A 72,089-nucleotide genomic window follows, 5' to 3' on the forward strand; every position below is an offset into this window, starting at 1 on the left:
TAAAATCACGGAAAGATTCATCAAACATGGAGAAGACCTTTTTTCCCTGGGAAGCTCGGAAATAAACCCAAGCAGCTTTTTTCTTTACTACCCCAAGCTTCGTCAAAACAAAGAGATAGGAGAAAAGAGATTGCGAGGCAGGAATACCGAATCCATGACACAACAATTGAAAGATTTTTATGAAACCCCAGGAATTGGGGTGAAGTTGGGAAGGAGCAACATTACAGGACCATAACAGGTTGGTCTCAAAATCAGTAAAAGGAAGGGTGATACTCATCGGGCCAAAAAAGAAATCGTAAACATAGAAAAAAGGGTGATCTCCAGCAACCCAAGTAGAGAAACAAACTCTCTCTTTAGAAGTGGGAGGTACAAGTTCGTAATTCTTTTTCTCACCAGCACTACTACAAACCCTATGAAATTACCTAAGCTGCTGACAAAATTTAGAATCAACCAAAGAAACACACAAAAGAACCATTGAATCCACCCAATCAGCCATGCCCTCAGAGACCTGGAAAGATGTCTCAACAATGTTCTTGCGAGAAGACATGAAGTCAACTAGTCCTACAGCAAGAAGAAAAGAAAACAGATTACTAACCCAAAAAACATCGCGGATAAAGACAAAACATCTCAGAACAGCTTGGACAAGCACGATTCGGAGCAATACAAACAAAAGGAAACCCCGGGACTTACACTAGAGACCCAGGGGCATCCTTTTGGGGGCAAGTTAAGGAGCAAGGACTCAAGGAAACACTACAAGTTTACATCTCTACACGACCTGACAGGAAGATAACACTCCGAGAAGAAAAGTCGCGAGTTACAAATCAAAAATCATCAAAATAATTACCTCCCAAAATTCACAGTCTCAGACAGAACTAACAAGCAACAAAAGCATCAAGAGGAACTCAAGAAAATGCACTCCGAACAAAAGGCGAAAATTAAATTATGGGTATCGTTATCTCCTACAAAGGTACAGCAACAAGGAAAGCCACCAAAACAGAGCAGGAGTCAAGGGGCAATCTTTTGAAATTGTGAGCAAGATACAGTTTTTTCAAAAAGTAGCCAGAAGCAACAGTAGAACATGCAAAGCCCTAGGAAGCCTCAAACAGAAATACCAGGAATATGCATAAAAACGAAAAAGAAAAAACACATTACAGCGACAAGTAAACACAAGATCATAGAAAGGTCCAAGATCTTTTCATACAGTCAAAAATCAAAGAGTCACCAAAAAACCAAAAACAAAGCAACGAAAAAGTGAAGAAACTGTAAATGAAACCAACCTGGAAAAAAGCAGAAAGCTTCAGAAGAGTCGAAGATGGGAGATGAAATCCTGAATCACCCTCGCACAAGCAAAAGCACCAGGCAATGTCACAAGAAGAAACGCGAAATTACAAACTCCAGGCGAAAACAGAAAATGAGAAAGAAAAGGGAAGTTACGGTAACAAGAAAAGAGAAACCGTCTTTTCTGTGTGTAAAGATTCAAATTAGAAAGACAAGAGAAACGAGGCATTAAAAACTAATTAATAAGGGTATTAAAAACCCTCGCCCGTTCCCAAGAATAGAGCGCTAGTACAAAAGTGCGCGCTTTTAGAAGAAAACGTTCCGCATTCAAAAACAAAGACTCTACAAGGAAGAAGTCGACCGGTGCCCGAGTTCGGCTTTATCAGAGCAGGATCGAAGTCCTAAATATAAGACTCGACCTCCCAAAAAAGACTGAACTCGATCAGGGGCACTGTTCATACCCTGGGTCGAGTTGTCCGACCCGGGATGATTAGCGACAAAGCGACCGACCTCCTCAGGTCAGACTATCCGACCTCTTTTCAAAGAGAGCTCGGCCAAACCGACAGGAAAGCCCAGTAAGGGGCCCAAATAGAGGAACACGACCCAAATCCAAAGGCAGTCCAAGCCTATAGAAATAAGGGCGGTTCCCTTGAAGATAAGCTGACCTCACTCAAAGATAAGATAAGATAAGATAACTAACTTATCTTATCTAAAAAGGTCACACCACACCATTATAAATACACTGGAGCACCCAGGTATAACTCATACTCTGATTCTACAAAAAACCTGTTTAATACCCATGCTAACTTAAGCATCGGAGTCTCTTGCAGGTACCCCCACCTTGCGGTGATGAAGGATCAGCAGTGCAGCCAAGTTCAACAAGTCGGACACAACAGCTCCGGCCTCCACTTACAGCCGGACACGTTATCTCCGACCAGCACAGAAGATCTCGTCTGAGATCGACCTACAATTTCAGGTAACCCTCGGAACACTATCCAAAACTGAAGCCGAGTTTGCACTATCCAAAGCTCACGAAGGAATCTGTAAAAACACATTCTGGAGCTCGGAGTTTAACTTCAAAAGTCCTCCGTGCTGGTTTCTTTTGGCCTACCTTAAAACAAGATAGCCTCACTAAGGTTCAGACATGTGAAAATTGCCAAACGCACCACTCATACACATTCTAGCCGAACATCTACATCACTTCGACATAAGTTGGCCCCTTAACCGCTGGGTGCTCGATATTCTCGGTCCATTCCCAATGACACCGGGTCAGGTAAAATTTCTCGTTGTTGCAATTGATTATTTTTCAAAGTGGGTTGAAGCCCAACCTTTAGCTAAGATAACATCCCAACAAATGATCTCTTTCGTCTAGAAAAACATTATTTGCCGCTTTGACATTCCTCAGCATATTATTATTGATGACAATGGTTGCCAGTTTGTCGATCAAAGATTCACATCTTTTTTGCAGAATCTTAAAATCAACCATCACTTCGCTTCCGTTGAACATCCTCAAACAAACGGATTGGCAGAAGCAGCAAACAAGGTAATATTGCATGCTCTAAAGAAAAAGTTAGATGACGCCAAAGGACTTTGGGCCGAGCTTATACCAGAGATCCTTTGGGATATAATACCACACCCCAATCGTCAACAAAGGAAACCCCATTCAGACTTTTATACGGCTCCGAGGCCATGATACCACTGGAAATCTCACAAAATTCCATAAGGACTCAACTCGCTGACCACGACGAAGTTCGGTGAGCCGAGTTAGATATCATCGAGGAAATCAGAGATATCGCAACACTCCGACAACGCGCGGCACAACAAGTCATAGCTCGACGACACAATAAGTCGGTTAAAACCCGATCATTTCAGAAAGGAGACTTAGTACTTCGAAAAATAGAAACTGCTCGGAAAACATTAACACATGGAAAACTCGCCGCAAATTGGGACGGTCCATACCGAATTACTGAAGTCCTCGGCAATGGTGCGTACAAACTAGAATCGATAAACGGTACAACTCTACCTAACACCTGGAATGTTTCCTCCTTAAAGAAATTTTATAGTTAAAAGTCAGGGACATGCTTGTACTTTTTTCCTACTGCCAAGATTTTTCCCAAAAGGGTTTTGCTTGGAGAGGTTTTAACGAGGCTAGCCTACCTGAACCTTTGTAACCGAAGGTTTACCAATTAATATATGTTCAGAACTTCGTTTCAATATTTATTCTACACCGAATTCAGTATTTATCAATTTTATTTCAATTCACACAAGAAGCGCTTCCGCTTATACGAATTCCAACTTGCCCAAGTTCGGCAATCAATTCATTCAACAAATAAGGAATATCTTAAGCAAGAATTCCTATCAATCAATCAAACGCCTTCTTAATACCTCAGAACCGAAGAGGTCAAACGATATTCTCTAAACAAACATCAGTGAACAAGCTAATCAGAAAACTAATCATTACATCATTATAATCAAAATGTATTGCCCTTTCAGGCTGCAGTTATCCAAAAACATCTTCAAAAGTAAAAAAAGCTCTAACAAACAGAGCATTACAAATCCAACAAAAAACAAGTTCACTTTCAGAAAATGCTAAATATTTTCAGCCTATCTTCCGCAACACCATCATCTTCGACCATCTTCCTATCCCGAACGATCTTCCTAGGATCCATCTCAGACAAATCCACTTCAGGCTCCAGAAACTTCACTTGAATGGACGCTCTCTCAAAACCCTCCACAAATGAGTCTAAAATCTCATTTTGCCTTTTCTTTTCCATTTCTTTCAGTTGAGAAGTTACATCAATCAATCGAGTTTCTACACTTGCCAAATCAGCCTCCTTCTTTTTCAAATCCTCGACATCCTTAGAATAATTATCCTTCATTTCTTATAACTGTTTTTCAATCTCAATTAACTTCAACCGTAGCTCAGCAACCGCATTCTTACTCTGAGCCAACTCATTTTTTAACAAATCATAATCCTCCTTCTGCACCCCCAACTTCTTATGCTTCAACTCCCGGCTGCGACCCAAACTTGCCATTCTCAAACCAACTACCTATAGGATATCCAAAATAAAAAATAAAAAATAGCAACATTTACACAAATTCAATAAAGACAGTCTGCTTTCTGAGCTTACCTGCATATATTGCAGTATATCAATTTCTCCAACTTCATTCGCCAAGGACACGTCGGCCGATGATTGACAAACATCGTCCACCACAGCCATGTAAGGAAAATCCCTCCCTCAGACCGACAAGCCATCACTATGCTTGGACGCTTCATGTAGCTTCTTCTGATTCGACATAAATGCATGGATTTCTTCTAAAGAAACCTCATTGTCCTTCTGGCTGGACTCCTCAGACAAATCCAGAACATCAGTTTTTCTCTTCTTCAGTATAACCTTCCTCCGTCACGCGACGGGCTGATTAACTTCTGCAGCCACAGTGATTTTTTCCTTATTTGACGAAGAAACATCTTTTTCCAATTTTTTATTTTTAAAACGAGATCTCAGAGAAGCAGCCGAAACACCAGGATACTTACCTCCTGAAAATACAATAAAACACTGTAGATTAATAGCGTTTTCAAAACAGAAAAACAAAAAACATAACACACCAACTCACCCATATACTCTATCGCAGCCTTTCTATTTTCCTCCCACTTTAGCAGATCAAACATTGAGATTAGGTCTTTCCGATCAATACCCTCCACCAGAAACTCAATTATACAAACATTCCTCGAACTAATAACTTCGGCCCCGAGTATGTTCTGAGGTTCCGAGAACCACCACAACGGAAACCTCTCGACTAACTACTCATCCATATAAAACGGAAACTCTTTTTCCACACTCCTAACTTTCAGATACATCTCTTTAAAATCCTTGAAGGAAGACTTATACAGTTTGAAGATACCAAACCCAGGAGTAATATTCAGATTAACCCACCCCCCTTTCCGAACTCCTTTAGCTTGAAAGAGAGAGAAGAACAAGTCTACAGATGGTTCTTCCTCAAGAAAATCCATCAAAATTTCAAAACATCGTAAGAACGCCCAACCATTAGGATGAAGCTGTGACGCAGCGCAGTTTAGCTGTTTTAAAACCTGACACTCAAACGCCGTAAAAGGCAACTTCACCCTAAGCTCTTCTAGAACACAACTATGCATATAGAAGTAATCGAACCCCTATTCCCTATGATACACCCTATTGTCACTGCTACATGGCAATAACTCCACTTGAACCTCAGACCCAATCCTAACAATCTTAGACATATCTACCTCTTTAACACCTGCCTCATCAACAAACAGAGACACTCGAGACTTCACATCATTACTGACCCAGTCGTATGACTAGTCAATCTCACCTTTCTTCTCCTTTTCAAACCCCATAAACACACACAGAAAGAAAAGCAAAGAGAAGAAGCAGAAAATGATAACTAAGGGAGAGACGAAAAAACATGCATACCTCTTTTACTCATTTTGTTTTCGAAATAGCTAAACCAAGCATCAAATGTAGCCAAATTAAAGTCTCAATTGGAGCCCAACCATCCAATTAGTCACATAACAAAGACTATTTCAATTCCAGCAACTGCTGCCTCAATCACATCAAACGGCGCAGCTTGCATTGGAAATGAAAAAAGCTTTTAATTTTTTCAGTTACCTTTCTCTCTCCTCAGTAAGATGCAGACACGACTCTCCCACGTTTTAAACAAACACACTTTTTAATGAAGTAAGGTGAATTGGGGGCTCCATGACTAACTCATTCAACCGAGTTATAACTCATGAAAAAGCTCAACCTGCTTCATTAAAAACTCTCCTCAGGTTAAACTTGGGGGCTATGATATAGCAGTTACAAATACGAGTTATAACTCGGTATCATACGTTATAGCTCGATTTTTATGAGCTATAACTCGACCGAATAATACTTCAATCCTAACATCTAACCAAACAGTACAATGATCGGATACGTTATCAATACTCTTCAAACCGAGCTAAATGCTCGAACCATAACTGACAGAGATCTCACCATACAAAAGCAAGGTAAAGTATCTCCTTCTGGGCAGAATTAAGAAATAATACTAACTTAAGCATTGGAGTGCCTTTGCAGGTACACTCCCCCTTCTCCCCACTCACGAGTTACGAAGTGAAAGCTCGGCCAAGAGAAGTTCATAGTTCAGTATTCAGGAGGAAAGCTTAGCAACTTGTTGTTAACTGCTGACCTGCTCTCCAGTATTTCCAGGCAAGAACACCATTCATTTTTTAACTCTTTTACCATCGCATACCCCCTTCCCAAATCTTCATTGTGCCGTCTGTCTTCTCTCACTAGTCTATCTCAGTGTGGCCGAGTTTCTTCTCCATCAAGTCGTCGATTTATAATGAAAATAACCATTCATATACTTAGTAAAATAAACATCCAACAAATCTCATTGTATTTACTTAAATCCAATCCAAATTAAATAAACATCTACTTTAGAATGAAAATAACCTTATAAAAATAAATATCCAACAGAATTTTATCAAACATATTAAATTACTTACTCTAGTGCATCCATATTTCTATTTTATTATAATATTTTAATTATTTTCATTGGATGAACCGTTGTTCATCAATCATGGCTCATATCAGCACCAAAATTTTGGTCACAACTCATCATTTGGAAGTCGCACATACAAACGAACAAAATCATAGCAATATTTCACTACTCTAATGTAGAAGTGGACAGGCGGCATCTTCGATCGGAATGCGTGGTGTGACGCAGAAAAGAAGAAGACCAACGGCAGTTTCGATTGCATGGTTAGTGGTTGCTACGGCACGCAGGGGAGGAAGTTGTGATGGCGTGACGAGGGTGGGCGCATCTTTGTCTGGAACGCGCGGTGCAACGCAGGGGAGAAGAGGACGAACGACGACTACGCTTGCATGATCAGTGGTTGTTGCGGCGCGCGGGGGGAAGCTATGATGACGTGACGGGGGTGGGGGCAGCGTTAAGGAAGAATCTGTGCAGCGCGAACGGAGGATGCTGGAGGCTGTGATGACACGATGGAGGTGGGGCCGGCGCAAGGAGAAATTCGTGCGACGCGACGGAGGATACTGGGCGACGGCTAGCGAGAGAAGGAAAATGCAGCTAAGGAGAAAAGAAGTTTTTTTAATTTAAAATTAGGATTACTTGTGATAGTATCCTTTTAAGAGAATCCAAATCAGCCCTGACAATTACTTCGAAAGACAACGAGACTCCTGTGCAAAAAAAAAAGTCAATATTTTTTTTGGCACAGGGACTAATCAGACCCAAAAAAAAAAAGATCAGGAACCGGATTAGGTGTTTTTTTTTTTTGGGACCTCGTCTTTTTGAGATAATTGTTAGGAGTCGGATGAGATATTCACTCTTTTTTTAATGAATTTTTTAATTTTAAAATTATATTTTTTTAACTTATTATTCGTATTTTTTCACACTGACCGTATGAAAACTTTCTGATCCACAAAAGCTATACAAATTTCTATTGGAGAAATTGTGCAGTAAAATTGCGAAGTGAATTGTATCATCTAATTACTAAGTTATGATGCATTAATCATTAGTGTTATATGTTCAAGGTTATTTGTATCCTTACTTTCAAAAACCATGTGAATGATGCTACAAAGCAACAGGACAACAGCATATCATTAATGATAGTACTAACCTTAGTCTTGCGAGCTAACTTTTAAATCTCTCAACTCCATATTGAGTCACAATTAGGCAGGAGATGTGTTGGCTTTATCCTTTAAACTGAATCAAATTGATTTTTCAAATTAAGTAATATGTTTTACATTAGTCTTTAAAATGATAAAAAAAATTTGCTATTAAACCCATATTGATTTAGGTTAGTTAATTTGAAGAATGAACTTGATTCAACTAAAATTAGAACAATCAAAGATAGGTAACCAATTAAGAGTGTAGTCAACGTCAACTATAGCGAATTAGTAATTTTTTTTAGGATAAAGTGTTTGTTTGGGCGCCATTAAATTGATAAAGAAAAAAGATATTTTTTAAATAAAAAATCTTTATTTTTAGCATGTTTAAAAAATTTTTAATAGTAAAAATAAAAATATTAAAAAAAAAGCATCTTTTGTAAAAAGTTTTAATTTATATCTTTTTTTAAAAGAATTTTTTAAAAAAAATAATATTTTTCACTTAATAAATGAACAAAAAAGTACTTAAAATCTTATTTTACATAAACATAATTGATAGATAAAAAGATTTTTTTACATGAGATATCTAAACATAAAATCACTTTTACTTTTATAAAAGATTTTCTAAAAAAATATCATTTAAAAAAAGATATTTTTCGAAAATAGCATCCAAACAAGCCCAAAATATATTTTTTGTCCCTAAAGTTTGACATACATTTTAAAAATACCTTTAAGTTTTATTTTATTTCAATTTTATCTTAAAAGTTTTCAATTGGCATAAAATATACCCCTAACAGTTAAATTTTTAAAAAATTTAAGACCAATTTAACAACAATGAATGACAATTATATTTGACTTACTTGTGTTAAAAATTGTTCTTATGAAATTGTAGTTGAATTGTCCTAAATTTTTTGAAAAATGAGCAGTTTGGGGAATATTTGATGCAAATAAAAAATTTATTAGACAAAATTAAAACAAAATAATACTTAGGGATATTTTTGAAATTTTTTGCCAAACTTCAAGGATAAAAAGTATGTTTTACCCTTTTTTATTTTGAATTTTTTTAAAGAAACATAAATTCAAATTATCATGAGAAATATCCAAAACCTAATAAAAAACGTCCAAAATCTAAAAAAAAAATCTAACTCCAAATAATAACAAACATTCAAAATCATTTTAAAAACCTCAAAATTCATTTTAAAAATTTCTAACAAAAAGAAACATTCAAACTTAACAAAAAACGACATATTCAAAATCTTTTTAAAATTTCTAAACCTAATAAAACGAGACATTTAACAAAATATTGGAAAAAGAAGATCTGAAAAACTAAGAAAAGAATCATCTAAAACTATTACAAAATCCTAAAAGAAGAAATATCCAAAACATAAGAAAAAGAAACATCCAAAACTTAGAAGAAAGAAACGTCCAAAACTTAATAAAAAACATCCAAGATCTAAAAAAAGCATATAACATCAAATAATAACAAACATCCAAAAACATTGTAAAACCATTTTAAAAGCTCATTTGAAAATTCCAAAAATCATTTAAAAATTTTCAAAATCATTTAAAAAAATTTTAATAAAAAAAACATTTGAAACTTAACAAAAGAAACATAAAAAATCTAACAAAAACAAGATATCCAAAATCTTTTTAAAATTTCAAAACTTAACAAAACGAGACATCCAACAAAATACTGAGTTATTAAAAGATATTATCCAAAACCTAAAAAGAAGAAACATCATCTAAACATAAGAAAAGGAAACATTTAAAACTAGTAAAAAGAATCATCAAAAATCAAGCAGAAAAAGAAGAGGAGCAGCACAGCTATTTTGTGCTCTTCATAGAGGAGGTGTGATCTGCGGCCTTATTCTTCGTTGAAACACGAGCGACGCTGCGGCTTCGCGAAGGAGGCATTGCGGTGGCCAATGACCAAAGGAGGAGGGGCGTCGGTGGTCGGCAGCACCGAGCAACGGCAGTGTCACTCACTGTTCTGTGCTACGCGCGTGCGGCGACGGAGGGGACGTTGTGTCCGTGCGTGCGGCGGTGGGAGGGCATTGCGTTGGCAACGGGAGGGCGTGACATGCGTGCAGACGGCGGAGGGAGGCCATTGCGTGCCTGCAGCGGTGGTCGGCGATAATGACAGTGATGCGCACGTGACTGTAGAAAGAGGGATAAGGATTTGTGTTATTGTTTCTTTCATTGTGTACGGTCAATCATGGTTCTAAAAACTAGACCGAATTGGTCGGTTGGACCGGTCTAACTATAAACCAGCAGTATTAATGGTCCGGTTAATCATGTAAAATCGCTAGTTAAAAGATCGGTAAGAGACTGCTGAACCGGTCGAGAGTCGGGTGATTAAACTAGGCCGGGAACCGGCCGGTTTGAAGGAAACGACGCCGTTTTGGCGGACTTAGCATCTGGAACTCTAAATCACTAACCATTCCTCTCACTTCACTTGTCATTCCTCTTACTCAAGCAGAACTCTGAATCACTCCCCCTTCTCCACCTCTAGCCTCTCTTCGGGCCACTGCCACCTTGCGTCCGTCGAGCCTACCGGCGCTCGTCCGTCGAATCTGGTCCAGTCGTCGTCCCCACTGATTCAGTCGTCGTGTCGCGTCATTTTTGTTCATCCGCGTCGTCTCTATTTCGCGGCCGTCGTTTGTTTTAGTTCTGTCGCCTGTGTCTTCCTCCTCAGTGCTCCCGTGCTCCCTCTTCCTCATCTCAGTTTAAGTTCTGGCCTTCATTTGTGCTCCCTCGCCCTCCTTTCTGTTCAAATTTCAGCCCTAGTGGAATGTATTGTTGGTCTTTGCTATTGTTTTTTGTTGTTTTTATTTAATCTTTGGTGTTGTTGCTGTGTAAAAACTTTTAACTTTTCATCTCTCTCAAGTCATAATCTCTGAGTCTCTCTGACTCTATCCCTTTGAAATTTAAATTTCGCACGACCGAATCGTCAATTTGGAGTATCGTGAGGCTTGCCATTGCTAGTGGTGGTGGTTGGACAACGTGACAGCATCTCTGCGTCTCTGGTCTCTGGCTCGCTGCTGCTCTTCTCCTCCCCTTATGATGCATTATTGATGATTTTGCTGAGTTTTGAGTTATTAATTTGCTGAATTTTTATTTAAACTGCTAAGCAACAACTTGCTTTCTGATTTTGTTATAATTTATTCTGATTTGTTAATTTAGAAGATTCTAATTTCTGAATTCTGATATATGGATGTTGTTCCATATGGTCATGTCTTAGGAATCAGTATTGATTAAATTAATCCTTAATTCAGTATAGGAGATTCACAGTTCAAATTGTACGTGCTATCAGTTGGAAAAAACGAAAAATCTATTTTAATGTCCAAAACCATGGTAATGACATGAATTTATTTTTGCGTCCTGCTATAGATTATTGATGATAAGATCTGGGTTTCTTTGCCAGTTTTCTTGGCATCTTCAATTTTGTACTGGTGATAGCTTATCATTTTGTTATGGCTGATCCAAAGTACGAAGGGAACTATGTACTGTGTGGTTGTGATTTTCATGTTGTAAAATTAGCTATTTTTCTAAGAGTAGTTAAGTTGATATTGAAAGGAACTTCATTTTGAGTATGTTATGTGAGTTTACTGCTATATCTTATCAAAGACTAAATTTACACTAGATGAATTTGCTCGATGAATATTTTGTTCAGAAACCACTTTGAATGATTATTAATTAGCTCTATTCACTGTTGTTGTGTTCGTCTATGCTCTGCTAGCACTCTAAATTTCACTACATTGTTGTGTTTTGTGCTCATTGTTTTTAATTCAATGAAGGAATAGATGAATTGAATCAACTTAATTAATTAAATAAGTAGATGATCGAATATTTGTTATTGATTTGATTAATTTAATGATTTTTTTTGTTTTATTTTTTGTGACTATCTTAATGAGTTTAATAATAATATAATGACTAAAGAATGATAAATTATTAATAATTGATGAGGACAAAAGTTATATTAGATTTTGATTGTTGTAGTATTTTAAATTTGGAAGATATTTTAAAGTTTATATTAGATTATAATTATATTTTAGGATATTTATTTATTATTTTATTATAAAACGGTTTTTTCAATTACAGTATAATCGATTGAATCAGTAAACAAGTGAACCAATAACTAAAACAGTTGAATGATCAGTTTGATTTTTAGAATCATGATGTCAATAAAATGAGTGTAAAATTAGAGTTAACTCTTTTGGATTTTTTTAATTAGCTGCACTACTAATTAATCCCTTATATTTTTTCAAATTCGAAAGATTAAGTTACACCTAAAATTTAAACGTTCCATTTGAACATTTGCTAGTTTAATTTCGATTGGACCTACTACAGTTGAAGTGGCAAAAGGTTTAAATCCAAAACAATGGAAATGCAAATAAACAAACAATCATGCTACACATCTATATAATTTTGTATCTAAGTTTATCTAAGTTGGTCCAACACTAAAAAAATCTAATACCATTAAATGAAACGTGAAATACACGCGCCTAACACATTCGAAACCGCTCTTACCCAACGCTTCTTATCTTCTTCTTCTTCTCAGGCTCGTTTACGTACGGAGCGTCTTCTTCTTCTTCGCCTTCTTCTTCGCGTTCCTCCTCCTCCTCTTTCTTTTTCGCATTCTTTCTTCTTCACGTGTTTTCTCTTTATCGTCATTCTTTTGTTGTTGCTGCTGCTGTATTATTTTGTCTTTTCCTCCTTCTCTCTCCGGTGAAGAAGAAGGTGAGGAGGATGAGTTTTGAATTGTGCAGAACAAAAATGAATGAACATGTTATTATGGTGAAACAATTGTATAGTACTAAATGAATGGAATAATATCCATTATATAAATTCAAATTCGAACACTTTTCTGCATAATGAATTGAACACGTACTCACGGTGAAACAATTGTATAGTATTGAGTGAACAAAACATAATCCATTATATAAAATTAAATTCGAACAGCTTTCTGCATAATGAACCGAATGTGTATTCATGGTGAAACAATTAAATAGTACTGAGTGAACGAAACATAATCCATTATATAAAATCAAATTCAAACAGCTCTGCCTATAATTTACAGATTATCAATTCAATTTAATTCAATTCAGTACACCTCCGTCCATTCAATTCAATTTAAATTAGCAATTGCATTCCATTCAATTTGATTCAACATTGAATAATCCAAATTTCGTCAGTTTGATTCGTTTCAGAAGAAGAATCCAAATCGCTTTCATTTAACTAATTTGAAGTTGAGTCATTCATTATTTCAATTCAGAAGTGCAGATCGAAGAAGAAAACAAAGAAGAATAGGAAGAAGATAAATGCAACGTAACCAGATCGAAAGAAGAAAACGAGAAGATGAACGCGACCAAAGGAGAACGACAAAGGCAATGCAGATCAATAAAGAAGAACGCGAGTAGGGAAGAAGAAGGTTTACGTTGTAGCAGAAGGTTTACGTTGAGCAAAGCTTTAGATTGTAGCACGTTATATGTAGTGCGTGTATGACAAACGAGTGAGAGGGGAGGGGAGCGCGTCTGACCAATATTGCTTGGATACATCTTTTACATGGATGTTGAGCATTATTGATAAAACAAAATATTGCAAAGCTAGCGCTAGTAACTTACACTAGTCAAACTGCATTTATAGCTTATAGGTGTAGGAAATAAGGCTTTGGCGTCAGCTTGTTTCGGAAAAACATAAGTTTTTGGCTTGGTTGTGTCTTAAGGAGGCTCTTCCTATTGCAAGTTTTCGCTTTAAAAGAGGGATGTCGTCATCGGATAGGTGTCCAAGATGTCTTTCTAGCCAGGAATCAGTTTTACATTGTATTCAGAATTATCCAAAAGCTCAGCTTGTTTGGCATAGGTTTGGATATTTCTTGTCATCCTTTGGATTTGAAGAACTGGTTCTTGTATCATAACAGAGAGCATCCGTTCAAGTTCTTTTCGGGACTTTGGTGGATATGGAGAGCAAGGAATAATGACATCTTTAATCCTCATGAAACTTGGCCTCCAGAAAAAGTGATTTGTCTGACATTAACTTCAGAAAAGGAGCTTAGGAATATTTTTGAATTACAACGTATGTCCCTTCCATCTACTCTAAATGGTTTTTGGAATCCCCCATCCATTGGTACTTTTAAGATTAATTGTGATGCTAGTTATTTTGGTTCGGGTGATAGTGTTGGTTTTTTGCTTGTGTTATTAGAGATTGTAATGGGAGTTGGCAAATGGGGGTGTTTGGGAATGATTGAGAGTAATAGTTGTTATGATAGGTAACCAGAGATTAATGGGCTGGATGGCGCTGGTTGGCCCAATCGTCTGAGGGAGGAAGCTTTTGTCAGGGTCTGCACCTTGGGGGCCTCCGTCCGACTTGTGAGTATGAGTGAATGGGGGGTGGTACCTGCAAAGACACTCCGATGCCTAAGTCAGCAAAGGGGTTAGCAGGTCTAGAGAGTATTGGGACTTAGAGATACCTGAGGGGTGTCAGTGTATTTATAGTGGTAAGCCAATAACCACCGTTGGAGTAGTGCCACTTTTCTAGGGTGTTAACCGTCCCTTTATCTTAGGGAAGTTAAGATATGGCTCGTGAAGTGGTTAGAGAGATTCTAGGGGCAGTTACTCGTTCAAATGAGTGCTTATCTGCCAGTTAATCCTCGTTCCCGACTTCTTTAGAGCCAGTCGTGACTAGTTCCGACTTCGTAGCGGCTAATCTGGTGAAAGGTGAGGCCAACCTTTTGGGTTGGGCCTTTTTATTTGGATCCTGGGCCTTATTCGTTGGGCCAGGGTATGAACAGTGCCCCTACTCGAGCCCAATTTCTCTTTAAGATTTGGGTTCGAGTATACTACTCGGAGTTGTAGCCGACTTGTTGGGGGACCGACGTGATGTTCCGAAACCGACGTGACTTTTTGTGACCTTTTGGTTCTGACAGTTACGTCTAATCAAGCGTCGTGTCTGTTAGGGATGTGCGTAGGGATTGATGGTCTTGGTAACGGTGCATTTTCATTAATGACTGCCCCGTTTTTACCATCTTGCCCCTAACGTACTTATAAATACTTTCCCTCTCTTTCATTGTTTCGTTTCTGCGATTTTTCAAATTTTCCCTTCATTCGTTCGTGCTGCATTGTTGCATCTTCGAAGGCTTTTCGTTTCCTTCAACCCTCATTTTCGGATAAAGGTTAGTTCTTTTTGTAACGTGCTTTTCTATTTGCAGGCCTTCATTTTGTAGATAGGTTGGTTTGTAGACTTCAGTTCCGTACTTCCTCCTTTAGGGACCGTGTTTTTAATTTTCCTTTTCTTTTTCCCTTGTAGGTTTTTTGCTACCTTTTTAAGAAAAAGAAATGGCTTCCGTAGATATCCTTTCTCAATGGGTTGATGTCACGGTCCTAGGGGAGGAACCCTTGGTCGATACTGAGTTTATCACCAACCTTCGCACTCATCACAGAATTTGTACTTCTGAGGATGACGAGCCGAAGTATGAATTGGTAGTCCCGGGTCCTGAAGACCGGGTTTACTTTGGGAGAGTCAATGAGGCGGCCCCTCATTTTTTCTTTATGTATGAGTGCATGATCACCCGTTTGGGTGTTTTTCTCCCTTTTTCAAACTTTGAGATATCTGTTTTGCACCACTGCCGAGTTGCCCTTACCCAGCTTCACCCCAATTCTTGGGGTTTTTTGAAAATTTACCAATTTATTAGCTAGGCTTTGGAGTTTCCGACTTCTTTGAAGATTTTTTTCTATCTCTTCTACATGACCAAACCCTTCAGTGGGCTAAACAATAAGCAACAATGGGTGTCTTTCCGAGCCATACAGGGTCGGAGAGTTTTTACCCTTTTTGATGAATCCTTCCATGACTTTAAAAGTTATTTTTTCAAAGTTCAAGCCGTAGAGGGTCACCATCCCTTCTTTCTGGATGATAATTCTTCTCCCCGATTTCCTTTATACTGGCTGGAGGCCTCCCCCTGCGAGAAATATGGTTTGGATGACCTGGATGAGGTAGAGGCAGTCATTGTGGGGTTCCTCCGAGAAGTGTGGGGGAGGGCCCCATACTTGGACACAAAAAAGTTTCTCCAGGGGTCTCCGACCTTTGTCCAGGCACAGCTAGGTAGCTTTTATTTGTTTGTTAGATTTCCGACTTGTCTGACTGAATTATCCGACTTGTCTGATCTATCTGTTATTGTCCTTTCAGAGATGGCAAAGGCAAACGCTCAGGAGTCTTACCAAAGGGTCCAGGAGGCTAAAGCAAGATCTCGTGCCAGGACTGGTGGCGTCAGGGTGGTTATCTCTCCTCCTCCTCCTCCTCGGAACGTTGGGACTCCCTCTCAGCCCATTGTAATTTCTTCTTCAACTTTCTCTCAGCCACCCCCCTCTGCTCGACCTTCTCCTGAACCAGAGAATAAGAAGCGCAAGACCTTAGAGTCTGGCTCTTCTGGTGAGGTGAAGGCGGATGCTCTTGCATTCGTCCGAAAGAACATCTATCCCAATGTTCGTATAAGCATGGATGATGTTTCTGTTTGGCGCCACCTTACCACTCTGGTTGAGGAGAGCCTTAAGGCGGCGGGGGTTTGTGGCAAACTCTTAGATATTTTCGAGAAGGCTCCTCTCAGCTCTTTAGAGATGACCTCGAGGGTCGAAGAGCTGGAAGGAAGGCTTCTCATATATCAGGAGCACGAGGGGAAGTTGAAGGAGGAAGTCGCCAGGCTGAGGGAGGAGAGAGATAACCTCCGGGAGAGGGAGAGGAAGTTGCAAGCCCAATGCAACATGGAGGTCGGTTTGAGGAAGACAGCACAGGATAGTTATCAAAGTTTGTTTGATGATCTTGTGTCTGTGAAGAATGATCTGCTGAATTCTCGGAAGGCATACGCCGAGTTGGAGGACTCTATTGCTGATGGCGCTGAGGAGGCTTGGAGGATTTTTAAGGGGCAGGTCGGAGTCATTGCTCCTGACTTGGACCTCTCTCCTTTAGATCCCGATAAGGTTGTCATCGATGGTGCCATTGTAGATCCCCCTGTCCCCGAGATTATTTCCGAGTCAGATTTGAAGACTCGGGGGCAAAGGATTATAGAGTCTCCTCCTCGCCCTAAGGATGCCCCGAGTTCCTCCACAGTTCCTCCGACTTCCTCTCCTTCTTCTATAGATGCCTCTCTTCCCGGCCCTGGTGGTGGTGATCCGTCTACTCTCCTTCCTAAAAAATAATTTTGTTGGCTATATGGGGGCCCGGCCTGTGGGTCCCTCCTTTTTTAAACTCTTTCTTTGTTTGTGTTGGTGGTGATTGAACAATTTCTTTTGGCCTTTTAAGGCCGTAAACAAAATATTTATAAGTACCCTTTTTTTGGATAAGGGTTTTGAGCTTTGGAAAATACCCTTTTTTGACTAAGGGTCTAAGTTACCTTATGCGTGCATGCTTCTCTGATTTCGAATTTCCCTTTGATCTTTTCTGGAAAAACCTTTTCTTTGGCTTTGTCTGCCTTTCTGAACCTTTTTATTTAAGGATCTTTAGGGTAGCCTTTTAATCTTTTCTTAGGTTTTTTCCTATCTCTTTTCGATTATTCCTAGTACTCAATTTCGTTTTATTGAGTTTTTATGACTTAGGCTATTTTCGTGATTTATTTCTGTTTTACTCGATTTCTCATTCCGACTTATAAGTCGGGATGTTTTCGAGTTTATTATTATCAACTTGTATAACCTTTTTACGCCGACTTGTACCTCGTCGTTTCATCCTGACGACCATCTAGGTCGGTCATGGGATTTTTACGTTTTGTCGAGCTTAAGTCGGCGCGTTTCGTAGAAAGGAATAGAAAACAATAAAAAAGGAATTTATAAGAGATATTTGTAAGATGAAAAGATCTTTATTAATTGGGGGGGTACTTCATTGCTACTAAGGGTTTTTGATAGTCTATTTCCCTTAGCCCCTACTATGATGCCTCGTTAAAAACCCTTCTTCAGAAAAAATCCTTTGGTTCTGGGAAAAAATCATGAAGTTGGGAAAAGAGTACATCAGGGAGTAGAGTTCGCTTTTAGCTATAGTACCTTTTCATATTACAAGCATGCCACGACCTTGGTAACTCGGTGCCGTCCAGGTCGGTCACTTTATAATGGCCTTTTCCTAAGATCTCATTGATTTTGTATGGTCCCTTCCAATTTGCAGCGAGCTTTCCTTCTCCTGATTTGTTGACTCCAATGTCGTTTCTGATCAGGACCAAGTCGCTTAGGGTGAATGTTCTTCGGATGACTTTTTTGTTGTATCTTGTAGCCATCCTTTGCTTCAATGCTGCTTCTCTTATCTGGGCTTCTTCTCGGACTTCGGGGAGCAAGTCGAGCTCCTCTTTGTGCCCCTGTATATTCCCGATCTCGTCATGGAGAATCACTCTTGGGCTTTGCTCGCTGACTTCTATTGGGATCATGGCTTCTACCCTATAAACTAGTCGGAAGGGAGTTTCTCCAGTGGCGGATTGGGGTGTCGTCCTGTAGGCCCATAGCACTTGGGGGAGCTCTTCGGCCCAAGCTCCTTTTGCATCTTGTAATCTCTTCTTTAGCCCTGCCAGTATGACTTTGTTGGCCGCCTCGGCTTGCCCATTGGCTTGCGGGTGCTCCACCGAGGTGAACTGGTGTTTGATTTTCATACTGGCTACTAGGCTTCTAAAGGTAGAGTCGGTGAACTGGGTTCCATTATCTGTAGTAATGGAATGAGGTATCCCATACCTTGTGATGATATTTTTGTAGAGGAACCTCCGACTTCTTTGTGCGGTGATGGTGGCCAATGGCTCTGCTTCTATCCACTTTGTGAAGTAATCTATTCCCACGATCAGGTATCTGACTTGTCCTGGCGCCTGGGAAAAAGGACCTAACAAATCCATTCCCCACTTTGCAAAAGGCCATGGAGAAGTGATACTGATGAGCTCCTCTGGTGGGGCCACATGGAAATTTGCATGCATCTGGCATGGTTGGCATTTTTTCACAAATTCCGTGGCATCTTTCTGCAAGGTCGGCCAGTAGAATCCTGCTCGGATTACTTTCCTGGCTAGTGATCTCGTTCCGAGGTGATTTCCGCAGATCCCACTGTGGATTTCTTCTAACACTTCGGTGGTTCTTGAGGTCGGTACACATTTTAATAATGGTGTTGATATCCCCCTTCTGTAAAGGATATTTCTCACCAAAGTGTAATGTTGTGCTTCCCTTCGGATCTTCTTAGCCTCCTTTTCCTCCTTGGGGAGGATGTCGAATTTCATGTATTCGACCAAGGGGTTCATCCATCCGAGGTTTAATCCGACTACCTCAAGGACCTCTTGTTTGTCTTTTTCTTTTACTACGGAGGGTTTCTGGAGAGTTTCCTAGATCAGGCTTCTGTTATTCCCTCCTGGTTTAGTACTTGCTAACTTGGATAGGGCGTCTGCTCTGCTATTTAGATCCCGAGTTATATGTTTGACCTCGGTTTCTGCAAAGTGCCCGAGATGTTCCAGAGTTTTTTCCAAGTACTTTTTCATATTTTGGTCCTTCGCCTGATACTCTCCACTTATCTGGGAGGTCACCACTTGCGAGTCGCTGTATATCATCACTTTTGTAGCACCGACTTCTTCCGCCAGCTTCAATCCAGCAATCAGAGCTTCATACTCTACCTGATTATTTGAAGCTGGGAATTCAAATTTGAGGGAAACTTCTATCTGGGTTCCCCTTTCATCCACCAATATTATGCCTGTACCGCTTCCTGTTTTGTTCGAGGATCCATCTACATAGAGTTCCTATGTAGTTGGTTTTTCCTCTTGGTCTCCTGCGTATTCTGCGATGAAGTCGGTGAGGCACTGGGCTTTAATCGCCGTCCGAGCTTCATACTTCAGGTCGAACTCGGAGAGCTCTATTGCCCATTGAACCATTCTCCCTGCAACATCCGTCTTTTGGAGGATTTGCTTCATGGGTTGGTTCGTGCGGACTCTTATTGTGTGAGCTTGAAAGTAAGGTCGTAGTCTTCGTGAGGCTACTACCAAGGAGTAGGCAAACTTCTCCAGTTTGTGGTACTTTAGCTCAGGGCCTTGTAGAACTTTACTGATGAAATATACTGGGTGCTGTCCAACCTCGTCTTCTCTGATCAGGGCCGATGAGACGGCCTTGTCTGCTACAGATAAGTATAGGACGAGGTCTTCCCCAGCTATAGGTCGGGTCAAAATAGGAGGTTGGCTTAAGAATCTTTTGAACTCCTGGAACGCCTCCTCGCATTCAGGAGTCCATTCAAATTGACATCCCTTTCTCAATAAAGAGAACAGTGGGAGGGATTTTAGCGCCGATCCTGCCAAAAATCTGGAAAGGGCTGCAAGTCGGCCATTCAGCTGCTGGACCTCTCTTAAACAAGTCGGGCTTTTCATCTCTAGGATAGCTCTACACTTGTCGGGATTAGCTTCAATCCCTCTTTGTGTTAGCATAAACCCTAGGAATTTTCCTGCCTCTACTGCGAAGGCGCACTTTGCAGGATTTAGTCTCATCCCGCGCAACCTTATGGTGTCAAAGACTTGTGAGAGGTCAGACAAGAGGTCGACTTCTTTCTTGGTCTTTACCAGCATATCGTCGACGTATACTTCCATTAGGCTCCCTAGGTGAGAGGCAAACACCTTATTCATCAACCTCTGATATGTGGCCCCTGCATTTTTCAATCCGAATGGCATGACCACGTAGCAAAAATTAGCTCTGGGCGTGATGAATGATGTTTTCTCCTAGTCTAGCTCAAACATCGGGATTTGGTTATACCCCGAGTAGGCGTCCATGAACGACAAGTATTGATACCCCGAGCTGGAGTCCACTAGGGTGTCAATGCTTGGCAGTGGATAAGGGTCCTTGGGACATGCCTTATTTAAGTCGGTGTAGTCGACACACATTCTCCATTTGCCATTTTGTTTTTTGACTAGCACTACATTGGCTAGCCATGTTGGGTACTTGACTTCTCTAATGAAGCCGGCTTCTAGGAGCGCTTGTACTTGCTCCTCTACTATTAGGGCTCGCTCTGGGCCGAGCTTGCGTCTTCTCTGTTGTACAGGTCGGGATCCCGGGTAAACCGAGAGCTTATGGGACATGAGCTCGGGGTCTATCCCAGGCATGTCGGAGGCCTTCCAGGCGAAGAGATCGGAGTTATCTCTTAGGAGCTTAGTCAACCCTTGTTTTAGGGTTTCCCTTAGGTTGGCCCCTATGTGAGTATTTTTTCCCTCCTCTTCGCCGACCTGTATCTCCTCGGTTTTTCCTCCCGGTTGTGGACGCAGCTCCTCTCTAGCCCTTGCGCCTCCGAGCTCTACTGTGTGAACTTCTCGGCTTTTTCCTCTCAGGTTTAGGCTTTTATTGTAGCATTTCCTTGCCAATTTCTGATCTCCCCTTACCGTTGCTATCCCCACTGAAGTCGGGAATTTCATACAAAGGTGAGGGGTGGATACCACCGCTCCGAGTCGATTAAGGGTAGTCCTGCCAATTAAAGCATTATATGCTGACCCTACATCGATGACTATGAAGTCTATGCTCAGGGTTTTTGATTTTTCCCCTTTTTCAAAGGTGGTGTGGAGGGGCAAAAACCCTAGTGGCTTTATTGGTGTGTCGCCTAGTCCATATAAGGTGTCGGGGTAGGCTCTTAATTCTTTCTCATCCAACCCTAGTTTGTCGAAAGCGGGCTTAAAAAGAATGTCCGCTGAGCTTCCTTGGTCTACTAGGGTTCTGTGGAGATGAGCATTTGCTAGGATCATAGTTATTAACACTGGATCATCGTGTCCAGGGATTATTCCTTGCCCATCTTCATTTGTGAATGAAATGGTAGAAAGGTCGGATGACTCTCCTCCGACCTGGTAGACTCTCTTGAGATGTCTTTTGCGAGAGGATTTGGTGAGTCCCCCTCCCGCGAACCCTCCTGAGATCATATGGATATGTCTCTCCGGAGTCTGCGGTGGTGGGTCTCTTCTATCCATATCGTCTCGCTTTCTCTTCCCATGACTGTCCGACCTTTCTATGAGATATCTGTCGAGCCGACCTTCCCTAGCCAGCTTTTCTATCACATTTTTAAGGTTGTAGCAGTCGTTTGTGGAGTGAACATATATTTTATGGTACTCACAGTAGTCGCTGCGGCTCCCCCCTTTTTTATTTTTAATAGGTCTGGGGGGTGGTAGCCTTTCAGTATTACAAATCTCTCTGTATACGTCCACTATAGAGACCTTTAGAGGAGTATAAGAGTGATATTTTCTTAGTCTATCGAGACCGAGTTCTTCTTTCTTTTTGGTTTCCCTCTCTCTTTCTTTTGTTGAGGGAGGGTGCCCAGGTCGCCAACTCAGGTCTCTTAACTTAGCATTTTCCTCCATGTTGATGTACTTTTCAGCTCTTTCCTGTACATCACTTAGAGAGATGGGATGTCTTTTGGATATGGACTGTGAGAAGGGACTTTCTCTGAGCCCATTGACTAGCCCCATTATGACTGCCTCGGTGGGCAGGTCTTGAATCTCTAAACATGCTTTGTTGAACCTTTCCATATAGGCTCGTAAGGATTCTCCGACCTCCTGTTTTATTCCCAGGAGACTTGGTGCATGTTTAACTTTGTCTTTCTGGATAGAGAACCTCATCAAGAATTTCCTTGAGAGGTCTTCAAAACTGGTGACCGACCTCAGGGGGAGGCTGTCGAACCACTTCATCGCTGCTTTTGACAAGGTTGTCGGAAAAGCTTTGCATCGCGTAGCATCGGAAGCGTCAGCCAGATACATCCGACTTTTAAAGTTGCTCAGATGATGCTTTGGATCAGTGGTTCCATCGTAGAGGTCCATATCAGGGCTTCTAAAGTTTCTCGGAACTTTAGCCCTCATTATGTCCTCACTAAAAGGATCTTCCCCTCCTAGGGGGACTCTTCTCTACTATCACGGGAGTTCCGACCTTTGAGGGAGGATTCTAGCTTTAAGAGTTTTTCCTCTAACTCTTTTCGTCTATCCATCTCCTCTCTTAGGCGCTTTTCTATCTCCTTTTGTCGCTCCCGTTCCTGTTCTAGTTGTTCCAAACGATTTTGGTGAATATGGACTAACCCCATAAGCTCAGTTGAATGGGACTGTCCGTCCTTCTCTGACTCACGGCCTTCCGAGGAATTCACCTTCGGGGTTTTGACTCCGGAGGTTCCTTCTTTGTGTTGATCGTTGGTTTCCTGATGGAGGGTTAGGTCCGCGTCACTATTTCTGGTGTCCAGATTCTCTTGTTCAGAATCTGTTTCCACATGACCCTCCTCAGGGGATCCGTCCGCCATCACTGGTTGATCTCTCGGGTCTCCGGCAACGGCGCCAATGTTACGATAGGTAACCGGAGATTAATGGGCTGGATGGCGCTGGTTGGCCCAATTGTCTGAGGGAGGAAGCTTTTGTCAGGGTCTGTGCCTTAGGGGCCTCCGTCCGACTTGTGAGTATGAGTGAATGGGGGGTGGTACCTGCAAAGACACTCCGATGCCTAAGTCAGCAAAGGGGTTAGCAGGTCTAGAGAGTATTGGGACTTAGAGATACCTGAGGGGTGTCAATGTATTTATAGTGGTAAGCCAATAACCACCGTTGGAGTAGTGCCACTTTTCTAGGGTGTTAACCGTCCCTTTATCTTAGAGAAGTTAAGATATGGCTCGTGAAGTGGTTAGAGAGATTCTAGGGGTAGTTACTCATTCAAATGAGTGCTTATCTGCCAGTTAATCCTCGTTCCCGACTTCTTTAGAGCAAGTCGTGACTAGTTCCGACTTCGTAGCGGCTAATCTGGTGAAAGGTGAGGCCAACCCTTTGAGTTGGGCCTTTTTATTTGGATCCTGGGCCTTATTCGTTGGGCCAGTGTATGAACAATAGTATTCTTCAAGGAGAATTGTTTGCCATTTGGAGAGGATATCTCTTAGCTTGGGATGTGGGTCAACGAGATGTTATTTGTAAGACGGATTGTGTGAAAGCATTTAATCTTGTTACTCAAGATGGTTTTGGGTTTATTGATCCATTGGTACTCAAAATAAGAGATATCATGCATTGGAATTGGCGTGTTGACTTTCATTTGATTATGAGAGATGCAAACACATGTGGAGCTTCTTTCACCTTGAGAGGAGTTTAAGAGTAGTCTTAAACGAGACTGTCCCTCTATTTACACAGTTCCTTGTTTTGTTTGTTTTGTTTTTCTTTGTTTAGTTTATTTCAATCAACAAAAAAAAAAATATTATGAACACCGAGTTCGTTGCTCAAGGCCAGGGCTGATAGGAAATGAAGTAGACAATCCAACTTTCAGCTGATACGAAGTTTCTTCAATCGCTTTCTGGCAACGACCCAAGAGTTGCAGAAAGATAGCCTTATCACTGATCAATCTGTAGAAATTTGCAAAATGAACAAGCTGCACGGCTATTTTTAACACTGAAAAGTGCTTAATACCAACAACACCAAAGCCCCAAAAAAAAAAAAACGTCTTTGAACTTTGATCTTATAGCATTCATGGTTTGAACCATTCTTGACATTTCAGAACAAGCCCAGACTAGTGCCATGAATGACCTGATGCATGAATATTTATCAGTTTAGATCTGGTAAAATACTCGGTAATGAACCAAAAATTGCTGCTACCAAATGGCATAAACATCATATAGTCAGCTAAAACATGTGACACTCTAAAACCAAACAGCATTCCGAATGATGAAAACTTCACCTAATGTCACCGTTGGCTCTGTGCCCTGGCTCAAGAGTCTATAATGTAGGTTGGCACTTGAAAATTTCCAAGTTTTAACATTTGGTGTGCGGTGCTAACACATCCATGCCCAGAAGAATTCCGATTTAACAAGATTGGAGCCTCGAACAGAAATCATCGTAGCAGCAGTACTTGTAAGCAAGTCATCACCATAACACAAGTTAACTCAGTTTAAACCAAAACCATGGCAAGTTGGCAACATGAGTTCATAATTAAGCACACACCTTCAGATTAATAGACAATGGAACAGTGTAGAACATTCTTATCGTGCAAATGCTTTGAATTCAAAAACATACAAGAAAAGAATGCACAATTAACAAACCCCAATTTGATGTCTCTAGTCAAAGACTGTACAATGCCTAAACTAAAAGGAATACAATTGAAGATGAAAATGAAGCAAAACTACAACATGATTTAAAACCGAAAAAAAAAAGATAGATCATCATGACACTAGTTCTTCTTGGCTCCTAATGCAATTGTATGAACTCTTTCAACATCAATCCAAGCCTCTGCAGCCTGCAGAACCAGATCCAAATCTTCTTCGTAAAAAACAGAAGGCATAATAAAAAAGTACACAATCGGTGAGTGGCAACAAATAAAACAATGACTCATTCATCAACCAGAAAAAACTAGAACACCATTTTAAAAGAAGAATCACCATCACCAAGCACTCTTCTTCTTGGAGCCAGGATAAAACTCAAGGTACCACTTAACAAACTTCCTTAGCCCTGTCCCCAAATCAGTAATGGGTCTATACCCAAGCTCCTTACTCGCCAAGCTAATATTAGCATGAGTGAACCTCACATCCCCATTTCTCGGCATCGCCACCACTTTCTTCTTCGCCTTCACCTTCAGCAATCTCTCAAGAATCGCCACCAGCTCTGACACCGGAACCGGGGAAGTATTCCCCAAATTAAAAACCCTCAACTGCGCCGGTTCCTTCTTCTTTCCCCCACTCCCGGTACTCTTCTTCGCTGTATCCAGAGCCCCCAAGAACCCCTTCACAACATCATCAATGTAAGTAAAATCTCTAGCAACCGTTCCACCATCCGGCGCCTCAAACACAGTGATCTGCTTCCCCTTCAGTATATCCTTCGTGAAGAAAAAATACGCCATGTCGGGCCTGCCCCAAGGCCCGTAAACCGTGAAGAACCTCAGGCCCGTGATTGAAAGCCCGTAGATGTGATTATAGCTATGGGCTATTTCCTCCCCTGCTTTCTTCGTTGCCGCGTAGAGGCTCGCGGGCTGGTCCGTACGGTCCTTCTCGGAGAAAGGAACCTTGGAGTTGAGCCCGTACACAGAACTCGACGAGGCCCAAACCACAGCGGGCTGAGGGTTCGCTGTCTTGCATGCTTCTAGAAGGTTCACGAACCCAGCGACGTTGCTGTGGACGTAGGAGGAAGGGTTCTGCATTGCGTAGCGGACTCCAGCCTGAGCAGCCAGGTGAGCCACGTGTGTGAACGGCACGACGTCGAAGAGCTTTCGGAGGAGTGCGGCGTCGTTGATGTCGCCTTCGACGACGAACACGCCGGCGCGTTCCAGGAGGCGCTGCCGGGCGCGCTTCAGGTTCGGGTCGTAATAGCGGTTGAAGTTGTCGAGGCCGAGGACGCCGTCACCGCGGCGCTTGAGTGCGAGAGAAACGTGCGCTCCGACGAATCCCGCGGCGCCGGTGATGAGGACGGCGAGACTGGAAGGGGAGGCACGGCGCGCCGACCTGCTCACGCGCTTCTCCCAGTCGGAGCCGCCCCAGGAGGTGGCGGAGGAATTGAAAGAGTTGCCGCCAAGAGTACGGCGGCGCGTGGCAGGGGTAGTGGCGGAGGGAGGGGATAAAAGGAACAGGAAGATGAGGAAGGCCACGACGAAGGTGGAGAAGATAGTGAGCTTGGAGAGTGAGGAATGAAGCCTCATTCGGTGGTTAATGTACGGCGATTTCTCTGGTTTTTGCTTCCCCGGCGTGGAGGGCGCGTGATCCATCAAATTTAATTGCGACATTTTCACAAACACCTCAAGTGCACACTTTCATTCAGTGCAGCAGCAGAAAAAAAAAGAGGAAGATGAAGAAGGAGGAGGAGAAGGGTTTAGAGAGTGTAGGTTAAGGGTTTATTTTTTTGTTTCAATGTTTTCTTTTTCCCCCTAAATTTCTCTTTGCTGCGATAAGAAGCTGGGGGGTGTGTGTTTTTATTTATATCTCACGTGTGCTTAAAAACACGCACATGGGTTTGAGTGATTCATTCTGATCCATGAGGTTAATGCTGGCATATCTCTGACTAGCAAAGATTAAGTTTCGTTTATAAATGCGTGAGATTATATGTGTTTGATTAGGGAATCGCATTAAAATTCAGAGTATACAATAATACAATACAATAATAGATTGGATAGTTTGCAAGTGGAATTATTGATTACTGAAATTTTCCTTTTCAATTTTTCGTCTTTGCATAATGGTCATGGAAGGTGAGGTTGAGCTCTTTTACACGGGATCACGGTAGACGAGTATTTCTTGCCTGAGTTTTTGAGAAAATAACGAATAGGTTCTTGACTCTTTTTTCTGCGGATATTTTTGTCTTTAACCATTGAAAAATAATTTTAAGTCTTTGACGTCCTTAAAAGTTGGACGGATTAGTCCTTCCATCCAAATGCCTCCGTCAGATCCAACAGAAAAGTCTGATGTGGCTCCCGTAATGCTTGTCACGCGTACGCGTGGGTTATGCGTACGCGTCGCCTGGCAGACTTCCCTCTCACGCGTACGCGTCGCCATAAATTCAGCAAATCCTCATTTCTTCATGATTTCTCCACTTTGCATCCTTTTTTTTCATTTCTTTCAAGCTATTCTTGCCTTCAAAACTTTAAATCACTCAAACAAAATATCACTTTTGGTGAGTGTTTGGGCTGAGTTTTGATGAGATCCACGTGCTAGGGGACTCCTTGGGCATTCCTAGGGGGTCTTCTTTGGGCCTTTGGATGCTGGGCTCTGCTCTTTGGGCGCTAGACGCCTGGAAGGGGGTAGGAAGCTGGCGTTGGACGCCAGCTTTGGGCTTTCTAATCCGAAGCAAAGTATGAACTATTATATATTGCTGGAAAGCTTTGGAAGTCAGCTTTCCATACTCGTTGAGAGTGCTCCATTTGGACTTCTGCAACTCTAGAAAAGCTCTTCTGAATACAAGTAAGTCAGATTTGGACAGCATCTACAGTGCTTTCTCTGTCTCTGAATCAGACTTCTGCTCCAACTCCTCAATTTTAGCCAGAAAATACTTGAAATCTCTCAAAAACACAAAAACTCATAGTAGAATTCAAAAATGTGAATTTAACACTAAAACCTATAAAAACTAAATAAAACTACTAAAAACTATATGAAAGTGATGCCAACAAGCGTATAAAATATCCGCTCATCACAACACTAAACTTAAACCGTTGCTTATCCCTAAGCAACTAAAAACACAATAGGATAAAGAAAATTAAGATACAATAAATTTCTAAGCTTCAAATGAAGCTTAGTTAAAATAAGATGAGCGGGACTTAGTAGCTTTTTGCTTCTGAATAGTTTTGGCATCTCACTATCCATTGAAACTCAGAGATGTTGGCATCCTTAGGAACTTAGAATCCAGATGATATTATTCACTCTCCTAGTTAAGCTTATTTTGATTCTTGAACACAGCTTTCTGAGTCTTGGCCGTGACCCTAAGCTCTCTGTTTTCCAATATTACCACTAGATACATTCATGCCACAGACACTTTAACTGGGTGAAGCTTTTCAGATTATGACTCAGCTTTGCTAGAGTCCCCAGATAGAGGTGTCTAGAGTTCTTAAGCACACTCTTTTGCTTTGGACCACGACTTTAACCGCTCAGTCTCAAGTTTTTCACTTGACACCTTCACGCCACAAGCACCTAGTTAGGAACAACTTGTTTTAGCCGCTTAGGCCAGAATTTTATTCCTTTGGGCCCTCATATCCATTAATGCTCAACGCCTTGGGTCATTTTACCCTTGCCTTTTGGTTTAAAGGGTTATTGCTTTTTTCGATCTGCCCTCCTTTTCCTGCATTTTTGGGCAGTAATGGATTTTTCTGCTCTTTTTATTTTATTTTATTTTATTTTATTTGCCATTTTTCTTTCTTTTTTCGCATGCATATTAAATTTTTTTTTTTCTTTTGCAACATGCTTTTTCTTTTGCTTTTTGCTACTTTTTCTTACTTCAAGAATCAATTTTCAGAATTTTTAGATTATCAATAATATTTTTCCTTTTTTCTTATTCTTTCAAGAGCCAACATTCATAAATTTCAACTTCAAATATGCACTGTTTATTTCATACATTCAGAAAACAAAAGCAGATGACACCACATCAAACTAATTAAACTAATCTTATTTTAGACTTGAAATTCATGCATCTCTCAATTCTTTTCAATAAAAATTTTTCATTTAAGCAAGATGAGAGATATATGAAACATTTTACAATTTAAAGACATCAATACAAATGATCATGCAACTAGAACAAGAGAACAGAAAATAAATAGACAGAAAACAGAAAAATAACAGGAAAGGGGTGTAAAGAAAACAAATCCACCTGAATGAATGGTGACTAGTGCTCCTCCTTGAAGATCCAATGTAGTGCTTGATCTCTTCTATGTCACTCCTTTGTCTTTGTTGAAGCGGCTGCACAGGTTTATGTGCATGCTCTCTAATTTGCTCCATCCTCTTCTTCTATACTTAAGAGTGGTAGAAGTCACAAAGCAAAGCTTTTGCAACACCAAACTTAAGAGTTTGGCTCGTCCTCGAGCAAATATGATCAATAGGAAAGAAGAAGGTGGGGGTAGGTAGAGCTTCTGTGGGACCTCTTGGTCTTGAGAGGCTAGGGAATCCAGATTCCCTGTTTCTCTGCACTGGCGTTTGAACGCCCAGGGGCTGCTCCCTGGCTGGCGTTCAATGCCAGCAATGCTCTCCTCTTGGGGTGTTGAACGTCCAGCAGGGATACCCTGGCTGGCGTTCAACTTTAACACTCTCTTCGGAGTGTTCTGTTTTCACTGCTGTGAAATCTGTCTCTTGACTGATGCACATGATCATGACTCTGACAACTGAAAAGAAAACAAAATGAAAGAAAATAAACATGGTTGAGTAAGGTTGGGTTACCTCCCAACAAGCGCTTCTTTAATGTCATTAGCTTGATGGACAACTCCTTTCAAGGAGGAAGATAGTCATAGAGGAATAAATCCTCACTCCTTACTGGGAGCTTTCTTCCTGTGCTCTCATGGAATAGCGTAATACACTCAAGAGACAGGATTTTGTTCACTGCCTGAGGCAAGGTTGGGCTTACAGTAGTATGCTAGTGTCCTTTTTTGTCACTTTCCTCTTCCATGGTGAATACCATGATAAGATAAGTGAATACCACCATCTTCTATGGTGAAAAGCCCTAAGTAAGGATATTCTTGATTTTCCAGCCCCTAGGTATCTTCCTTTTGGAGCCTTCCTCCTTTGTGGATAGTGTACATCCAACATCAAACTTACATTTGGTCTTAGGAGGGATTGAGTTAGTTCCATCCAAGGGAGGAGGCTTGGATGTTGAATCCTTTATGCCAGTGCCTCCCTTGTCAGGGGGTAATAGAGGGTCAAGGACCTTGAATACCATCCAGTCCTTATGCAAGGTAATCCTTGTTCCCTTTTGGATTCCCAACTTCTCCATTACTATACTTGACCCTAGGTTACACAGAGCCTTCTCAAAGGTCATCGTGCCTATGGTACAAGGAATCAGAAAGTGTCCAGGGTCTGAAAGCTTCTGAGGTAGCTCTTGCTGAACCAAAGCATTGATGTCCTTAGAAAGCAATAAAGGTTCTTCCTCCAAAGGCTTAGTACCAAACAGTTTGGCATTCAGCTTCATGAGAGCTCCTAGGTTCCAAGCAACTTGCTCTTCCCTAGTGTCTTCATCCTCACTTGAGGATGAGTAGTCATCAGAACTCATACACTGCAGAAGTGCATTCAAAGAAACCCCAATGGTCTTTATGGTTTCCTTTGGTTTTGAGATAAAGGGTTCTTGAGTGGGATTTAAGCTCTCAAAGGGTGTGCTCTCACTGGCGTTCAACGCCAGCTCTGTCAGCTTATTGGGCATTGAACGCCCTTGCTGTCCACCCTGACTAGCGTTCAATGCCAGTCTCTCTAGCATTCTGGGCGTTGGACGCCTAGCAGGGGTGTCCTTGCTGGCGTTCAACGCCAGCTTCCCTGGGTGTATGGGCGTTGAACGCCTAGTGAGGGCTTCCTCACTAGTGTTCAATGCCTTTCCAGTTTCTCCAGACTCGGCCTCTGCCTCAGTGGAATGTATCAGATTTAAACTTAAGCCAAGATCATATAGGGCTTTGTCAAAAATGATCTTTCCAGTAATCTATAGGATCTGAAAGCTCCATAGATCTGGCATCTTCCTTGGCAGCTCAGGCTGAATTAGGATACTATACTTCTTAGTAAGTATCTCTATTTCATCTCTCATTAGGTCCTTCTTTTTAAATACCTCTATAAAAGAGATATTAACTTGTAGTTCCTTAAGGGATGCTGGGGAATAAGCTAACTGCTTATCTGCCAGTTCTTTCTGCATGCCAAGGAAATGTGGCTCTTGAGGTTCTTTCATCTCAGCAAGAGGGAGCTTTGTAATCATTACAGACTCCTCTTGTACGCCCAGAGAGGAATCAACTTGAGGTTCATTCTCTTCTGTAAGGGCGTGCTCAATGGTAGTCTCAGGATCCTCTTGGTCCTTGCTTGCCTTAAGTCCCTTAGTAGCATGCTCCTGAGGTTTGGCCTCTCTAGTGAAGACTACTATCTCACATTCTTTTAAGGTTTTCATGTCTAGAACTTCTGTCCTAACTGGGGTCTCCTTACAAGAGTATAAGTGCTGGATATTGGCAGCTATCTCAATGAGCTCATTTGCCTCTTCATGTGTCTCTATTAGGTCCAAAGAACCACCTGCAAAGTGATTTATTGTCTCTCTGGCCATCTCAGAGATAGCTTCATAGAAGATGATCGTCTTGCCCCCATCCAAACAACACATGAGAGGAGGGGGCAATTCCTGAACATCAACTTGTACCTCTCCCAAGCATCAGGGAGAGACTCACTCTCCTTCTGTCTGAAGGTCTGGACATCTGTCACTAGCTTTGCTAGTCTCTGTGAGGGAGATAACTTGTTCAGGAAATTGGTAATAACCTGATCCCAGGTGTTCATACTTCCCTTGGGTGTAATATCCCACCAATCCTTTGCTCGATCTTTAAGAGCAAATAGGAATAGTTTTAGCTTGTGGAGTTCAGGGTCCACTTCATTGGTGTCTGTAGTGTCACAGAGCTGCAGGAAATCACTGATGAATTTACTGGGGTCTTCCTGTGGATGTCCGTGAAATTGGAACTTCTGCAACACTAATGTAATATGTTGTGGGTTGATCTCAAAGCTTCTTGCTATGATAGAAGGTACATTGATATTTTCTGCATAGAAATCAGGGTTGAAGCCACCAAGCAACTTTCTTGCCTCTCTTCCAGGTTCGGCCATGTCTCCCTTTTCTTGTTCAAAGTTTTCTGAAAGGTCTCTTCCGGAGTGTTGTGTTTTAGCTTGTTGTAAACGCCTCCTCAGAGTCTTCTCAGGTTCAGGATCAGGAGTCAAGAGGGGTTCTTTATCCTTGTTTCTGGTCATAAACAAGAAGACAAGAAAAAGAAAGAAAAGAAAGAGACTTCTAATAGACAAGAAGCTCCTCCTTAGAGTCAGAATAGGAGAAAGAAGAAGAAGAAAAAGAAGAAGAAAAAGAAATAAAAGAAATAAATACCTTGGATATAGTAGATAAGAGTAAATAAAGAAAAGAAATCACAAGAAAGCTTTTTGTGCCAATTGGCAAGAAGCTTTAAGTGAGATATGAAGAAAAGAAAGAAGATAAAGAATTGTAGGTAAAGAATTGAAAGAAATAGAGTTGAATGAACAGAGATGAGAAGAGAAGAAGTATAAATAGAAAAAGTAAAAAAATTTTGTTTTTATTTTATTAATTAATTTTTTTTTGAAAATTAAGTTAAATTAATTTAAAAAGATTTGAATTTTAATTGTTAAATTTTTGAAAATAGAGGAGGGAAGAGAAGAAGAAATTTTTGAAAATTAAGAGGGATGAGAGTTAGTTAGGTAGTTTTTGAAAAGAAGAGAGAGAAGAAGAGGTATTGTTTTCAAAAATTAAGGAAGAGAAGAGTTAGTTAGGAGGTTTTTGAAAAAGAAGAGAGAGAAGACGAGAGATATTTTCGAAAATTAAGGAATAGAAGAGCTAGTTAGGAGTTTTGAAAAAGAAGAGAGAGAAGAGGGAGAGATATTTCAAAAATTTGAGAGGGAAAAGTTGGAATTTTTTCAGAAATAAAAAAAATTTATATTTCCCTAGAAACAATTTTTGAACTTTAATTCCACAAATATGATTTTTTTTGGTATAGAGCAAGTTTCCTGCACCCCCGGCGAACTCTATAAAAATTATAGAGTTTGCCTAACCCGAACTCACTTTAAGTTTTTTGAATTCCGTATTTTTAATCCATTTTAATCCATTATCATCATCTCCAAATAGTATATAGATCTACAAACAGTATACAGGAGTACACAAAAATACACAAACAACAACCATGGTGTTCATGCATTGGGTCGAGCTGTACGACCCGAGCTGATGGAAGACAAGTCGACCGACCTTTTCAGGTCAGGATTACCCGAGCTCTTCTCAAAGAGCTCGGCCAAATTGCTACAGGGAGCCCAAACAGGCCCAAATAGAAGGACAAAGCCCAATCTAAAGGCAACTAAATCCTGAAAAGATAAGGACGACTCCCCTCAAGATAAGATGACTTCACTCAGAAGATAAGATAAGATAACTAACTTATCTTATCCAGAACGGTCACTCCACACTATTATAAATATATTGGAGCACTCAGGTATAACTCATACTCTGATTCTACTAAAATCCTACTTAAAGCCCATGCTAACTTAAGCATCGGAGTCTCTTGCAGGTACCACCACCCTCCGGTGACAAAGGATCAACTACATCAACACCACCGCCGCCTCCAACAAGTCAGACGTATCAGCTCCGGCCGCTACAACAGATCTTATTTGAGATCAACCTAACAGTTTCAGGTAACCCTCAGAACATTGGCGCCGTTGCCGGGGAACCTGGAAGTCATCCCATCACCATGGCGGACAACCATGACAACGACCACGACCACTACTCTGGATTAGAGGAGAGAACTCCGCATAAGAACACGGACACCACACCAAAGGATACGCCTCAACCAAACAAAGACAAGAATTCGCCAAACATAGAAATCATGGAAGCCCTACAAGCTTAACAAGATCGCCTCAAACAGCTCCAAAAAGAGGCCAAACATCAATGGGAAGCCGAAAGAAACCTCCAGAGAGAAACTAGGCGACGCCGAAAGTTGGAGGACAAACTCCTAAAACTCGAAGCCGACCTGAAAACCAGAACCATCCAAACCGGTCGCAATGACACATCCCACAAGGATCAAGACCCCTTCATCAAGGAAATCATGAAAGCTAAGGTTCCAAAGGATTTTAAAGCTTCCGACATGACCCCATACGACGGTACCTCCGATCCTAGCCATCATCTAAGTAATTTCAGAAGAAGAATGTATCTCACTGACGCCTCAGACGCTACTCGGTGCAAAGCCTTCCCGACCACTTTAACAAAGACAGCAATTAAGTGGTTCGACAACCTACCCCCTAGATCCATCACAAGTTTTGACGACTTAGCCAAGAAATTTCTTGCTAGATTTTTCATCCAGAAAGATAAAGCTAAACACACCCCAAGCTAATTAGGGATCAAGCAAGGAGATCGGGAGAGTTTTCGCAATTACATGGAAAGATTCAACAAAGCGTGTCTGGACATACAGGATTTGCCTACAGAAGCAGCCATCATGGGTCTCATCAATGGCCTACGTAAGGGACCTTTTAGTCACTCTATATCAAAGAAACATCCTACGTCTCTGAATGAAGTACAAGAACGAGCAGAGAAGTATATCAACATGGAGGAAAACTCTCGACTAGGAAAAACCTCAAAATCCGGATTCTCCTACCCCTTTCGGGACAAGGATAAAGAGTCCAAGAAAAAAGAAGATGAACATGGAGAGAAGATTAAAAAATACCACAATTACACCCCCTTCGGGTGTCTCTCGTGGAAGTTTACCGAGAAGTATGCCACACTGAGAAGATTCTACCACCTCGACCAATCAAAAGCAAAAGAGGAGGTGGAAATCGGACAGAATATTGTGAATATCCTCGAATATACGGACATCCCACCAACGAGTGCTTCGACTTGAAGAATGTCATAGAAAAATTGGTAAGAGATGAGAGACTAGATCGGTACTTAGCTAGCAAGATTGAGGAGCCCAGAAAAAGAAGAAGGGATGAAGAGGTCGGACGAATTGAACGACCACCTCCCACCCCGCAGAGACATGTCCACATGATAAATGGAGAATTTGCAGGAGGAGGAATCTCCAAATCATCTTGCAAAAGACACCTTAAGAAGATATATCATGTCGAGGGAGGAGAAGGAGCATCCGACTTCCCTACTATTACTTTCACCAAAGAGGATGCGGCAAGCATCATCCCGGGACATGACGATCCCATGGTCATCACTATCATATTGGCCAATGCTAATCTCCACCACACACTGGTGGACTAAGGAAGCTCGGTGGATATCTTGTTTAAATCCGCCTTCGACAAACTCGGCCTACAGGAAAAAGAGCTCAGAGCATATCCGAACAGCTTGTTTGGACTAGGAGATACTCCAATCCAACCACTCGGATACATCTCACTACACACAACCTTTGGCAAGGGAACTCGATCAAGGACACTCAACATAGACTACATCGTAGTCGACGTGGGCTCAGCCTACAACGCCTTGATAGGTCGGACAACGCTAAATCAGCTCGCCGTGGTAGTTTCAACTCCCCATCTATGCATGAAATTCCCGACTTCAGAAGGGATCGCCACGATAAAAGGGGACCAGAAAATCGCGCGACGATGTTACAATGAAAGTCTGAACCTTAGAGGCAAAGGAGAAGAAATCAACACTATCGAACTCGGGGGAGTTCGAGATCGGAAAGAGCTTCGTCCCCAACCGGAGGGCGAGACCGAGGAAGTCCAGATCGGGGACGTACCAGATAAGTCGACAAACATTGGGGCGACTTTGAAAGGAGACATAAAGGAATCTCTGATACAGTTCCTAAGAGATAATGTCGACCTCTTTGCATGGAAGGCCGCAGACATGCCGGGCATAGATCCTAAGCTAGTATGCCACAAACTGGCAGTATACCCAGGATCTTGGCCAGTACAACAAAAACGTCAAAAGCTCGGGCCAGAAAGATTTCAAGCTGTGGAAGAACAAGTACAATCTCTACTGGAGGCTGGATTCATAAGAGAAGTCAAGTATCCACTATGGCTAGCTGATAAACCCCGATTTTGTGGTTTATCTTGTGCTTATTTTGGGGGATTTTATCACCTTTTCCCACATTTATTCAATGAAATAGCATGATTTTGCAATTCTCCCTTGATTTGTGCTTAAATGTGAAAACATGCTTTTTAGGCCCTAAAATTGGTGATTTTAATTCACTTTAATTCCATTTGATGCCTTGATGTGTTTGTTGAGTGATTTCATGTTTAGAAAGCAAGTATTGGATGGAAGAAGTGAGGAGAAAAGCATGCAAAGTGGGAGAACTCATGAAGAAATGGAGGAACCGTAAAGCTGTCAAGCCTGACCTCTTCGCCCTCAAACGACCATAACTTGAGCTACAGAGGTCCAAATGAGGCGGTTCTAGTTGTGTTGGAAAGCTAACATCCGGGGCTTCGAAATGATATAAAATTTACCATATGTTACTTCGCGCTCAGGGGCGCGCACGTGCCATGTACGCGAGCGCGCCGATTCTGCCGAGGGTCCACTTTAATGAAATCGCCCCCAGCGATTTTGCAGCTCATTTTGGGCCCAATCCAACCCATTTCTGATGCTATTGAATCCGAGGATTAAAGGAGGAATGAACCAAGTAGTCATAGTTTAGTTTTCATCATGTTTAAGGTAGAATTCTAGAGAGAGAGGCTATCTCCTCTTTCTAGATTTTAGGGTAGTTTTAGTTAATTCTTCTTGGATCCAAGTTTCAATTCTTGTTTTGATTTAGTTTCTCCTTTCAATTTCTTGTTATTACATCTCTATTCTTCTAGTTTTACTTGTCATTTCCTTTATTTTGCCATTTTTATGTTTATGAACCATTGTTGAATCTTAATTTTCTTTAATGCAATTTTATGTTTCCATGTTCTTTTAATTAATGATTTGAATTGTTGATTTACTTTTCTTGCAATTGGTAGTTGGTAGATTTTACTATTTCTTATCATTTATCATGCTTTCCTTTGTACCCACCAAGTGTTTGACAAAATACTTGGTTGGGCTTTAGAGTAGATTTTGAGCATTCTTAGCTTGGAAAGAGTAATTGCGCAATCTTGAGTCATGAAACCCCAACTTATGTTGGTGATCTAGAGTTGTTAGCTAATATTATTTCCATTGACGCTAATCTTTTGCTAATTTAATTAGTAAGTTGATTAGGACTTTTGGATTGAGATTAGCTAGTCTTATTAGACTTTCTCTCATGGAAGATAATATGATACCTTCTTCCAATGTTGGAGATGACGTAATGAGATAAATTCTTATTATTATTGTGGTATGATTGATTAGTCTTGTTTGACTTTCTCCCTATTTGTTGAAGTTGACTAAATAAGATGAATTAATCATTGCATGACTAGGATAAAAAGCCTATAATCTCAATCTTTGCCATGAATGTCTCTCTTTATTACTTGCTTTCTTTAGTTACTTGTTTGAATTACTTTTCTTGTCATTTATTTTCTTGCCCAATTATCAATCAAACCCCCCCATTGATCTTCATAGCCAATAATTAGACACTTCATTGCAATTCCTTGTGAGACGATCCGGAGTCTAAATACTCCGGTTAATTTTCATTTGGGGTTTGTTAATTGTGACACAACCAAATTTTTGATTGGGAGGATTATTTGTTGGTGTAGAACTATACTTGCAACGAGAATTCATTCAATTGAGGAGATTCTATATCAACAAAAGTTCACTCATCAAATTGGCGCCGTTGCCGGGGAGTTGCAATGGTGTTATGTTGTTGGCTATTGTGAATATTGTGAATATGTTTGCCTTTTGCTTATTTGTTAGTTTTTGTTAGCTTTAGGACTTTGTTGCTTATTTTGTTAGCTTTTGTTTTAATTTGCTATTATGAATTCTCACCACTTTGGCTATGAGTTTGGCTCAAATTATGTTGTAGGGAATGGAAACTACAATGACAACATGCATCAAGGATGGAGCCATCAAAGATGGGAGGAGCCTCAAGGGATTGATCAACCTTCTTGGCAACAACAACCTCTGAATTCTTATGGGTATAACTCTCATCATAATGCATATCAATCTAATGGATGTGGTGACCCTTATTATGATTGTCAACAACCACCACCACATGCCTATGAACCACCCCCTCAACATGACTTTGAACCACTTTACTCACAAGCCCCCTACCACCAAACACCTCATCATGACCCTAATCCTTATCCACCATACCAACCACCTTATGAACCATATGAACCATACGTGGAACCACCACCATTCCAACACAATTACTCTCAAGAACCACCTCAATATACACCATCTCCATACCTTTTCCAAGATGAACCAACTTCCAACTATAATGCCTTTCCCTCAAACAATAAACCCTCTCTTCCACCACCGCCCTCCGATGAAGCTTCCATGTTGGAATTGAGAGATCTTGAATCTCATATCTTAAGGCGACAAGAGGAGGATGAAAAGAAGTTTAAAGAGCTAGGAGCCAAGATGGTTATCCTAGTGAAAGCCGTTAGCAATATGACCTCCTCCCGACTAAGCCTAAGCAACCAAGGCACTCCCATTGACGAATGTGGAGAAGCAATTAAGGAGCATAGTGAGGGAGTGAGCTTAGAGCTTCAAGGTGAAGAAGAGGAGTTGAAGCAAGAATTGTCACAAGGGGAATAAGTTGAGATGAATGAGCCGGAAGAAGTGGTTGAAAACATAGGAGATGTTGGAAGTCCATGGAAATGTAGCATTAGAGAGCCCTCTTCTAAGATATTTGACGTTGATGTTGAGGAGAGTGTACAACCCCCAAAGCATATTGAAGACTTTGAAGAGGTTGATCAAGAGATGGATTCAATCATTGAGGAGTTCCTATCTACAATTGAATCCTCTCCCATTGGGCTTGAGATTGAGATCAAAGAAGAAGATGCACAACCTCCCATGCCCTTGGTGAGCAATGAAGAAGAACTTGAATTGGAAGCAAGCCACCAAGAGGAAGAGGTTGAAGTTGAGAAAAGTTGCAAAGAGGTGGAGGTAATCATGGAAGAGCACAAGGGAGTGGAACTTGCAAGACCATTAGAGACATCCCTTCCTAAGTCACCATCCAATACAATATTCAAGTGGGTAAAATTCTTATCCCTAAGCTTTAATTTCTCACTTGAATATGGTTTGCTTAAGACAGATGGGCAACTTAGAGCTCTTTGTGGAGTCAAGAGTAGGAGAGAATTTATTAGTGGGTGGAAATGCCAATCAAGGTTCCTTATGGTTGAAAACTCAAAGTCTAAGTGTAATGGTTGGTATAGTTCTCAACTAAAGGGGTCTAAGAAGATAATTTGGTGTTTACTTGAAAATTTGGATCACTTCTTACCCAATTAGAATTATGATGATCAACTTGAAGATGAGTGTAGAAACAAGATTTGGGATCCGGGTATATATGAGGATCAATTTTGGGAACCCTTAGCTTATGAAGGACTCCATCAAGACTTGTTGCAACTCATTGGAAATTTTGGAGCAAAATGGAAAACCAAGCATTGGTGGAGGTTCCAAGATGAATTCAAGCATAAGCCACCATAACAAAGAGCTTCCTAAATGTCCAACTTAAGGACTTAAACTAAAAGTGCTAGGTGGGAGACACCCTACCATGGTAAACTCTTTTCATTTTTCTCTTTTGTAAATATTGGTAGAATAGGTTTGATTTCATGTTTTGTTTTGTTTGTTGAGTTTATTTGGTAGTATAATATGTTAAATAAGGTTTTAAGGTGTTTGGGTAGCTGTTTGGAGGTTTGGAATGCTTGGTTTGGTGCAAGAACTTGGAAAAATTTTGAAAAACAGAGCACCAACCCGTGCGTGTGCGCACCTGGCGCGTACGCGCGCCTCAAGCATTTTCAACCATCCACGTGGACGCGCCATGTACGCGGACGCGTGGATGAAAAAATCTCACCCCTCCATACATTGACCCGAGAGTTGCGCCTATACTGCGCCAGCACCATGCCTGAGGCACAAAACCACCCGCGCGTGCGCGCACCTGGCGCGTACGCGCCCTTGAAGCTAATTGCGTAATGCGCGTGCACGCACGCTGTGCGCGTGCGCGTCGATAGCGTCACCTACCCTCTTGGTACATGTCCCAGAGAGTTATGCCCAGTTTGTGCCTATCCTGTGCCTGCAACCCACGCGTGTGCGCACCTGGCGCGTACGCGTCCTTTAGCCAAACTGTGCATCGGCGCGGAAGCGTGCATGACGTGTGGTGCACGAAATTGTGATCTCAGGCAACGGCGCCAGAAACTCTGTACGCACGTCTTAATAAATCGTTTTTCATTCACAACTTCGATACAACTAACCAGCAAGTGCACTGGGTCGTCCAAGTAATAAACCTTACGTGAGTAAGGGTCGATCCCACGGAGATTGTTGGTATGAAGCAAGCTATGGTCATCTTGTAAATCTCAGTCAGGCGGATATAAAATAGTTATGGAGTTTTCGAAATTATATAATAAAATAAGGATAGAAATACTTATGTAAATCATTGGTGAGAATTTCAGATAAGCACATAGAGATGCATTCGTTCCTCTGAACCTCTGCTTTCCTGCTGTCTTCATCCAATCAATCTTACTCCTTTCCATGGCTGGCTTTATGTAAGGACATCACCGTTGTCAATGGCTGCATCCTATCCTCTTGTGAAAATGGTCCAAATGCTCTGTCATAGCACGACTAATCATCTGAGGTTCTCGATCATACTGGAATAGGATTCACCCTCCTTTTGCGTCTGTCACTATGCCCAGCACTCGCGAGTTTGAAGTTCGTCACAGTCATTCAATCCCAGAGTCCTACTCGGAATACCACAGACAAGGTTTAGACTTTCTGGACTCTTATGAATGCCACCATCAATCTAGCTTATACCACGAAGACTCTGATTAAGAGATCCAAGAGATACTCATTCAATCTAAGGTAGAACGGAAGTGGTTTTCAGGCACGCGTTCATAGGGAATGATGATGATTGTCACGTTCATCACATTCAGGTTGAAGTGCGAATGAATATCTTAGAAGCGGAATAAGTTGCATTGAATAGAAAAACAGTAGTACTTTGCATTAATCTTTGAGGAACAGCAGAGCTCCACACCTTAATCTATGGAGTGTAGAAACTCTACCGTTAAAAATACATAAGTGAAAGGTTCAGGCATGGCCGAATGGCCAGCCCCCAAAACGTGATCAAAGATGATCCGAAGATCATAAGATGTCTAATACAATAGTAAAAAGTCCTATTTATACTAAACTAGTTACTAGGGTTTACAGAAGTAAGTAATTGATGCATAAATCCACTTCCGAGATCCACTTGGTGTGTGCTTGGGCTGACCTTGAATGTTACACATGCAGAGGCTCTTTCTGGAGTTGAACGCCAGGTTGTAATGTATTTCTGGCGTTCAACTCTGGTTTGTGACTTGTTTCTAGCGTTTAACTCTAGACAGCAGCGTAGAACTGGCGTTCAACGCCCTTTTACGTCTTCTAAACTCGACCAAAGTATGGACTATTATACATTGCTAGAAAGCCCTGTATGTCTAATTTCCAAAGCAATTGGAAGCGCGCCATTTTGAGTTCTGTAGCTCCAGAAAATCCACTTTGAGTGCAGGGAGGTCAGAATCCAACAGCATCAACAGTCCTTCTTCAACCTCTGAATCTGATTTTTGCTCAAGTCCCTCAATTTCAGCCAGAAAATATCTGAAATCATAGAAAAATACACAAACTCATAGTAAAGTCCAGAAATGTGAATTTAACATAAAAACTAATGAAAATATCCCTAAAAGTAACTAGATTCTACTAAAAATATACTAAAAACAATGCCAAAAAGCGTATAAATTATCCGCTCATCACAACACCAAACTTAAATTGTTGCTTGTCCCCAAGCAACTAAAAATCAAATAGGATAAAAAGAAGAGAATATACTATAAATTCCAAACTATCAATGAAACATAGCTCCAATTAAATGAGTGGGACTTGTAGCTTTTTGCCTCTTGAATAGTTTTGGCATCTCACTTTATCCATTGAGGTTCAGAATGATTGGCATCTATAGGAACTAAGAGTTCAGATAGTGTTATTGATTCTCCTAGTTCAGTATGATGATTCTTGAACACAGCTATTTTATGAGTCTTGGCCGTGGCCCTAAGCACTTTGTTTTCCAGTATTACCACCGGATACATAAATGCCACAGACACATAATTGGGTGAACCTTTTCAGATTGTGACTCAGCTTTGCTAAAGTCCCCAATTAGAGGTATCCAGGGTTCTTAAGCACACTCTTCTTTTGCTTTGGACCTTGACTTTAACCGCTCAGTCTCAAGTTTTCACTTGACACCTTCACGCCACAAGCACATGGTTAGGGACAGCTTGATTTAGCCGCTTAGGCCAGGATTTTATTCCTTTAGGCCCTCCTATCCACTGATGCTCAAAGCCATGGGATCCTTTTTATTTACCATTGCCTTTTGGTTTTAAGGGTTATTGGCTTTTTGCTCTTGCCTCTTGGTTTTAAGAGCTTTTGGCTTTTTCTGCTTGCTTTTTCTTTTTTTTTTTTCGCCTATATTTTTTTTTCTCTTTTTTTTTCTGCAAGCTTTGTTCTTTGCTGCTTTTTCTTGCTTCAAGAATCATTTTTATGATTTTTCAGATTATCAAATAACATGTTTCCTTGTCATCATTCTTTCAAGAGCCAACATATTTAACATTCTTAAACAACAACTTCAAAAGACATATGCACTTTTCAAGCATTCATTCAGAAAACAAGAAGCACTGTTACCACATCAATATAATTAAACTAAGTTCAAGGATAAATTCGAAACTCATGTACTTCTTGTTCTTTTGAATTAAAACAGTTTTCATTTAAGAGAGGTGATGGATTCATAGGACATTCATAACTTTAAGACAAAGTTACTAAATACTAATGATCATGTAATGAAGACACAAACATGGATATGCACTTAACATAGAAAACGAAAAACAGAGAGAGTAAGAACAAGGAATGAGTCCACCTTAGTGATGGTGGCGTTTCCTTCTTGAGGAACCAATGATGTCCTTGAGCTCTTTTATGTCTCTTCCTTGTCTTTGTTGCTCCTCCCTCATTGCTTTTTGATCTTCTCTTATTTCATGAAGGATGATGGAGTGCTCTTGATGTTCCACCCTTAATTGTCCCATGTTGGAACTTAATTCTCTCTCGAACCATTGTAATATAATTCTTTGGGTTTGGGTTCTTACTTTGATCATGGTTCCTAGTGATCCATGCATTGGCATAGAACTCTTGAATCATTAGGATGCCGACTTGTTGGATGGGGTTTGTTAGAACTTCCCAACCTCTTCTTTGGATTTCATGTCGGATCTCCGGATACTCATTCTTTTTGAGCTTGAAAGGGACCTCGGGGATCACCTTCTTCTTGGCTACAACATCATAGAAGTGGTCTTGATGAGCTTTGGAGATGAATCTTTCCATCTCCCATGACTCGGAGGTGGAAGCTTTTGTCTTCCCTTTCCTTTTTCTAGAGGATTCTCCGGTCTTAGGTGCCATCAATGGTAATGGAAAAACAAAAAGCTTATGCTTTTACCACACCAAACTTAAAATATTGCTCGCCCTCGAGCAAGAGAAGAAAGAAGAGATGAAGAAGAAGAAGAGAGGGAGAGAGATGTGTTTCGGCCAAGAAGGGGAAGAGAGGGTTGTGTTGTGTGAAAATGAGGAGGAATGGAGGGCTATATATAGGGAAGGGAGGGGGGGTAAGGTTTCGGCCATATAGGGTGGGTTTGGGTGGGAAATTGATTTTGAATTTTGAAGGTAGGTGGTGTTTATGAGGTAGGTTTATGGGGAAGAGTGGATGGATGTGAGTGGTGAAGTGGTGATAGGGAAGAGAGATTGAGGTGATTGGTGAAGAGTTTTGGGGAAGAGTGTTTATGGGATTGTGTGAAAGAGGGGTGAGAAGAAATGAGTGGAGGTAGGTGGGGATCCTGTAGGGTCCACAGATCCTGAGGTGATCCTGTGGGGTCCACAGATCCTGAGGTGTTCAAGGATTTACAACCTTGCACCAAATTAGGCATGCAAAATGCCCTTGCACACAACTCTGGGCGTTCAGCGCCAGGTTGGTGCTTGTTCTGGGCGTTGAACACCCATTTGTTGCCCATTTCTGGCGTTGAACGCCAGAACCATGCTTGTTCTGGGCGTTCAGCGCCAGCTCTTCTCCAGGGTGCAATTCTGGCGTTCAAACGCCCAGATGCTGCCCATTTTGGGCGTTCAGCGCCAGAACCATGCTCTGTTCTGGCGTTGAACGCCAGCCAGATGCTTCTTACTGGCGTTTAAACGCCAGTAAGGTCTTCCTCCAGGGTGTGATTTTTCTTCTACTGTTTTTTATTCTATTTTCAATTTTTATATTTATTTTGTGACTCCACATGATCATGAACCTAATAAAACATGAAAGAACAAGAAAAATAGAATTAGATAAATAAAAATTGGGTTGCCTCCCAACAAGCGCTTCTTTAATGTCAATAGCTTGACAGTGGGCTCTCATGGAGCCTCACAGATGTTGAGAGGATTGTTGAGACTCTCCAACACCAAACTTAGAGTTAGGATATGGGAGTTAAACACCAAACTTAGAGTTTGGTTGTGGCCTCCCAACACCAAACTTAAAGTTTGACTGTGGGGGCTCTGGTTGACTCTGTAGTGAGAGAAGCTTTTTATGCTTCCTCTCTATGTTTACAGAAGGATGACCTCGAGTTTTAAACACAAGGGAGTCCTCATTCAATTGAAGGACTAATTCACCTCTGTCAACATCAATCACAGCTCTTGCTATGGCTAGGAAAGGTCTTCCAAGGATGATGGATTCATCCTCATCCTTTCCAGTATCAAGGATTATGAAATCAGCAGGGATGTAAAGGCCTTCAACCTTTACTAACACGTCCTCTACTTGTCCATAAGCCTGTTTTCTTGAATTGTCTGCCATCTCTAATGAGATTTTAGCAGCTTGTACCCCATAGATTCCCAGTTTCTCTATTACAGAGAGGGGCATGAGGTTTATCCCTGAACCAAGGTCACATAGAGCCTTTTCAAAGATCATGTTGCCTATGGTACAAGGTATTACGAACTTTCCAAGATCCTGTTTCTTCTGAGGCAATCTCAGTTGATCTAGATCACTTAGTTCATTGGTGAACAAGGGAGGTTCATCTTCCCAAGTCTTAATACCAAATAATTTGGCATTCAGCTTCATGATTGCACCAAGAAACTTGGCAGTTTGCTTTTCAGTAACATCCTCATTTTTTTCAGAAGAGGAATACTCATCAGAGCTCATGAATGGCATAAGGAGGTTCAATGGAATCTCTATGGTCTCTAGATGAGTCTCAGATTCCTTTGGTTCCTCAGAGGAAAACTCCTTATTGATCACTGGACGTCCCAGGAGGTCTTCCTCACTGGGATTCACGTCCTCAACCTCCCTTACAGGTTCGGCCATGGTGGTTATGTCAATGGCCTTGCACTCTCCTTTTGGATTTTCTTCTGTATTGCTTGGGAGAGTACTAGGAGGGATTTCAGTGATCCTTTTACTCAGCTGGCCCACTTGTGCTTCCAAATTTCTAATGGAGGATCTTGTTTCATTCATGAAACTCACAGTGGCCTTAGATAGATTAGAGACTAAATTTGCTAAGCTAGATGGATTCTGCTCAGAATTCTCTGTCTGTTGCTGAGTGGATGATGGAAAAGGTTTACTATTGTTAAACCTATTTCTTCCACCATTATTAAAGCCTTGTTGAGGATTTTGTTGATCCTTCCATGAGAGATTTGGGTGATTTCTCCATGATGGATTATATGTGTTTCCATAAGGTTCACCCATATAATTTACCTCTGCTATTGCAGGGTTCTCAGGATCATAAGCTTCTTCTTCAGAAGATGCCTCTTGAGTACTGTTGGATGCAGCTTGCATTCCATTCAGACTCTGAGAAATCATATTGACTTGCTGAGTCAATATTTTATTCTGAGCCAATATAGCATTCAGAGTATCAATTTCAAGAACTCCCTTCTTCATAGGTGTCCCATTATTCACAGGATTCCTTTCAGAAGTGTACATGAACTGGTTATTAGCAACCATGTCAATGAGTTCTTGAGCTTCTGCAGGCATTTTCTTTAGGTGAATGGATCCACCTGCAGAAGTATCCAATAACATCTTAGCTAATTCAGACGGACCATCATAGAATATATCCAGGATGGTCCATTCTGAAAGCATGTCAGAAGGACACTTTTTGGTCAGTCCTTTGTATCTCTCCCAAGCTTCATAGAGGGATTCACCTTCTTTCTGTCTGAAGGTCTGAACATCCACTCTAAGCTTACTCAGCTTTTGAGGAGGAAATAACTTGGCTAAGAAAGCCTTGACCAGCTTATCCCAAGAGTTTAGGCTATCCTTAGGTTGAGAGTCCAACCATACTCTAGCTCTGTCTCTTACAGCAAAAGGGAAAATCATGAGCCTGTAGACTTCAGGATCTACTCCATTAGTCTTAACAGTATCACATATCTGCAAGAGTTCAGTTAAGAACTGAAAAAGATCTTCAGATGGAAGTCCATGAAACTTGCAGTTCTGCTGCATCAGAGAAACTAATTGAGGTTTCAGCTCAAAATTGTTTGCTCCAATGGCAGGAATGGAGATGCTCCTTCCATGTAAATTGGAATTAGGTGCAGTAAAGTCACCAAGCATCCTCCTTGCATTATTATTATTTTTGGCTGCCATCTCCTCTTCCTGTTCGAAAATTTCTAAAAGGTGCTTGCTGGATTGTTGTAATTTAGCTTCTCTTAGTTTCCTCTTCAGAGTCCTTTCAGGTTCTGGATCTGCTTCAACAAGAATATTCTTGTCTTTGCTCCTGCTCATATGAAAAAGAGGGACAGAAAAATAATAATAATAATAGGAATCCTTTTTACCACAATATAGAGGTCCCTGTGTGAATAGAAGAAAAGAAGAAGAGAAAATCTGAACTCAGAGAGAGAGATGGTTCGGATTTTTGGTGAGTGAGAGAGATGTTAGTGGATGAATAAATAAACAGAAAGAGATGAGAGAGAAGGATTTTCGAAAATAATTTTTGAAAAAAAGAGTTAGTGATTTTCGAAAATAATTTTTGAAAAAGAGTTAGTAATTTTTGAAAAATAAAAAAAATTAAAATAATTAGTTAATTAAAAAGAAATTTTGAAAAAGAGGGAGATATTTTCGAAAATTAGAGAGAGATGGTTAGTTAGGTAGTTTTGAAAAAGATAAGAAACAAACAAAAGTTAGTTAGTTAGTTGAAACAAATTTGAAAATCAATTTTGAAAAGATAAGAAGATAGGAAGCTAGAAAAGATATTTTAAAATCAAATTTTTGAAAAAGATAAGATAAGAAGATATTTTTGAAAAGATATGATTGAAATTAGTTTTGAAAAAGATTTGATTTTTAAAATCACAATTAATGACTTGATTCATAAGAAATCATAAGATATGATTCTAGAACTTAAAGTTTGAATCTTTCTTAACAAGCAAGTAACAAACTTGAAATTTTTTGAATCAAAACATTAATTGATGATGTTATTTTCGAAAATTATGATATAAAATTAAGAAAAAGATTTTTGAAAAATATTTTTAAAATTTTCAAAAATAATTAAGAAAAATGGAAAAGATTTGATTTTTGAAAAAGATTTTGAAAAAGATAGGATTTTTAAATTGAAAATTTGATTTGACTCATAAAAACAACTAGATTTTTAAAATTTTTGAAAAAGTCAAATCTAATTTTCGAAATTTTAAGAGAAGAAAAAGGAGAAGATATTTTTTTTGATTTTTGAATTTTTATGATGAGAGAGAAAAACATGAAAAATGATGCAATGCATGAAAGTTATGGATCAAAGTATGTGATGAATGCAAGAACACTATGAATGTCAAGATGAACACCAAGAACACTTTGAATGTCATGATGAACATCAAGACTTATTTTTGAAAATTTTTATATGCAAAGAAAACACGCAAGACACCAAACTTAGAAATCTTTCATGTTTAGATACTATGAATGCAAAAATGCACATGAAAAACAAGAAAAGATGCAAAACAAGAAAACATCAAGATCAAACAAGAAGACTTACCAAGAACAACTTGAAGATCATGAAGAACACCATGAATGCATGGATTTTTCGAAAAATGCAAGATGAATATGCAATTGACACCAAACTTTCAACTTGACTCAAGACTCAAACAAGAAACATGAAATATTTTTTTTTTGATTTTTATGATTTTATGATTTTTTGGTATTTTCTTTTAATTTTTTCGAAAATCATTTTGAAAAAGAAGAATAAGGATTCCAAAATTTTTAATATGAATTCTAGGAATCTTATACTCTTTAGTCTAAAGCTCCAATCAAAGGGTCAGGCATGGCTTAATAGCCAGCCAAGCTTTAGTATGTAACTCAGACATGACACGCCTGACATTCCCTATCCAGAAGAATTAGACATGGCTTTACAGCCAGCCAGGCTTCAGCATGCTTCATGAAACACTAGAATTCATTCTTAAAAATTCTGAAGAAAAATATATTTTTGAAAGATTTTTGAAAAATTTTTTTTTTTTGAAAACTTTTTGAAAATAAGAAGAAAATTACCCAATCTAAGCAACAAGATGAACCGTCAGTTGTCCAAACTCGAACAATTCCCGGCAACGGCGCCAAAAACATGGTACACGAAATTGTGATCTCAGGCAACGGCGCCAGAAACTCTGTACGCACGTCTTAATAAATCGTTTTTCATTCACAACTTCGATACAACTAACCAGCAAGTGCACTGGGTCGTCCAAGTAATAAACCTTACGTGAGTAAGGGTCGATCCCACGGAGATTGTTGGTATGAAGCAAGCTATGGTCATCTTGTAAATCTCAGTCAGGCGGATATAAAATAGTTATGGAGTTTTCGAAATTATATAATAAAATAAGGATAGAAATACTTATGTAAATCATTGATGAGAATTTTAGATAAGCGCATAGAGATGCATTCGTTCCTCTGAACCTCTGCTTTCCTGCTGTCTTCATCCAATCAATCTTACTCCTTTCCATGGCTGGCTTTATGTAAGGATATCACCGTTGTCAATGGCTGCATCCTATCCTCTTGTGAAAATGGTCCAAATGCTCTGTCACAACACGGCTAATCATCTGAGGTTCTCAATCATACAGGAATAGGATTCACCCTCCTTTTGCGTCTGTCACTACGCCCAGCACTCGCGAGTTTGAAGTTCATCACAGTCATTCAATCCCAGAGTCCTACTCGGAATACCACAGACAAGGTTTAGACTTTTCGGACTCTCATGAATGCCGCCATCAATCTAGCTTATACCACGAAGACTCTGATTAAGAGATCCAAGAGATACTCATTCAATCTAAGGTAGAACGGAAGTGGTTGTCAGGCACGCGTTCATAGGGAATGATGATGATTGTCACGTTCATCACATTCAGGTTGAAGTGCGAATGAATATCTTAGAAGTGGAGTAAGTTGCATTGAATAGAAAAATAGTAGTACTTTACATTAATCTTTGAGGAACAGCAGAGCTCCACACCTTAATCTATGGAGTGTAGAAACTCTACCGTTGAAAATACATAAGTGAAAGGTTCAGGCATGGCCGAATGGCCAGCCCCCAAAACATGATCAAAGATGATCCGAAGATCATAAGATGTCTAATACAATAGTAAAAAGTCCTATTTATACTAAACTAGTTACTAGGGTTTACAGAAGTAAGTAATTGATGCATAAATCCACTTCCGGGGCCCACTTGGTGTGTGCTTGGGCTAAGCTTGAATGTTACACGTGCAGAGGCTCTTTCTGGAGTTGAACGCCAGGTTGTAACGTATTTCTGGCGTTCAACTCTGGTTTGTGACTTGTTTCTGGCGTTTAACTCCAAACAGCAGCGTAGAACTGGCGTTCAACACCCTTTTACGTCATCTAAACTCGGCCAAAGTATAGACTATTACACATTACTGGAAAGCCCTGGATGTCTACTTTACAACGCAATTGGAAGCGCGCCATTTTGAGTTCTGTAGCTCCAGCAAATCCACTTTGAGTGCAGGGAGGTCAGAATCCAACAGCATCAGCAGTGCTTCTTTAACCTCTGAATTTGATTTTTGCTCAAGTCCCTCAATTTCAGCCAGAAAATACCTGAAATCATAGAAAAACAAACAAACTCATAGTAAAGTCCAGAAATGTGAATTTAACATAAAAACTAATGAAAACATCCCTAAAAGTAACTAGATTCTACTAAAAACATACTAAAAACAATGCCAAAAAGCGTATAAATTATCCGCTCATCAACGCGTCCGCGCCGGTGAAAAAAAAATCTCTTTTCTTCCATTTTCTTTTATTACATTTGCTTATTTTTATTTATTGCATTTTAATTTTGTTTTTATAGCTTGTTCTTATCCTCTTTTCTAAGTTTCTTATTTTAATAATGGTGTTGAATTCTCTTACTCAATTGTTGAGAATTTCTTGGTTAATCTTGGTGCTTCTAGACTTGTTTGATATTGATGGGTAATGAAATATTTAATTCAATGCTTAACCTTTGATGATCCTTATATTCTTTGTGCATTGATATGAGCTTACATGTCTTTCATGACCCACTCTTTCTAGTCGAACTTGATGCTTTTGAGTGCTCTTCATGCTTTGACTTTACTCTTGCATCAAGTATTAACTGATATGCCCTTTGCCTATATTGCTTCCTCACTCACATGCGTAGCTAACATGTAGTGAGAACCCTACTCTTAATTGGCATTAGCCCCCGCCTATGTTCTATTGCTTTCATATCTTTGTTGTAGGCTTAATTTTCTTTCTTTTTCTCTCCTTTGAGGTTGGCCACTAAGAAGGAAAGAAAAGGAAAAGCTTCTAAATGGGGGCAACAAACAAGCTCATTCACACAATCTTTTGAAGAAACTCATCAATTGTAGCAACCCGTCCACTTGCTCTCCTTTGCATGCATCGAGGACGGTGCAAATTTCTAAGTGTGGGGAGGTCGTCCGACCGATCTCCATGGATAACAATTTCTTTCTTTCAATACCAATTTTTTAATTTTTGTCGTTGTTAGATTAGTTGTTGCATTGCATGATAGGTTGCATGTTAGTTAGAATTTGTACATATTTTTACAACTTCCTTTTTATGTTAGGACTACTTGGTTAGGGTGATGATTTCTTTTCCAAGAAAAATTATTTTTAGGGCACCCTACCAATTTGAAAAAAAAAAAATTTCTTTTGTGACAAACTTGCTTGAAGAATTTATTTTGGAACATGGTTTTTAAGCTAAGAACACAAGCATGTGAGTTTTGGGCATAATTGTGTGGTTACATCATATAACCACTTATTTCCATTCTTGTGTGTATTATTCTCTTTCTATGATTGTAATCTTTGATTTGTTTGATTCTTTATGTCCATTATTCCATGTATATATGCATTTATATGATTGAGGCCATCATTTCATTTAGCTCACTTACCCAAATAGCCTACCTTTCATCAACCATTGTTAGCCAATTTTGAGCCTATTTAATTCCTTTTGTTCTTAATTATAGCACATCACTACCCCTAAGTGAAAAATAATAAACGTACTTAATTTGGATCTTTGATTAGCTTAGGCTAGTGAGGGTGTGTATCATTTGAGTATGGGAAACTTGGGACATTGGTTAAGGTAAAAGTGTAATTTTTATTTTTGTTGAAAATATTGGGAATTGGGTACATATTCATGCACTATATGTAAAACCATATGCATTGATATGTTTGTATATATTTTTCAAAAAAAAATATAGAAAATATATATATATATATATATATATATATAAAGAAAAAAAAATAGAAAAAAAAAAGAGAAAAAGAAATAAAAAGGGGACAAAAATGCCCCAAGGTAAAGTTCAATAAAAATCAATGCATATGAAATGTGAATTAAAGAGAATGCATGAGTATGTGAAAAAGTGGGAATCATTGGTAGCTAGGTTGTGCATTAGAATTGTATAGGTTGTTATATGTGTTTGGTGAGCGCTTAGGCTAATCAAAGATACAAATTTCAAGCTCACTTGACCATATGCATCCTTACCTTTACCCTAGCCCCATTACAACCTATGAATAAGTCCTCATGATGAATGTATGCATGCATTGAATAATTGTTGATTGTTAGATGAAAAATAAATCTTGGAAGGCATGAGTAGAAGAGAATTGAGTGATCGACCCTATACACTTGAGTGACTAGAGCGGATACACATCCGGTGAGGGTTCGATGCTCAATTCCTTGTTCCCGACTTTCATGAGCGTTCTTCTTGCAAGTCTATTTGAACTTCATTTTGATATTTGAATTGGTAGAGTTTGTGAGTCGTCATATGACCTTTACCCCACTTGTTCATACATGCTCTTGGAGATTGATTTGCTTTTGACCAAGTAGGTAGAATCATTTTTGCATTTAGTTGCATTCATATAGATAGGTGCATATAGTTTATTTGCATTGAATAAATGTTCATACCCCTTTTCTTGTCCTTCTTTATTCTTAGCATGAGGACATGCTTGGTTTAAGTGTGGGGAGATTTGATAAAGCCCCATTTTGTGGTTTATCTTGTGCTTATTTTGGGGAATTTTATCACCTTTTCCCACATTTATTCAATGAAATAGCATGGTTTTGCAATTCTCCCTTGATTTGTGTTTAAATGTGAAAACATGCTTTTTAGGCCCTAAAATTGGTGATTTTAATTCACTTTAATTCCATTCGATGCCTTGATGTGTTTGTTGAGTAATTTCATGTTTAGAAGGCAAGTATTGGATGGAAGAAGTGAGGAGAAAAGCATGCAAAGTGGGAGAACTCATGAAGAAATGGAGGAACCGTAAAGTTGTCAAGCCTGACCTCTTCGCACTCAAACAACCGTAACTTGAGCTACAGAGATCCAAATGAGGCGGTTCTAGTTGCATTGGAAAGATAACATCCGGGGCTTCGAAATGATATAAAATTTTTCATATGTTACATCGCGCTCAGGGGCGCGCACGTGCCATGTACGCGAGCGCGCCGATTCTGCCGAGGGTCCACTTTAATGAAATCGCCCCCAGCGATTTTGTAGCTCATTTTGGGCCCAATCCAACCCATTTCTAATGCTATTGAACCCAAGAATTGAAGAGGGAATGAACCAAGTAGTCATAGTTTAGTTTTCATCATGTTTTAGGGTAGAATTCTAGAGAGAGAGGCTCTCTCCTCTCTCTAGATTTTAGGGTAGTTTTAGTTAATTCTTCTTGGATCCAAGTTTTAATTATTGTTTTGATTTAGTTTCTCCTTTCAATTTCTTGTTATTACATCTCTATTCTTCTAGTTTTACTTGTCATTTCCTTTATTTTGCCATTTTTATGTTTATGAACCATTGTTGAATCTTAATTTTCTTTAATGCAATTTTATGTTTCCATGTTCTTTTATTTGATGATTTGAATTGTTGATTTACTTTTCTTGTAATTGGTAGTTGGTAGATTTTACTATTTCTTGTCATTTATCATGCTTTCCTTTGTACCCACCAAGTGTTTGACAAAATGCTTGGTTAGGCTTTAGAGTAGATTTTGAGCATTCTTGGCTTGGAAAGAGTAATTGGGCAATCTTGAGTCATGAAACCCCAACTTATGTTGGTGATCTAGAGTTGTTAGCTAATATTGTTTCCATTGACGCTAATCTTTTGCTAATTTAATTAGTAAGTTGATTAGGTCTTTTGGATTGAGATTAGCTAGTCTTATTAGACTTTCTCTCATGGAAGATAATATGATACCTTCTTCCAATGTTGGAGATGACGTAATGAGATAAATTCTTGTTATTATTGTGGTATGATTGATTAGTCTTGTTTGACGTAATGAGATGAATTAATCATTGTATGACTAGGATAGAAAGCCTATGATCTCAATCTTTGCCATGAATGTCTCTCTTTATTACTTGCTTTCTTTAGTTACTTGTTTGAATTACTTTTCTTGTCATTTATTTTCTTGCCCAATTATCAATCAAAACCCCCCCATTGATCTTCATAGCCAATAATTAGACACTTTATTGCAATTCCTTGTGAGACGATCCGGAGTTTAAATACTCCGGTTAATTTTCATTTGGGGTTTGTTAATTGTGACATAACCAAATTTTTGATTGGGAGGATTATTTGTTGGTGTAGAACTATACTTGCAACGAGAATTAATTCAATTGAGGTGATTCTATATCAACAAAAGTTCACTCATCACTAGCCAACATCGTATTGGTGAAAAAGTCAAATGGAAAATGGAGGATGTGCATTGATTACACTGACCTCAATAAAGTTTGTCCAAAAGATCCCTATCCACTCCCAAGCATAGACACTCTAGTAGACGCCTCCTCCGGATACAAGTACCTTTCCTTTATGGATGCGTATTCAGGATATAATCAAATCCCAATGTACCCACCTGATCAAGAAAAGACTTCATTCCTAACCCCAAAAGCAAATTACTGTTATGTTGTCATGCCATTCGGACTCAAAAATGCAGGAGCTACCTACCAAAGATTAATGAATAAGGTCTTCGCAGACCATATCGGAAAACTCATGGAGGTATACGTAGACAACATGTTGGTAAAAACACAAAGGGAGGAATCATTACTTTCCGACCTCACCAAAGTGTTCGACACCATTAGAAAGCATGGCATGCGACTTAATCCCGCAAAGTGTACCTTTGCAGTAGGAGCCGGCAAATTCCTGGGTTTCATGTTAACACAGCGAGGAATTGAGGCGAATCCGGACAAATGCCGAGCTATACTCAACATGAAAAGTTCGACTGATAACAAAAATTGTTGTCGGTAAGGAATTTCACAAAATATTTACGTTGCAAGTATAGCTCCAAACCAACAAACAACTCTCACATCAAATTAAAATATTGGTTGTCACATGTACAAACCCCAATGAATTTATAACCGAAGTATTTAGACTCCGGGTCGTCTCACAAGGAATTGCAATGAAGTGTATGATTATTGGCTATGAAGGATGTAAGGGGGTTTTGATTGGTGAGATGGCAAGAAAGTAAATGACAAGAAAAGTAAAGAGAGCAATTAAAGGAAGCAATTAATAAAGAGAGACATTCATGGCAAGGTTTGAGATCATAGGATTTCTATCCTAGTCATGCAATGATCAATTCATCTTATTTAGTCAACTCCAATACATAGGGAGAAAGTCAAACAAGATTAATCAATCATATCACAATAATAAACTAGAATTTATCTTATTACGTCATCTCCAACATTGGAAGAAGGTATCATATTATCTTCTATGAGAGAAAGTCTAATAAGACTAGCTAATCTCAATCCAAAAGTTCTAATCAACTTACTAATTAAATTAGCAAAAGATTAGCGTCAATGGAAACAATATTAGCTAACAACTCTAGATCACCAACATGAGTTGGATTTTCATGACTCAAGATTGTTTAATTACTCTCTCCAAGCCACGAATGCTCAAAATCTACTCTAAAGACCAACTAAGCATTTTGTCAAACACTTGGAAGGCATAAAAGGAAAGCATAATAAAAATGCAAGAATAGTAAAATCTACCAACTACAAATTGCAAGGAAACAAGATCACAACTCAAATCAACAATAAAAGAATATGGAAACTTAAAATTGCATTAAAAAAAATTAAGATTCAACAATTGTTCATCAACATAAAAGTAACAAAATAAGGAAAATGAACAAGTAAAACTAGAAGAGCAAAGATGTAATACAAGAAATTAAGAAGGAAAACTAAATCAAGACAAGAATTGAAAATTGTATTTGAGAAAATTAAACCTAAACTACCATAAATTCTAGAGAGAAGAGAGAGCTTCTCTCTCTAGAATTCTACCCTAAAACATGATGAAAACTAAACTATGACTACTTGGTTCATTTTCCCTTCAATATTTGGGTTCAATAGCATTAGAAATGAGTTGGATTGGGCCCAAAATGCTTCAGAAATTGCTGGGGGCGATTTCACTTTAGTGGGCCACGGACAGCATCGGCGTGCACGCGTACATGGTGCGTGCGCACCCCTGAACGTGAGATAACATATAGCAAATTTTATATCATTTCGAAGCCCCGAATGTTAGCTTTCCAACGCAACTGGAACCGCCTCATTTAGATCTCTGTAGCTCAAGTAATGGTCAATTGAGTGCGAAGAGGTCGGACTTGACAGCTTTACGGTTCCTTCATTTCTTCATGAGTTCTCCCACTTTGCATGCTTTTTCTTCATTCCTTCCTTCCAATACTTGCCTTATGAACCTGAAATCACTCAACAAATACATCAAGGCATCGAATGGAATTAAAGTGAATTAAAATCACCAATTTTAGGGCCTAAAAAGCATGTTTTCACATTTAAGCACAAATCAAGGGAGAATTGCAAAATCATGCTATTTCATTGAATAAATTTGAGAAAAGGTGATAAAATCCCCCAAATTAAGCACAAGATAAACCACAAAATTGGGGTTTATCACCGACCTGTGTCAAAGAAGTGCAACAACTCAACGGAAGACTGGCAACTTTGTCCAGATTTCTAGTCGGATCGGCCATAAGATCTCTTCCCTTTTACGCCACATTAAGGAAGGGAAAAAAGTTTGAATGGACCACAGAGTTCGAGCAAGCCTTCCAGGATTTCAAAAAATTCCTGGGACAACCACCCATTCTTACTCAACCATGGGAAGGGGAAGCACTCATATTATATCTCATAGTGGGAAGTCGGGCAATAGCCTCAGCACTGGTAAGAGAAGACGAAAATGGGCAACAACCCGTCTACTTCATCAGCAAAGCCCTACAAGGGGCCGAACTGAATTATCAAAAGATAGAAAAGTTCGCCTACACTCTCATACTAACTTCTCAACGACTTCGCTCATATTTTTAAGCTCACACCATCAAGGTTCGGACTAACTAGCCCATAAAAGGCATTCTACAGAAGACAGACTTAGCTGGAAGAATTCTACAGTGGGCAGTCGAGCTATCCGAGTTTGACCTTCAATATGAAGGTCGGACGGCCATCAAGTTTCAATATTTGGCCGATTTCATTGCTGAATACACTGACACCCCGGGAACTCCTACAAAATGGAATCTCTATATAGACGGCTCTTCAAACAAAACCGGGAGTGGGACAAGAGTGATAATAGAAAGTGACTAGGGAACCCAAATCAAACTCTCCCTAAAATTCGAATTCCCTGCTTCAAATAATCAGGCCGAGTATGAGGCATTACTAGCTGGTTTGAAGCTGCCTAAGGAGGTTGGAGCTCAAAAGCTTATTATCTTCAGCGATTCACAAGTAGTTACCTCACAAATAGAAGGGACCTACCAAGCCAAACACCCTACTATGAAAATGTACCTGGACAAAACCAGAGAGCAGCTCGGACAACTCGGGGAATATGAGGTCCGCCACATACCTCGAGAACAAAATGCTCGAGCTGACGCACTCTCAAAACTAGCTAGCACCAAACCAGGGGGCAACAATAGGAGCCTCATCCAGGAAATATTGAAGAACCCATCAATTTCAAAGGAAGAAGAGGTTCTAGCAATATCAGGCCAGGATTAAGGATGGATGACCCCCATAATCAATTACCTCAAATAAGAAACACTCCCTACAGATAAGAAGGAGGCGAAGAGGCTAAGACGAGAAGCACAGTACTATACCATTATAAACAACATCTTATACAAGAGAGGGATCTCGACACCCCTATTAAAATGTGTGCCGACCTCCAACACAAAGGAGGTCTTGGAAGAAATACACAGTGGCATATGTGGCAACCATCTTGGAGCACGAGCTCTCTCCAAAAAAGTGCTCCGAGCCAGATTCTTTTGGCCGACTTTACAAAAGGAAACAACAGAGTTCGTAAAGACATGTCCGCCATGTTAGAAACATGCTAATTTCCACATCGTCCCACCTGAGGAGCTCATTAGCATTACATCACCTTGACCGTTCGCAAAATAGGGACTCGACCTCCTGGGACCCTTTCCCCAAGGATCAGGACAAGTCAAGTTCCTCATTGTAGGGGTCAACTACTTCACAAAATGGATTGAGGCAGAGCCCCTAGCTAATGCCACTGCTCAAAGAAGTTGGAAATTTTTATATAGAAACCTTGTCACAAGGTTTGGGATTCCTTGCTCCATCACCACAAACAATGGTACTCAATTCACAGACGCAGGTTTTAGGAAATTGGTAGCTGACTTAAAAATAAAGCACCAATTCACATCCGTAGAACATCCCCAGGCTAATGGACAAGTAGAAGCTGGCAACAAAGTCATACTAGCTGGGTTAAAACGGAGATTACAGGACGCGAAGGGAGCCTGAGCTGAAGAGCTCCCACAAGTCCTATGGGCATATCGGACAACTCCACACTCCACCACAAAGGAATCACCTTTCCGATTGGCTTATGGAATGGAGGTAATGATCCCGGTGGAAATCGAAGAAGGATCTCCCAAGATGATCTACTACAATGAAGAGGCTAATTCCCAGCTCCAAAGGGAAGAGCTCGACCTACTTCCAGAAACCCGAGAAAGAGCTCGGATCAGGAAGGAGGCGTTAAAACGTCGAATGGCCTCAAGGTACAATCAGAAGGTAGTACAGCGAAGCTTCGCCAACAATGACCTCATCCTAATCCGAAATGATATCGGAACAAGTCGACCTGGAGAGGGGAAGCTAGCAGCCAAATGGAAAGGACCTTACCGAATCACAGAGGTACTAGGGAAAGGCTACTACAGGGTGTCCGAGCTCGAGGGGCGAGAGCTACCAAGGTCATGGCACGCCTGCAACCTAAGAAGGTATTACAGTTAGGAGGTAATAAAGATCTTAGATCAAGGTGCACTCTTTTTCCTGAAAAGGTTTTCTAATGAGGAACCAAAGCCAAGATCTGTAAGATTGCGTAACTTAGGGGGGTAAACACCCACATGTATATATTTATTTGCCTATATGTCTAATTTCTATTGGAATAAAACCTTTCAGATTTTCTACAAAGTTTTTCTACCAAGAAGCATTAATCTGAACGCTAAAATTCATCGCCCAATTATAAAGCTATAGGTCAGCAAGGTGAATACTGGTGCACGAAATTGTGATCCCTGGTAATGGCTCCAAAAGCTTGGTGCACTAATCTTAATTCATGATTTGTCACAACTTCGATACAACTAACCAGCAAGTGCACTGAGTCGTCCAAGTAATAAAACCTTACATGAGTAAGGGTCGATCCCACGGAGATTGTCGGCTTGAATCAAGCTATGGTCATCTTGTAAATCTCAGTCAGGTGGATATCAAATGGTTATAGTATTTTCGAAAATTAATAATAAATAAACAGAAAATAAAGATAAAAATACTTATGTATATCATTGGTGAGAATTTCAGATAAGCGTATAGAGATGCTTTCGTTCCTCTGAATCTCTGCTTCCCGCTGTCTTCATTCAATCAGTCTTACTCCTTTCCATGGCAAGCTTTCTGTAAGGGCATCACCGTTGTCAATGGCTACATCCCATCCTCTCTGTGAAAATGGTCCAAATGCTCTGTCACGGCATGGCTAATCATCTGGAGGTTCTTGATCATGCTGGAATAGGATTCACCCTCCTTTTGCGTCTGTCACTATGCCTAGCACTCGCGAGTTTGAAGTTCGTCACAGCCATCCCTTCCCAGATCCTACTCGGAGTACCACAGACAAGGTTTAGACTTTCCAGATCTCAGGAATGGCCATCCATAGGTTCTAACTTATACCACGAAGATACTAATAGCTCGGACTCGGTCCTTTGTATTAGATATCTAAGAGATACTCATTCTAGCTTGTTTGCATGTAGAACGAAAGTGTTTGTAGGCACGCGTTCATAAGTGAGAATGATGATGAGCGTCACATAATCATCACATTCATCATGTTCTTGGGTGCGAATGGATATCTTAGAAGCGGAATAAGTTGAATTGAATATAAAACAGTAGTACTTTGTATTAAATCATGAGGAACAACAGAGCCCCACACCTTAATCTATGGCGTGCAGGAACTCTACCGTTGAAAAATACATAAGTGAAAGGTTCAGGCATGGCCGAATGGCCAGCCCCCAAACGTGATCAATATGATCCAAAGATGGTTCAAAAGATGATAAGATGTCTAATACAATAGTAAAAAGTCCTATTTATACTAAACTAGTTACTAGGGTTTACAGAAGTAAGTAATTGATGCATAAATCTACTTCCGGAGCCCACTTGGTGTGTGCTTGGGCTGAGCTTGAAGTTTACACGTGGAGAGGTCATTCTTGGAGTTGAACGCCAGTTTGTAACGTGTTTCTGGCGTTCAACTCTGGTTCGTGACGTGTTTCTGGCGTTTAACTCCAGACTGCAGCATAGAACTGGCGTTCAACGCCCTTTTGCATCATCTAAACTCGGCCAAAGTATGGACTATTATATATTGCTGGAAATCCCTGGATGTCTACTTTCCAACGCAATTGGAAGCGCACCATTTTGAGTTCTGTAGCTCCAGAAAATTCACTTTGAGTGCAGGGAGGTCAGAATCCAACAGCATCAGCAGTCCTTCTTCAACCTCTGAATCTGATTTTTGCTCAAGTCCCTCAATTTTAGCCAGAAAATACCTGAAATCACAGAAAAACACACAAACTCATAGTAAAGTCCAGAAATGTGAATTTAACATAAAAACTAATAAAAACATCCCTAAAAGTAACTAGATCCTACTAAAAACATACTAAAAACAATGCCAAAAAGCGTATAAATTATCCGCTCATCACAACACCAAACTTAAATTGTTGCTTGTCCCTAAGCAATTGAAAATCAAATAGGATAAAAAAAAGAGAATATACTATAAATTCCAAACTATCAATGAAACATAGCTCCAATCAGATGAGCGGGACTTGTAGCTTTTTGCCTCTTGAATAGTTTTGGCATCTCACTTTATCCATTGAGGTTCAGAATGATTGGCATCTATAGGAACTCAGAGTTCAGATAGTGTTATTGATTCTCCTAGTTCAGTATGTTGATTCTTGAACACAACTATTTTATGAGTCTTGGGCGTGGCCCTAAGCACTTTGTTTTTCAGTATTACCACCGAATACATAAATGCCACAGACACATAACTGGGTGAACCTTTTCAGATTGTGACTCAGCTTTGCTAAAGTCCCCAATTAGAGGTGTCCAGGGTTCTTAAGCACACTCTGTTTTTGCTTTGGACCTTGACTTTAACCGCCCAGTCTCAAGTTTTTACTTGACACCTTCACGCCACAAGCACATGGTTAGGGACAGCTTAGTTTAGCCGCTTAGGCCAGGATTTTATTCCTTTAGGCCCTCCTATCCACTGATGCTCAAAGCCTTGGGATCCTTTTTATTACCCTTGCCTTTTGGTTTTAAGGGTTATTGGCTTTTTGCTCTTGCCTTTTGGTTTTAAGAGCTTTTGGCTTTTTCTGCTTGCTTTTTTTTTCTAATTTTTTTTTTGCCATTTTTCTTCTTTTTTTTTCTGTAAGCTTTTGTATTCACTGCTTTTTCTTGCTTCAAGAATCAATTTTATGATTTTTTAGATTATCAAATAACATTTCTCCTTATCATCATTCTTTCAAGAGCCAACATATTTAACATTCTAAAACACCAACTTCAAAAGACATATGCACTGTTCAAGTATTCATTTAGAAAACAAAAAGTATTGTCTCCACATCAATATAATTAAACTAAGTTCAAGGATAAATTCGAAACTCATGTACTTCTTGTTCTTTTGAATTAAAAATATTTTTCATTTAAGAGAGGTGATGGATTCATAGGACATTCATAACTTTAAGACAAAGTTACTACATACTAATGATCATGTAATAAGACACTAACATAGATAAGCACTTAACATAAAGAAAACGAAAAACAGAAAATTTGAGAACAAGGAATGAGTTCACCTTAGTGATGGTGGCGTTTCCTTCTTGAGGAACCAATGATGTCCTTGAGCTCTTCTATGTCTCTTCCTTGTCTTTGTTGCTCCTCCCTCATAGCTCTTTGATCTTCTCTAATTTCATGGAGGATGATTGAGTGCTCTTGATGTTTCACCCTTAGTTGTCCCATGTTGGAACTCAGTTCTCCTAGGGAGGTGTTGATTTTCTCCCAAAAGTTCTGTGGAGGAAAGTGCATCCCTTGAGGTATCTCAGGGATCTCTTGATTTGCAGTCAAATGTTCTACCACTGAGCTATAGACCCTTGAGATGAATCTCTCCATCTCCTATGACCTGGAGGTGGAAGCTTTTGTCTTCTCTTTTCTCTTTCTAGAGGTTTCTCTGGCCTTAGGTGCCATCAATGGTTATGGAAAAACAAAAAAGCTATGCTTTTACCACACCAAACTTAGAATATTGCTCGCCCTCGAGCAAAAGAAGAAAGAATAGTAGAAGAAGAAGAAGATATGGAGGTGAGTTGATGGTTTGAATTTGAGTGGGTGGGTGTAGGTGGGTTGTATGATGGTTTTAGGGGAGTAATGGATGTGAGTGGTGAAGGGTTCTTGGGAAGGGGTGATATAGGATTATGAAGAGGAAAGGTGAGTGGAGGTAGTGGGGATCCTGTGGGGTCCACAGATCCTGAGATGATCCTGTGGGTCCACAGATCTTGAGGTGTCAAGAATTTATATCCCTGCACCATTTAGGCATGTAAAATGCCTTTGCATGCAATTCTGGCGTTTAAACACCGAATTGATGCTTGTTCTGGGCGTTCAACGCCCAGATGTAGCATGTTTCTGGCTTTGAACGCCAGTTCTATGCTTGTTTCTGGCGTTCAGCGCCAGCTTTCCTCAGTGTGCATTTCTGGCGTCTGAACACCAGGATGCTGCTTGTTTTGGGCGTTCAACGCCAGATCCATGCTCTGTTCTGGCGTTGAACGCCAGCCAGATGCTCCTTACTGGCGTTTAAACGCCAGTAAGCCCTTCCTCTAGGGTGTGATTTTTCTTCTGCTGTTTTTGATTCTGTTTTTAATTTTTTGATTTATTTTGTGACTCCACATGATCATGAACCTAATAAAACATGAAAGAACAATAAAAATAAAAATAAAATTAGATAAATAAAAATTGGGTTGCCTCCCAACAAGCGCTTTTTTAATGTCAATAGCTTGACAGTGGGCTCTCATGGAGCCACACAGGTGATCAGGTCAATTTTATAGACTCCAAACACCAAACTTAGAGTTTGGATATGGGAGTTCAACACCAAACATAGAGTTTGGCTGAGGCCTCCCAACACCAAACTTAGAGTTTGACTGTGGGGGCTCTGGTTGACTCTGTTTTGAGAGAAGCTTACTGTGCCTTTTTTCCATGTTTACAGAAAGGTGACCTTGAGTTTTAAACACAAGGGAGTCCTCATTCAATTGAAGGACTAGTTCACCTCTGTCAACATCAATCACAGCTCTTGCTGTGGCCTGGAAGGGTCTTCCAAGAATGATGGATTCATCCTCATCCTTCCCAGTATCCAGGATTATGAAATCAGCAGGGATGTAAAGGCCTTCAACCTTTACTAACACATCCTCTACTTGTCCATAAGCCTCTTTTCTTAAGTTGTCTGCCATCTCTAATGAGATTTTAGCAGCTTGCACCTCAAAGATTCCCAGTTTCTCCATTACAGAGAGTGGCATGAGGTTTATTCCTGACCCAAGGTCACATAGAGCCTTCTCAAAGGTTATGGTGCCTATGGTACAAGGTATTAGGAACTTTCCAGGATCCTGTTTCTTCTGAGGCAATCTCAGTTGATCCAATGCATTTAGTTCATTGGTGAACAGGGGAGGTTCATCTCCCCAAGTCTCATTACCAAATAAATTGGCATTCAGCTTCATGATTGCACCAAGGAACTTGGCAACTTGCTCTTCAGTAACATCTTCATTCTCTTCAGAAGAGGAATACTCATCAGAGCTCATGAATGGCATAAGGAGGTTTAATGGAATCTCTATGGTTTCTAGATGAGTCTCAGATTCCTTTGGTTCCTCAGAGGGAAACTCCTTATTGATCACTGGACGTCCCAGGAGGTCTTCCTCCTTGGGATTCACGTCTCCCCCTTCCTTCTTGGATTCGGCCATGATGGTTATATCAACGGCCTTGCACTCTCCTTTTGGATTTTCTTCTGTATTGCTTGGGAGAGCACTAGGAGGGGTTTCAGTGATCTTCTTACTCAGCTGGCCCACTTGTGCCTCCAAATTTCTAATGGAGGACCTTGTTTCATTCATGAAACTCAGAGTGGCCTTAGATAGATCAGAGATTAAGTTTGCTAAATTAGAGGTATTTTGTTCAGAATTTTCTGTCTATTGCTGAGTGGATGATGGAAAAGGCTTGCTATTGCTAAACCTGTTTCTTCCACCATTATTAAAGCCTTGTTGAGGCTTTTGTTGATCCTTCCATGAGAGATTTGGGTGGTTTCTCCATGAGGGATTATAGGTGTTTTCATAAGGTTCACCCATATAATTTACCTCTGCTATTGCAGGGTTCTCAGGATCATAAGCTTCTTCTTCAGAAGATGCCTCGTGAGTACTGTTGGATGCAGCTTGCATTCCATTCAGACTCTGAGAAATCATATTGACTTGCTGAGTCAATATTTTATTCTGCGCCAATATGGCATTCAGAGTATCAATTTCAAGAACTCCCTTCTTCTGAGGCGTCCCATTACTCATAGGATTCCTCTCAGAAGTGTACATAAACTGGTTGTTAGCAACCATGTCAATAAGTTCTTGAGCTTCTGCAGGCGTTTTCTTTAGGTGAATGGATCCACCTGCAGAAGTATCCAATGACATCTTAGCTAATTCAGACAGACCATCATAGAATATATCCAGGATGGTCCATTCTGAAAGGATGTCAGAAGGACACTTTTTGGTCAGTTCCTTGTATCTCTCCCAAGCTTCATAGAGGGATTCACCTTCCTTCTGTCTGAAGGTTTGAACATCTACTCTAAGCTTACTAAGCTTTTGAAGAGGAAAGAACTTGGCTAAGAAAGCCTTGACCAGCTTATCCCAAGAGTTCAGGCTATCCTTAGGTTGAGAGTCCAACCATATTCTAGCTCTGTCTCTTACAGCAAATGGGAAAAGCATGAGCCTGTAGACTTCAGGATCTACTCCATTAGTCTTAACAGTGTCACATATCTGCAAGAATTCAGTTAAGAACTGAAAGGGATCTTCAGATGGAAGTCCATGAAACTTGCAGTTTTGTTGCATCAGAGAAACTAATTGAGGTTTAAGCTCAAAATTGTTTGCTCCAATGGTAGGAATGGAGATGCTTCTTCCATGTAAATTGGAATTTGGTGCAGTAAAGTCACCAAGCATCCTCCTTGCATTATTATTATTTTCGGCTGCCATCTCCTCTTCCTGTTCGAAAATTCCTGTAAGGTTGTCTCTGGATTGTTGTATTTTAGCTTCTCTTAGTTTCCTCTTTAGAGTCCTTTCAGGTTCAGGATCTGCTTCAACAAGAATGTTCTTGTCCTTGCTCCTGCTCATATGACAAAGAAGGGAATAACAAAGAAAATATTGAATCTTCTATGTCACAGTATAGAGATTCCTTTGTGTGAGTAGAAGAAGAAAAGACTGTAATGTAAAGAAAGAGAAGGGAGGAGAATCCAAACACAAGGGTGAGGGGAGCAGAGATATGAGATGAAGAGAAGTGTTAGTAAATAAATAAATAAATAGAAGAAGATGAGGGAGAGGGAATTTCGAAAATTAATTTTTAAAAAGTGTTAATGATTTTCGAAAATTATGATAAAATTAAAATTAAAATTAAAAATTGAAACCATTAATTAATTAAAAAGAATTTTTGAAAAAAGAGGGAGGTATTTTCGAAAATTAGAGAGGGATAGTTAGTTAGGTAGTTTTGAAAAAGATAAGAAACAAATAAAAAGTCAATTAGTTAGTTGAAAAAGATTTGAAATTTGTTTTTGAAAAAGATATGATTAAAATTTTAAAAGATATGATTGAAACAAAAAGATAAGATTTGAAAATTAAATTTGAAAAGATAAGAAGTTAGAAAAAGATTTTGAAATCAAAGTTTTTGAAAAAGATTTGATTTTTAAAAATCAAAATTAATGACTTGATTCACAAGTAATCACAAGATATGATTCTAGAACTTAAAGTTTGAATCTTTCTTAACAAGCAAGTAACAAACTTGAAATTTTTGAATCAAAACATTAATTTTTGATGATATTTTCAAAAATTATAAGATAAAATTAAGAAAAAGATTTTTGAAAAATATTTTTAAAATTTTCGAAAAATAAGAAAAATGAAAAAGATTTGATTTTTAAAAAAGATAAGATTTTTAAATTGAAAATTTGATTTGACTCATAAAAAACAACTAAATTTTAAAATTTTTTGAAAAAGTCAATCCAAATTTTCGAAATTTATGAGTCAAAAAGGGAAAGATATTTTTTTTTATTTTTGAATTTTTAATGATGAGAGAGAAAAACATGAAAAATGATGCAATGCATGAAAATTTTGGATCAAAACATGTGATGCATGCAAGAACACTATGAATGTCAAGATAAACACCAAGAACACTATGAATGTCAAGATGAACATCAAGAACTTATTTTTGAAAAATTTTCAAGAAAAGAAAACATGCAAGACACCAAACTTAGAAATTTTTCATGTATAGACACTATGAATGCAAGAATGCATATGAAAAACAAGAAAAGACACAAAACAAGAAAATATGAAGATCAAACAAGAAGACTGGCCAAGAACAACTTGAAGATCATGAAGAACACTATGAATGCATGAATTTTCGAAAAATGCATAATAAATTTTTAGAAAAAAATGCAATTGACACCAAACTTAAAAATTGACTCAAGACTCAAACAAGAAATACAAAATATTTTTGATTTTATGATTTTATTAATTTTTTTGGATTTTTGTATATTTTTATTTTTTTGAAAATTGTTTGAAAAAGAAAAATAAAGATTTCAAAATTTTTAAGATGAATTCCAGGAATCTTGTGCTCTTTAGTCTAAAGCTCCAATTTGAGGGTTAGACATGGCTTAATAGCCAGCCAAGCTTTAGTATGCTATTACATGCATTGAAGTGATTAGTTGAATCCTCAGTCCAAAGGAATTTAGACATGGCCTTACAGCCAGCCAGGATTCAACAAATTATCATGAAACACTAGAATTCTTTCTTAAAAATTCTGAAATAATTTTTGAAAATAAAAGGAAATTATTTTTTTTTGAAAATAAACAAAAATAAAATTACCTAATCTGAGCAACAAGATGAACCGTCAGTTGTCCAAACTCGAACAATCCCCGGCAACGGCGCCAAAAACTTGGTGCACGAAATTGTGATCCCTGGTAATGGCTCCAAAAGCTTGGTGCACTAATCTTAATTCATGATTTGTCACAACTTCGATACAACTAACCAGCAAGTGCACTGGGTCGTCCAAGTAATAAAACCTTACGTGAGTAAGGGTCGATCCCACGGAGATTGTCAGCTTGAATCAAGCTATGGTCATCTTGTAAATCTCAGTCAGGTGGATATCAAATGGTTATAGTATTTTTGAAAATTAATAATAAATAAACAGAAAATAAAGATAAAAATACTTATGTATATCATTGGTGAGAATTTCAGATAAGCGTATAGAGATGCTTTCGTTCCTCTGAATCTCTGCTTTCCCACTGTCTTCATCCAATCAGTCTTACTCCTTTCCATGGCAAGCTTTCTGTAAGGGCATCACCGTTGTCAATGGCTACATCCCATCCTCTCTGTGAAAATGGTCCAAATGCTCTGTCACGGCATGGCTAATCATCTGGAGGTTCTCGATCATGCTGGAATAGGATTCACACTCCTTTTGCGTCTGTCACTACGCCTAGCACTCGCGAGTTTGAAGTTCGTCACAGCCATCCCTTCCCAGATCCTACTCGGAATACCACAGACAAGGTTTAGACTTTCCGGATCTCAGGAATGGCCATCCATGGGTTCTAACTTATACCACGAAGATACTAATAGCTCGGACTCGGTCCTCTGTATTAGATATCTAAGAGATACTCATTCTAGCTTGTTTGCATGTAGAACGGAAGTGTTTGTCAGGCACGCGTTCATAAGTGAGAATGATGATGAGCGTCACATAATCATCACATTCATCATGTTCTTGGGTGTGAATGGATATCTTAGAAGCGGAATAAGTTGAATTGAATATAAAACAGTAGTACTTTGCATTAAATCATGAGGAACAACAGAGCTCCACACCTTAATCTATGGAGTGCAGAAACTCTACCGTTGAAAAATACATAAGTGAAAGGTTCAGGCATGGCCAAATGGCCAGCCCCCAGACTTGATCAATATGATCCAAAGATGGTTCAAAAGATGATAAGATGTCTAATACAATAGTAAAAAGTCCTATTTATACTAAACTAGTTACTAGGGTTTACAGAAGTAAGTAATTGATGCATAAATCCACTTCCGGAGCCCACTTGGTATGTGCTTGGGCTGAGCTTGAAGTTTACACATGGAGAGGTCATTCTTGGAATTGAACGCCAGTTTGTAACGTGTTTCTGGCGTTCAACTCTGGTTCGTGACGTGTTTCTGGCGTTTAACTCCAGACTGCAGCATAGAACTAGCGTTCAACGCCCTTTTGCGTCGTCTAAACTCGACCAAAGTATGGACTATTATGAATTGCTGGAAAGCCCTGGATGTCTACTTTTCAACGCAATTGGAAGCGCGCCATTTTAAGTTCTGTAGCTCCAGAAAATCTACTTTGAGTGCAGGGAGGTCAGAATCCAACAGCATCAGCAGTCCTTCTTCAACCTCTGAATCTGATTTTTGCTCAAGTCCCTCAATTTCAGCCAGAAAATACCCGAAATCACAGAAAAATACACAAACTCATAGTAAAGTCCAGAAATGTGAATTTAACATAAAAACTAATAAAAACATCCCTAAAAGTAACTAGATCCTACTAAAAACATACTAAAAACAATGCCAAAAAGCGTATAAATTATCCGCTCATGAAATACCAAACTCACCACCCAACCACGATGAAAATCGAATTTATCGTCCGAATTTCTACAAAGGTCGGCAGGGGGAAATCCAAATTTACCGCCCAACTTTGACAAAGTTGACCAAATAGGAACCAAACTCACCGCCAGATTTATACAAAATCGGCAAGATGAAAACACGATAAAAATAGGTTAATGCAAAAAGTTATAAAATGTAATCCATAAAAAAAGGCCTGACAAGGTCTAAAGAAAAAATGGATTGCTAAAAATAACTTGGGAGGGACCGACATGTAGAAGTCGGACCAATCCCCCAAAGCGACAAAAGTTATAAAAAGTAATCCATAAAAAAGGCCTGACGAGGTCCAAGAAAAAATGATTTGCTAAAAATAACTTGGGATGGACCGACATGAAGAAGTCGGACCAATCCCCAAAGCGACAAAATTTATAAAAAGTAATCCATAAAAAAAGGCCTGATGAGGTCTAAGAAAAAATGGATTGCTAAAAATAACTTGGGATGGACCGACCTGAAGAAGTCGGACCAATCCCCCAAAATGACAAAGTTATAAAAAGTAATCCATAGAAAGAGGCCTGGCCAGCCCTTATCAAAAATGGATTAACTTGGAAGGAATCGACATGAAGAAGTCGGCCTAAGCCGAATAAAGCAACAAAGTTATAAAAAGTAAACCTATAAAAAAAGACCCGGCGAGGTTCAATTAAAAAAGGGGTTTACTAGAAATAACTCGAGAAGGTTTGTCGAGAGAAACCAACCAACAAGAAGACGTGCGCTAGAAGGGATGCAGCTCGACCCAAAAAGCCACGACCTCACCAAAATCAATTTTACAAGTGTTCTATGAATAATGCTAAAAAGAATAGCCAAACAAAGCTAGCCTCAAAGTTCACTTCGACTAAAGCAGGTAATAAACAAAGGCAGTCGAAAGAGGTCAGACAGCAAGACTCCCACACTCTAAAAATTCCTGGAAGTGGCAAAAGTGCAAACCAGTATAGCAAAAAGATACTATAATAAAAGTTCAAGAAGGCAACCACGAAATCGACCTTAAAAGCTCGAAAGTATTTGTTTTTTAAAGGCGAAGGCTACTAAGTAAAGGAACCTAACGTCAACAAAAGTCAGATCATCCAAAATTACAAAAAATAGAGTTCAAAGAAACAGATACTCAAACAAACTACAAAGGATTTAAAGACTCCCCAGTGGTGGCATCCCGAGGTGAAGGAGGACGGGTCGCAAGCGGGACAGCATCAACGGTTCCATCCGGTCGGTTCAGAATCTGAACATCAGGGTTCGACTCGGGATGGCCGACCCCAGCTTTAGGAGTTGGAGAAGTCGGAGCAGCAGAAAGTTTGACTGATGGCTTAGGAGGAGGATCTACATCCTTGTCATCATCTGGGGCAGGAACAATTTTACCATCTTCAAAAACATTGTTCAAACTAAAAAGACTCAAGTCGAGCTCGGGAGCAAGAAATCAGACCTAAGCCTTTAAGTTGTCATATGCGTCAGTCACGCTACCCACCAGATGACTCTGAAGCTCGGCATAATTAGCATGAGCATTCTCTAGACTCTCCCTTGCCTCCAACAACTCGCCATAAGTACAGACATAGCTCTCCTTATGCTGCAGCGCCGTCTCGTCGGATAGCTTGGCAGAAGCTACAGCGGCAGTAGCTTGGGCTTTCTCCTTTTCTAGATCCAGCTCCAGCTTAATAACTCTAGCGTCCAGCTCATCCTTCAGACCTTGATCCGGTCATACTCCGACTTGGCTTCCAGCATAAACTCCTTTGTCGCATGGACGGGAGAGTCTTGGATCGAGCGAGACAAAGCCGTACCCATATGTGCCATCCGAACACTACTTCTGGTGATAAAATCCAGGTGGTGTAGGATGGACACATCGTCCATAGGAAGATGGCCATAGGGGGCAATCTGGTTATCATCAAACCCCACAGCGTCAAAGTTAGGGGCATCCAGATTATAGGGTTCAGCAGTTTTCTGCTTCTTGGGGGCATGACCAGTAGCAGAGGGAGAAGCAGCACCAGAGGTCGGCTGGAAAGGGTCAGAAGGAGCCAAGCGGACCTGGGTAGTTGGGATGATCTTCCTCGGTTCAGAAGTGTCCGAGGTCAACCTCTTCAGCGTAACATTAGAAGATCCCTCCCCAGGACCTTTGGTCGAAATGTTCTGAGCAGCAGTCGCCTTTCTAGCCCTCTTAAAAGCCTTCATGGAGTCAGTAGTCTTTACCATCTCTGAAGAAATAAAGCAGCAAAACCAAAGTTGCAAGTTAGAAAGAGATGGATTGATAAAAAACAGACAAAATAACAAAGATAAAGCTAGCAAAGAAATCGACAGCTACCCAATTCAGTTCGAAGAAGGGAGGGATTCCCCAAGAACCTCTTCGTATCAAGATGAGGAGGCTCCCCCCAATTTTCTTCCAGTACATGAACAAAAGCCTGCTCAACCTCATCCAACATTTTCCAAGTATACCTAGACACTACTACATTCTGTTGCCAGGATAGGGGGAAGGCAGGTTCATCATTCTCATCCAAAAAGAAGGGCCGAGCTCCTTCAATAGCTTAGACCTTGAAGAAATAGTTCTTAAAATGCCTAAAAGATTCATCATACATAGAAAAAACTTTCTTTCCCTGGGTAGCTCGGAAAGAAACCCAGGAAGCCTTCTTCTTAGCTGCCCCAGGTTTCGTCAAAACAAAAAGGTAAAGAAATAGAGTCTGAGAAGGTCGGACATCCAGTTCTTGGCACAGCAGTTGGAAGATTTTTATGAAGCCCCACGAGTTCGGGTGAAGCTGAGATGGGGCAACATTACAGGACCACAACAAGTCGGTCTCAAAGGAAGTAAAGGGAATGGTGATGTTCATTTGGCTAAAAAAGTAATTGTAAGCATAAAAAAAGGGACGTTCCCCCTAAGTCAGAGAAGGAAAATAAACCCTCTCATCAGGGTCAGGCGCTACCAACTCATAGTTTTTCTCCTGATCTCTACTACTACAAACCCTGTGATGTCTCCTAAGCTGCACGTAATACTTGGAATTAACCATAGAAACGCACATCAAGACGAGGGAGTGCAGCCAGTCAGACATACCCTCGGGGACTTTGGAAGACGTCTCGACAATATTTTTGCGAGAAGACATGGGTCAACTAGTCCTACAGTAAGAAAAAGGAAAATGGGTTACTAATCAACAGCTCGGACAAATCAAGAGAGCAGCTCGGATAAATACGGATATAAC

The 72,089-nt window shown here is 40.0% G+C and overlaps 1 protein-coding gene and 2 non-coding genes across 3 annotated transcripts; 2 read left to right on the forward strand and 1 right to left on the reverse strand.

The window, feature by feature from the left end:
• Window positions 1-24,809: 24,809 nt before the first annotated feature.
• LOC112721876 (UDP-glucuronate 4-epimerase 5) lies at window positions 24,810-26,919 on the reverse strand. Its single transcript, XM_072206909.1, has one exon. The coding sequence runs from the start codon at window positions 26,594-26,596 to the stop codon at window positions 25,265-25,267; it is 1,332 nt and encodes a 443-aa protein (XP_072063010.1). The 5' UTR covers window positions 26,597-26,919; the 3' UTR covers window positions 24,810-25,264.
• Window positions 26,920-46,198: 19,279 nt separating this feature from the next.
• LOC112725976 (small nucleolar RNA R71) lies at window positions 46,199-46,306 on the forward strand. Its single transcript, XR_003165052.1, has one exon. It is a non-coding gene; the product is annotated as a small nucleolar RNA R71 (small nucleolar RNA).
• An 18,426-nt stretch (window positions 46,307-64,732) lies between these two features.
• LOC112725301 (small nucleolar RNA R71) lies at window positions 64,733-64,839 on the forward strand. Its single transcript, XR_003164418.1, has one exon. It is a non-coding gene; the product is annotated as a small nucleolar RNA R71 (small nucleolar RNA).
• The last annotated feature ends 7,250 nt before the right edge of the window (window positions 64,840-72,089 follow it).

This window comes from Arachis hypogaea, chromosome 11, assembly GCF_003086295.3.
Source record: "Arachis hypogaea cultivar Tifrunner chromosome 11, arahy.Tifrunner.gnm2.J5K5, whole genome shotgun sequence".
Lineage (NCBI taxonomy): Eukaryota > Viridiplantae > Streptophyta > Magnoliopsida > Fabales > Fabaceae > Arachis > Arachis hypogaea.

Coding starts and splice junctions, on each gene's coding strand:
- LOC112721876 (XM_072206909.1), bottom strand. CDS start 26,596: ATGTCGCAATTAAATTTGATGGATCACGCGCCCTCCACGCCGGGGAAG.